This window comes from Phyllobates terribilis, unplaced genomic scaffold, assembly GCF_046119375.1.
Source record: "Phyllobates terribilis strain yellow unplaced genomic scaffold, ASM4611937v1 Scaffold_209__1_contigs__length_3470805, whole genome shotgun sequence".
Classification (NCBI taxonomy): Eukaryota; Metazoa; Chordata; class Amphibia; order Anura; family Dendrobatidae; genus Phyllobates; species Phyllobates terribilis.
The window spans coordinates 1,662,723-1,731,036 of record NW_027362969.1 but is presented as its reverse complement, the minus strand read 5'-3'; positions in this window follow the sequence as shown (position 1 = coordinate 1,731,036).

The window sequence follows — 68,314 nt, the reverse complement described above, 5'->3', positions numbered from 1 at the left end:
TTAAGCAGTTGTCTTTGGTGTATGGCATTGCCTGTTAAGCAGTTGTCTTTGGTGTATGGCATTGTCTGTTAAGCAGTTGTCTTTGGTGTATGGCATTGCATGTTAAGCAGTTGTCTATAGTGTATGGCATTGCCTGTTAAGCAGTTGTTTTTGGTGTATGGCAGTGTCTGTTAAGCAGTTGTCTTTGGTGTATGGCATTGCCTGTTAAGCAGTAATCTTTGGTGTATGGCAGTGTCTGTTAAGCAGTTGTCTTTGGTGTATGGCATTGTCTGTTAAGCAGTTGTCTTTGGTGTATGGCATTGCCTATTAAGCAGTTGTCTTTGGTGTATGGCATTGCCTGTTAAGCAGTTGTCTTTAGTGTATGGCATTGTCTCTTAAGCAGTTGTCTTTGGTATATGGCATTGCATGTTAAGCAGTTGTCTTTGGTGTATGGCATTGTCTGTTAAGAAGTTGTCTTTGTGTATGGCATTGTCTCTTAAGCAGTTGTCTTTGGTATATGGCATTGTCTGTTAAGCAGTTTTCTTTGGTGTATGGCATTGTCTGTTAAGCAGTTATCTTTGGTGTATGGCATTGCCTGTTAAGCAGTTGTCTTTGGTGTATGGCATTGTCTGTTAAGCAGTTGTCTTTGGTGTATGGCATTGTCTGTTAAGCAGTTATCTTTGGTGTATGGCATTGCCTGTTAAGCAGTTGTTTTTGGTGTATGGCATTGCCTGTTAAGCAGTTGTCTTTGGTGTATGGCATTGTCTGTTAAGCAGTTGTCTTTGGTGTATGGCATTGCATGTTAAGCAGTTGTCTATAGTGTATGGCATTGCCTGTTAAGCAGTTGTCTTTGGTGTATGGCAGTGTCTGTTCAGCAGTTGTCTTTGGTGTATGGCAATGTCTGTTAAGCAGTTGTCTTTGGTGTATGGCAGTGTCTGTTAAGCAGTTGTCTTTGGTGTATGGCATTGTCTCTTAAGCAGTTGTCTTTGGTGTATGGCATTGCCTGTTAAGCAGTTGTCTTTGGTGTATGGCATTGCCTGTTAAGCAGTTGTCTTTAGTGTATGGCATTGCCTGTTAAGCAGTTGTCTTTGGTGTATGGCATTGTCTGTTAATCAGTTGTCTTTGGTGTATGGCATTGTCTCTTAAGCAGTTGTCTTTGGTGTATGGCATTGCCTGTTAAGCAGTTGTCTATAGTGTATGGCATTGCCTGTTAAGCAGTTGTCTTTGGTGTATGGCAGTGTCTGTTAAGCAGTTGTCTTTGGTGTATGGCATTGTCTCTTAAGCAGTTGTCTTTGGTGTATGGCATTGCCTGTTAAGCAGTTGTCTATAGTGTATGGCATTGCCTGTTAAGCAGTTGTCTTTGGTGTATGGCAGTGTCTGTTAAGCAGTTGTCTTTGGTGTATGGCATTGTCTCTTAAGCAGTTGTCTTTGGTGTATGGCATTGCCTGTTAAGCAGTTGTCTTTGGTATATGGCATTGCCTGTTAAGCAGTTGTCTTTGGTGTATGGCAGTGTCTGTTAATCAGTTGTCTTTGGTGTATGGCATTGTCTCTTAAGCAGTTGTCTTTGGTATATGGCATTGCCTGTTAAGCAGTTGTCTTTGGTGTATGGCATTGTCTGTTAAGCAGTTGTCTTTGGTGTATGGCATTGTCTGTTAATCAGTTGTCTTTGGTGTATGGCATTGCCTGTTAAGCAGTTGTCTTTAGTGTATGGCATTGCCTGTTAAGCAGTTGTCTTTAGTGTATGGCATTGCCTGTTAAGCAGTTGTCTTTAGTGTATGGCATTGCCTGTTAAGCAGTTGTCTTTAGTGTATGGCACTGTCTGTTAAGCAGTTGTCTTTGGTGTACGGCATTGTCTGTTAAGCAGTTGTCTTTGATGTATGGCATTGTCTGTTAAGCATTTATCTTTGGTGTATGGCATTGCCTGTTAAGCAGTTGTCTTTGGTGTATGGCATTGTCTGTTAAGCAGTTGTCTTTGGTGTATGGCATTGTCTGTTAAGCAGTTGTCTTTGGTGTATGGCATTGCCTGTTAAGCAGTTGTCTTTAGTGTATGGCATTGCCTGTTAAGCAGTTGTCTTTAGTGTATGGCATTGCCTGTTAAGCAGTTGTCTTTAGTGTATGGCATTGCCTGTTAAGCAGTTGTCTTTAGTGTATGGCATTGCCTGTTAAGCAGTTGTCTTTAGTGTATGGCACTGTGTGTTAAGCAGTTGTCTTTGGTGTACGGCATTGTCTGTTAAGCAGTTGTCTTTGATGTATGGCATTGTCTGTTAAGCATTTATCTTTGGTGTATGGCATTGCCTGTTAAGCAGTTGTCTTTAGTGTATGGCACTGTCTGTTAAGCAGTTTTCTTTGGTGTATGGCATTGCCTGTTAAGCAGTTGTCTTTGGTGTATGGCATTGTCTCTTGAGCAGTTGTCTTTGGTGTATGGCATTGTCTGTTAAGCAGTTGTCTTTGGTGTATGGCATTGTCTGTTAAGCAGTTATCTTTGGTGTATGGCATTGCCTGTTAAGCAGTTGTCTTTGGTGTATGGCATTGTCTGTTAAGCAGTTGTCTTTGGTGTATGGCATTGCCTGTTAAGCAGTTGTCTTTGGTGTATGGCATTGTCTGTTAAGCAGTTGTCTTTGGTGTATGGCATTGTCTGTTAAGCAGTTGTCTTTGGTGTATGGCATTGTCTGTTAAGCAGTTGTCTTTGGTGTATGGCATTGTCTGTTAAGCAGTTATCTTTGGTGTATGGCATTGCCTGTTAAGCAGTTGTCTTTGGTGTATGGCATTGCCTGTTAAGCAGTTGTCTTTGGTGTATGGCATTGTCTGTTAAGCAGTTGTCTTTGGTGTATGGCATTGTCTGTTAAGCAGTTGTCTTTGGTGTATGGCATTGCATGTTAAGCAGTTGTCTTCGGTGTATGGCATTGCCTGTTAAGCAGTTGTCTTTGGTGTATGGCATTGCCTGTTAAGCAGTTGTCTTTGGTGTATGGCAGTGTCTGTTAAGCAGTTGTCTTTGGTGTATGGCATTGTCTCTTAAGCAGTTGTCTTTGGTGTATGGCATTGCCTGTTAAGCAGTTGTCTTTGGTGTATGGCATTGCCTGTTAAGCAGTTGTCTTTAGTGTATGGCATTGTCTCTTAAGCAGTTGTCTTTGGTATATGGCATTGCATGTTAAGCAGTTGTCTTTGGTGTATGGCATTGTCTCTTAAGCAGTTGTCTTTGGTATATGGCATTGCCTGTTAAGCAGTTGTCTTTGGTGTATGGCATTGTCTGTTAAGCAGTTGTCTTTGGTGTATGGCATTGTCTGTTAAGCAGTTATCTTTGGTGTGTGGCATTGGCTGTTAAGCAGTTGTCTTTGGTGTATGGCATTGCCTGTTAAGCAGTTGTCTTTGGTGTATGGCATTGTCTGTTAAGCAGTTGTCTTTGGTGTATGGCATTGCATGTTAAGCAGTTGTCTATAGTGTATGGCATTGCCTGTTAAGCAGTTGTTTTTGGTGTATGGCAGTGTCTGTTAAGCAGTTGTCTTTGGTGTATGGCATTGCCTGTTAAGCAGTAATCTTTGGTGTATGGCAGTGTCTGTTAAGCAGTTGTCTTTGGTGTATGGCATTGTCTGTTAAGCAGTTGTCTTTGGTGTATGGCATTGCCTATTAAGCAGTTGTCTTTGGTGTATGGCATTGCCTGTTAAGCAGTTGTCTTTAGTGTATGGCATTGTCTCTTAAGCAGTTGTCTTTGGTATATGGCATTGCATGTTAAGCAGTTGTCTTTGGTGTATGGCATTGTCTGTTAAGAAGTTGTCTTTGTGTATGGCATTGTCTCTTAAGCAGTTGTCTTTGGTATATGGCATTGTCTGTTAAGCAGTTTTCTTTGGTGTATGGCATTGTCTGTTAAGCAGTTATCTTTGGTGTATGGCATTGCCTGTTAAGCAGTTGTCTTTGGTGTATGGCATTGTCTGTTAAGCAGTTGTCTTTGGTGTATGGCATTGTCTGTTAAGCAGTTATCTTTGGTGTATGGCATTGCCTGTTAAGCAGTTGTTTTTGGTGTATGGCATTGCCTGTTAAGCAGTTGTCTTTGGTGTATGGCATTGTCTGTTAACCAGTTGTCTTTGGTGTATGGCATTGTCTGTTAAGCAGTTATCTTTGGTGTATGGCATTGCCTGTTAAGCAGTTGTTTTTGGTGTATGGCATTGCCTGTTAAGCAGTTGTCTTTGGTGCATGGCATTGCCTGTTAACCAGTTGTCTTTGGTGTATGGCATTGTCTGTTAAGCAGTTGTCTTTGGTGTATGGCATTGCATGTTAAGCAGTTGTCTATAGTGTATGGCATTGCCTGTTAAGCAGTTGTCTTTGGTGTATGGCAGTGTCTGTTCAGCAGTTGTCTTTGGTGTATGGCAATGTCTGTTAAGCAGTTGTCTTTGGTGTATGGCAGTGTCTGTTAAGCAGTTGTCTTTGGTGTATGGCATTGTCTCTTAAGCAGTTGTCTTTGGTGTATGGCATTGCCTGTTAAGCAGTTGTCTTTGGTGTATGGCATTGCCTGTTAAGCAGTTGTCTTTAGTGTATGGCATTGCCTGTTAAGCAGTTGTCTTTGGTGTATGGCATTGTCTGTTAATCAGTTGTCTTTGGTGTATGGCATTGTCTCTTAAGCAGTTGTCTTTGGTGTATGGCATTGCCTGTTAAGCAGTTGTCTATAGTGTATGGCATTGCCTGTTAAGCAGTTGTCTTTGGTGTATGGCAGTGTCTGTTAAGCAGTTGTCTTTGGTGTATGGCATTGTCTCTTAAGCAGTTGTCTTTGGTGTATGGCATTGCCTGTTAAGCAGTTGTCTATAGTGTATGGCATTGCCTGTTAAGCAGTTGTCTTTGGTGTATGGCAGTGTCTGTTAAGCAGTTGTCTTTGGTGTATGGCATTGTCTCTTAAGCAGTTGTCTTTGGTGTATGGCATTGCCTGTTAAGCAGTTGTCTTTGGTATATGGCATTGCCTGTTAAGCAGTTGTCTTTGGTGTATGGCAGTGTCTGTTAATCAGTTGTCTTTGGTGTATGGCATTGTCTCTTAAGCAGTTGTCTTTGGTATATGGCATTGCCTGTTAAGCAGTTGTCTTTGGTGTATGGCATTGTCTGTTAAGCAGTTGTCTTTGGTGTATGGCATTGTCTGTTAATCAGTTGTCTTTGGTGTATGGCATTGCCTGTTAAGCAGTTGTCTTTAGTGTATGGCATTGCCTGTTAAGCAGTTGTCTTTAGTGTATGGCATTGCCTGTTAAGCAGTTGTCTTTAGTGTATGGCATTGCCTGTTAAGCAGTTGTCTTTAGTGTATGGCACTGTCTGTTAAGCAGTTGTCTTTGGTGTACGGCATTGTCTGTTAAGCAGTTGTCTTTGATGTATGGCATTGTCTGTTAAGCATTTATCTTTGGTGTATGGCATTGCCTGTTAAGCAGTTGTCTTTGGTGTATGGCATTGTCTGTTAAGCAGTTGTCTTTGGTGTATGGCATTGTCTGTTAAGCAGTTGTCTTTGGTGTATGGCATTGCCTGTTAAGCAGTTGTCTTTAGTGTATGGCATTGCCTGTTAAGCAGTTGTCTTTAGTGTATGGCATTGCCTGTTAAGCAGTTGTCTTTAGTGTATGGCATTGCCTGTTAAGCAGTTGTCTTTAGTGTATGGCATTGCCTGTTAAGCAGTTGTCTTTAGTGTATGGCACTGTGTGTTAAGCAGTTGTCTTTGGTGTACGGCATTGTCTGTTAAGCAGTTGTCTTTGATGTATGGCATTGTCTGTTAAGCATTTATCTTTGGTGTATGGCATTGCCTGTTAAGCAGTTGTCTTTAGTGTATGGCACTGTCTGTTAAGCAGTTTTCTTTGGTGTATGGCATTGCCTGTTAAGCAGTTGTCTTTGGTGTATGGCATTGTCTCTTGAGCAGTTGTCTTTGGTGTATGGCATTGTCTGTTAAGCAGTTGTCTTTGGTGTATGGCATTGTCTGTTAAGCAGTTATCTTTGGTGTATGGCATTGCCTGTTAAGCAGTTGTCTTTGGTGTATGGCATTGTCTGTTAAGCAGTTGTCTTTGGTGTATGGCATTGCCTGTTAAGCAGTTGTCTTTGGTGTATGGCATTGTCTGTTAAGCAGTTGTCTTTGGTGTATGGCATTGTCTGTTAAGCAGTTGTCTTTGGTGTATGGCATTGTCTGTTAAGCAGTTGTCTTTGGTGTATGGCATTGTCTGTTAAGCAGTTATCTTTGGTGTATGGCATTGCCTGTTAAGCAGTTGTCTTTGGTGTATGGCATTGCCTGTTAAGCAGTTGTCTTTGGTGTATGGCATTGTCTGTTAAGCAGTTGTCTTTGGTGTATGGCATTGTCTGTTAAGCAGTTGTCTTTGGTGTATGGCATTGCATGTTAAGCAGTTGTCTTCGGTGTATGGCATTGCCTGTTAAGCAGTTGTCTTTAGTGTATGGCATTGCCTGTTAAGCAGTTGTCTTTAGTGTATGGCATTGCCTGTTAAGCAGTTGTCTTTAGTGTATGGCATTGCCTGTTAAGCAGTTGACTTTAGTGTATGGCATTGCCTGTTAAGCAGTTGTCTTCGGTGTATGGCATTGCCTGTTAAGCAGTTGTCTTCGGTGTATGGCATTGTCTGTTAAGCAGTTGTCTTTGGTGTATAGCATTGCATGTTAAGCAGTTGTCTTCGGTGTATGGCATTGCCTGTTAAGCAGTTGTCTTTAGTGTATGGCATTACCTGTTAAGCAGTTGTCTTTAGTGTATGGCATTGCCTGTTAAGCAGTTGTCTTTAGTGTATGGCATTGCCTGTTAAGCAGTTGTCTTTAGTGTATGGCATTGCCTGTTAAGAAGTTGTCTTTAGTGTATGGCACTGTCTGTTAAGCAGTTGTCTTTGGTGTATGGCATTGTCTGTTAAGCAGTTGTCTTTGGTGTATGGCATTGTCTGTTAAGCAGTTGTCTTTGGTGTATGGCATTGCCTGTTAAGCAGTTGTCTTTGGTGTATGGCATTGCCTGTTAAGCAGTTGTCTTTGGTGTATGGCATTGCCTGTTAAGCAGTTGTCTTTGGTGTATGGCATTGTCTGTTAAGCAGTTGTCTTTGGTGTATGGCATTGTCTGTTAAGCAGTTGTCTTTGGTGTATGGCATTGTCTGTTAAGCAGTTGTCTTTGGTGTATGGCATTGCCTGTTAAGCAGTTGTCTTTGGTGTATGGCATTGCCTGTTAAGCAGTTGTCTTTGGTGTATGGCATTGCCTGTTAAGCAGTTGTCTTTGGTGTATGGCATTGTCTGTTAAGCAGTTGTCTTTGGTGTATGGCATTGTCTGTTAAGTAGTTGTCTTTGGTGTATGGCATTGTCTATTAAGCAGTTGTCTTTGGTGTATGGCATTGCCTGTTAAGCAGTTGTCTTTGGTGTATGGCATTGCCTGTTAAGCAGTTGTCTTTGGTGTATGGCATTGCCTGTTAAGCAGTTGTCTTTGGAGTTTGGCATTGTCTGTTAAGCAGTTGTCTTTGGTGTATGGCATTGTCTGTTAAGTAGTTGTCTTTGGTGTATGGCAGTGTCTGTTAAGCAGTTGTCTTTGGTGTATGGCATTGTCTGTTAAGCAGTTGTCTTTAGTGTATGGCGTTGTCTGTTAAGCAGTTGTCTTTGGTGTATGGCATTGTCTGTTAAGCAGTTATCTTTGGTGTATGGCATTGTCTGTTAAGCAGTTGTCTTTGGTGCATGGCATTGTCTGTTAAGCAGTTGTCTTTTGTGTATGGCATTGTCTGTTAAGCAGTTGTCTTTTGTGTATGGCATTGTCTGTTAAGCAGTTGTCTTTGGTGTATGACATTGTCTGTTAAGCAGTTGTCTTTGGTGTATGGCATTGTCTCCTAAGCAGTTGTCTTTGGTGTATGGCATTGTCTGTTAAGCAGTTGTCTTTGGTGTATGGCATTGTCTGTTAAGCAGTTGTCTTTGGTGTATGGCATTGTCTGTTAAGCAGTTGTCTTTGGTGTATGGCATTGTCTGTTAAGCAGTTGTGTTTGGTGCATGGCATTGTCTGTTAAGCAGTTGTCTTTTGTGTATGTCATTGTCTGTTAAGCAGTTGTCTTTGGTGTATGGCATTGCTTGTTAAGCAGTTGTCTTTAGTGTATGGCATTGTCTTAAGCAGTTGTCTTTGGTGTATGGCGTTGCCTGTTAAGCAGTTGTCTTTGGTGTATGGCGTTGCCTGTTAAGCAGTTGTCTTTGGTGTATGGCATTGTCTGTTAAGCAGTTGTCTTTGGTGTATGGCATTGTCTGTTATGCAGTTGTCTTTGGTGCATGGCATTGCCTGTTAAGCAGTTGTCTTTGGTGTATGGCGTTGCCTGTTAAGCAGTTGTCTTTGGTGTATGGCATTGTCTGTTAAGCAGTTGTCTTTGGTGTATGGCATTGTCTGTTAAGCAGTTGTCTTTGGTGCATGGCATTGCCTGTTAAGCAGTTGTCTTTGGTGTATGGCATTGCCTGTTAAGCAGTTGTCTTTGGTGCATGGCGTTGCCTGTTAAGCAGTTGTCTTTGGTGTATGGCATTGTCTGTTAAGCAGTTGTCTTTGGTATATGGCATTGCCTGTTAAGCAGTTGTCTTTGGTGTATGGCATTGTCTGTTAAGCAGTTGTCTTTGGTATATGGCATTGCCTGTTAAGCAGTTGTCTTTGGTGTATGGCATTGCCTGTTAAGCAGTTGTCTTTGGTGTATGGCAGTGTCTGTTAAGCAGTTGTCTTTGGTGTATGGCATTGTCTCTTAAGCAGTTGTCTTTGGTGTATGGCATTGCCTGTTAAGCAGTTGTCTTTGGTGTATGGCATTGCCTGTTAAGCAGTTGTCTTTAGTGTATGGCATTGTCTCTTAAGCAGTTGTCTTTGGTATATGGCATTGCATGTTAAGCAGTTGTCTTTGGTGTATGGCATTGTCTGTTAAGAAGTTGTCTTTGGTATATGGCATTGCCTGTTAAGCAGTTGTCTTTGGTGTATGGCATTGTCTGTTAAGCAGTTGTCTTTGGTATATGGCATTGCCTGTTAAGCAGTTGTCTTTGGTGTATGGCAGTGTCTGTTAATCAGTTGTCTTTGGTGTATGGCATTGTCTCTTAAGCAGTTGTCTTTGGTATATGGCATTGCCTGTTAAGCAGTTGTCTTTGGTGTATGGCATTGTCTGTTAAGCAGTTGTCTTTGGTGTATGGCATTGTCTGTTAATCAGTTGTCTTTGGTGTATGGCATTGCCTGTTAAGCAGTTGTCTTTAGTGTATGGCATTGCCTGTTAAGCAGTTGTCTTTAGTGTATGGCATTGCCTGTTAAGCAGTTGTCTTTAGTGTATGGCATTGCCTGTTAAGCAGTTGTCTTTAGTGTATGGCACTGTCTGTTAAGCAGTTGTCTTTGGTGTACGGCATTGTCTGTTAAGCAGTTGTCTTTGATGTATGGCATTGTCTGTTAAGCATTTATCTTTGGTGTATGGCATTGCCTGTTAAGCAGTTGTCTTTGGTGTATGGCATTGTCTGTTAAGCAGTTGTCTTTGGTGTATGGCATTGTCTGTTAAGCAGTTGTCTTTGGTGTATGGCATTGCCTGTTAAGCAGTTGTCTTTAGTGTATGGCATTGCCTGTTAAGCAGTTGTCTTTAGTGTATGGCATTGCCTGTTAAGCAGTTGTCTTTAGTGTATGGCATTGCCTGTTAAGCAGTTGTCTTTAGTGTATGGCACTGTCTGTTAAGCAGTTGTCTTTGGTGTACGGCATTGTCTGTTAAGCAGTTGTCTTTGATGTATGGCATTTTCTGTTAAGCATTTATCTTTGGTGTATGGCATTGCCTGTTAAGCAGTTGTCTTTAGTGTATGGCACTGTCTGTTAAGCAGTTTTCTTTGGTGTATGGCATTGCCTGTTAAGCAGTTGTCTTTGGTGTATGGCATTGTCTCTTGAGCAGTTGTCTTTGGTGTATGGCATTGTCTGTTAAGCAGTTGTCTTTGGTGTATGGCATTGTCTGTTAAGCAGTTATCTTTGGTGTATGGCATTGCCTGTTAAGCAGTTGTCTTTGGTGTATGGCATTGTCTGTTAAGCAGTTGTCTTTGGTGTATGGCATTGCCTGTTAAGCAGTTGTCTTTGGTGTATGGCATTGTCTGTTAAGCAGTTGTCTTTGGTGCATGGCATTGTCTGTTAAGCAGTTGTCTTTGGTGTATGGCATTGTCTGTTAAGCAGTTATCTTTGGTGTATGGCATTGCCTGTTAAGCAGTTGTCTTTGGTGTATGGCATTGCCTGTTAAGCAGTTGTCTTTGGTGTATGGCATTGTCTGTTAAGCAGTTGTCTTTGGTGTATGGCATTGTCTGTTAAGCAGTTGTCTTTGGTGTATGGCATTGCATGTTAAGCAGTTGTCTTCGGTGTATGGCATTGCCTGTTAAGCAGTTGTCTTTAGTGTATGGCATTGCCTGTTAAGCAGTTGTCTTTAGTGTATGGCATTGCCTGTTAAGCAGTTGTCTTTAGTGTATGGCATTGCCTGTTAAGCAGTTGTCTTTAGTGTATGGCATTGCCTGTTAAGCAGTTGTCTTCGGTGTATGGCATTGCCTGTTAAGCAGTTGTCTTTGGTGTATGGCAGTGTCTGTTAAGCAGTTGTCTTTGGTGTATGGCATTGCATGTTAAGCAGTTGTCTTTAGTGTATGGCATTGCCTGTTAAGCAGTTGTCTTTAGTGTATGGCATTGTCTGTTAAGCAGTTGTCTTTGGTGTATGGCATTGTCTGTTAATCAGTTGTCTTTGGTGTATGGCATTGTCTGTTAATCAGTTGTCTTTGGTGTATGGCATTGCCTGTTAAGCAGTTGTCTTTAGTGTATGGCATTGCCTGTTAAGCAGTTGTCTTTAGTGTATGGCATTGCCTGTTAAGCAGTTGTCTTTAGTGTATGGCATTGCCTGTTAAGCAGTTGTCTTTAGTGTATGGCACTGTCTGTTAAGCAGTTGTCTTTGGTGTACGGCATTGTCTGTTAAGCAGTTGTCTTTGATGTATGGCATTGTCTGTTAAGCATTTATCTTTGGTGTATGGCATTGCCTGTTAAGCAGTTGACTTTGGTGTATGGCATTGTCTGTTAAGCAGTTGTCTTTGGTGTATGGCATTGTCTGTTAAGCAGTTGTCTTTGGTGTATGGCATTGCCTGTTAAGCAGTTGTCTTTAGTGTATGGCATTGCCTGTTAAGCAGTTGTCTTTAGTGTATGGCATTGCCTGTTAAGCAGTTGTCTTTAGTGTATGGCATTGCCTGTTAAGCAGTTGTCTTTAGTGTATGGCATTGCCTGTTAAGCAGTTGTCTTTAGTGTATGGCACTGTCTGTTAAGCAGTTGTCTTTGGTGTACGGCATTGTCTGTTAAGCAGTTGTCTTTGATGTATGGCACTGTCTGTTAAGCAGTTTTCTTTGGTGTATGGCATTGCCTGTTAAGCAGTTGTCTTTGGTGTATGGCATTGTCTCTTGAGCAGTTGTCTTTGGTGTATGGCATTGTCTGTTAAGCAGTTGTCTTTGGTGTATGGCATTGTCTGTTAAGCAGTTATCTTTGGTGTATGGCATTGCCTGTTAAGCAGTTGTCTTTGGTGTATGGCATTGTCTGTTAAGCAGTTGTCTTTGGTGTATGGCATTGCCTGTTAAGCAGTTGTCTTTGGTGTATGGCATTGTCTGTTAAGCAGTTGTCTTTGGTGTATGGCATTGTCTGTTAAGCAGCTGTCTTTGGTGTATGGCATTGTCTGTTAAGCAGTTGTCTTTGGTGTATGGCATTGTCTGTTAAGCAGTTATCTTTGGTGTATGGCATTGCCTGTTAAGCAGTTGTCTTTGGTGTATGGCATTGCCTGTTAAGCAGTTGTCTTTGGTGTATGGCATTGTCTGTTAAGCAGTTGTCTTTGGTGTATGGCATTGTCTGTTAAGCAGTTGTCTTTGGTGTATGGCATTGCATGTTAAGCAGTTGTCTTCGGTGTATGGCATTGCCTGTTAAGCAGTTGTCTTTAGTGTATGGCATTGCCTGTTAAGCAGTTGTCTTTAGTGTATGGCATTGCCTGTTAAGCAGTTGTCTTTAGTGTATGGCATTGCCTGTTAAGCAGATGTCTTTAGTGTATGGCATTGCCTGTTAAGCAGTTGTCTTCGGTGTATGGCATTGCCTGTTAAGCAGTTGTCTTTGGTGTATGGCAGTGTCTGTTAAGCAGTTGTCTTTGGTGTATGGCATTGCATGTTAAGCAGTTGTCTTTAGTGTATGGCATTGCCTGTTAAGCAGTTGTCTTTAGTGTATGGCATTGTCTGTTAAGCAGTTGTCTTTATTGTATGGCATTGCCTGTTAAGCAGTTGTCTTTAGTGTATGGCATTGCCTGTTAATCAGTTGTCTTTGGTGTATGGCATTGTCTGTTAAGCAGTTGTCTTTGGTGAATGGCATTGCCTGTTAAGCAGTTGTCTTTAGTGTATGGCACTGTCTGTTAAGCAGTTGTCTTCGGTGTATGGCATTGCCTGTTAAGCAGTTGTCTTCGGTGTATGGCATTGTCTGTTTAGCAGTTGTCTTTGGTGTATGGCATTGCCTGTTAAGCAGTTGTCTTTGGTGTATGGCATTGTCTGTTAAGCAGTTGTCTTTGGTGTATGGCATTGTCTGTTAAGCAGTTGTCTTTGGTGTATGGCATTGCATGTTAAGCAGTTGTCTTCGGTGTATGGCATTGTCTATTAAGCAGTTGTCTTTGGTGTATGGCATTGTCTGTTAAGCAGTTGTCTTTGGTGTATGGCATTGTCTGTTAAGCAGTTATCTTTGGTGTATGGCATTGCCTGTTAAGCAGTTGTCTTTGGTGTATGGCATTGCCTGTTAAGCAGTTGTCTTTGGTGTATGGCATTGTCTGTTAAGCAGTTGTCTTTGGTGTATGGCATTGTCTGTTAAGCAGTTGTCTTTGGTGTATGGCATTGCATGTTAAGCAGTTGTCTTTGGTGTATGGCATTGTCTGTTAAGCAGTTGTCTTTGGTGTATGGCATTGTCTGTTAAGCAGTTGTCTTTAGTGTATGGCATTGCCTGTTAAGCAGTTGTCTTTAGTGTATGGCATTGCCTGTTAAGCAGTTGTCTTTAGTGTATGGCATTGCCTGTTAAGCAGTTGTCTTTAGTGTATGGCATTGCCTGTTAAGCAGTTGTCTTTAGTGTATGGCATTGCCTGTTAAGCAGTTGTCTTTGGTGTATGGCATTGTCTGTTAAGCAGTTGTCTTTGGTGTATGGCATTGTCTGTTAAGCAGTTGTCTTTGGTGTATGGCATTGCCTGTTAAGCAGTTGTCTTTGGTGTATGGCATTGTCTGTTAAGCAGTTGTCTTTGGTGTATGGCAGTGTCTGTTAAGCAGTTGTCTTTGGTGTATGGCATTGCATGTTAAGCAGTTGTCTTTAGTGTATGGCATTGCCTGTTAAGCAGTTGTCTTTAGTGTATGGCATTGCCTGTTAAGCAGTTGTCTTTAGTGTATGGCATTGCCTGTTAAGCAGTTGTCTTTGGTGTATGGCATTGTCTGTTAAGCAGTTGTCTTTGGTGAATGACATTGCCTGTTAAGCAGTTATCTTTAGTGTATGGCACTGTCTGTTAAGCAGTTGTCTTCGGTGTATGGCATTGCCTGTTAAGCAGTTGTCTTCGGTGTATGGCATTGTCTGTTAAGCAGTTGTCTTTGGTGTATGGCATTGCATGTTAAGCAGTTGTCTTTGGTGTATGGCAGTGTCTGTTAAGCAGTTGTCTTTGGTGTATGGCATTGTCTGTTAAGCAGTTGTCTTTGGTGTATGGCATTGTCTGCTAAGCAGTTGTCTTTAGTTTATGGCGTTGCCTGATAAGCAGTTGTCTTTGGTGTATGGCATTGCCTGTTAAGCAGTTGTCTTTAGTTTATGGCATTGTCTGTTAAGCAGTTGTCTTTGGTGTATGGCATTGCTTGTTAAGCAGTTGTCTTTGGTGTATGGCATTGCCTGTTAAGCAGTTGTCTTTGGTGTATGTCATTGTCTGCTAAGCAGCTGTCTTTAGTTTATGGCGTTGTCTGTTAAGCAGTTTTCTTTGGTGTATGGCGTTGTCTGTTAAGCAGTTGTCTTTGGTGTATGGCGTTGTCTGTTAAGCAGTTGCCTTTGGTGTATGGCATTGTCTGTTAAGCAGTTGTCTTTGGTGTATGGCATTGTCTGTTAAGCAGTTGTCTTTGGTGTATGGCATTGTCTGTTAAGCAGTTGTCTTTGGTGTATGGCATTGCCTGTTAAGCAGTTGTCTTTGGTGTATGTCATTGTCTGCTAAGCAGTTGTCTTTAGTTTATGGCGTTGTCTGTTAAGCAGTTTTCTTTGGTGTATGGCGTTGTCTGTTAAGCAGTTGTCTTTGGTGTATGGCATTGCCTGTTAAGCAGTTGTCTTTGGTGTATGGCATTGTCTGTTAAGCAGTTGTCTTTGGTGTATGGCATTGTCTGTTAAGCAGTTATCTTTGGTGTATGGCATTGCCTGTTAAGCAGTTGTCTTTGGTGTATGGCATTGCCTGTTAAGCAGTTGTCTTTGGTGTATGGCATTGTCTGTTAAGCAGTTGTCTTTGGTGTATGGCATTGTCTGTTAAGCAGTTGTCTTTGGTGTATGGCATTGCATGTTAAGCAGTTGTCTTTGGTGTATGGCATTGTCTGTTAAGCAGTTGTCTTTGGTGTATGGCATTGTCTGTTAAGCAGTTGTCTTTAGTGTATGGCATTGCCTGTTAAGCAGTTGTCTTTAGTGTATGGCATTGCCTGTTAAGCAGTTGTCTTTAGTGTATGGCATTGCCTGTTAAGCAGTTGTCTTTAGTGTATGGCATTGCCTGTTAAGCAGTTGTCTTTAGTGTATGGCATTGCCTGTTAAGCAGTTGTCTTTGGTGTATGGCATTGTCTGTTAAGCAGTTGTCTTTGGTGTATGGCATTGTCTGTTAAGCAGTTGTCTTTGGTGTATGGCATTGCCTGTTAAGCAGTTGTCTTTGGTGTATGGCATTGTCTGTTAAGCAGTTGTCTTTGGTGTATGGCAGTGTCTGTTAAGCAGTTGTCTTTGGTGTATGGCATTGCATGTTAAGCAGTTGTCTTTAGTGTATGGCATTGCCTGTTAAGCAGTTGTCTTTAGTGTATGGCATTGCCTGTTAAGCAGTTGTCTTTAGTGTATGGCATTGCCTGTTAAGCAGTTGTCTTTGGTGTATGGCATTGTCTGTTAAGCAGTTGTCTTTGGTGAATGACATTGCCTGTTAAGCAGTTATCTTTAGTGTATGGCACTGTCTGTTAAGCAGTTGTCTTCGGTGTATGGCATTGCCTGTTAAGCAGTTGTCTTCGGTGTATGGCATTGTCTGTTAAGCAGTTGTCTTTGGTGTATGGCATTGCATGTTAAGCAGTTGTCTTTGGTGTATGGCAGTGTCTGTTAAGCAGTTGTCTTTGGTGTATGGCATTGTCTGTTAAGCAGTTGTCTTTGGTGTATGGCATTGTCTGCTAAGCAGTTGTCTTTAGTTTATGGCGTTGCCTGATAAGCAGTTGTCTTTGGTGTATGGCATTGCCTGTTAAGCAGTTGTCTTTAGTTTATGGCATTGTCTGTTAAGCAGTTGTCTTTGGTGTATGGCATTGCTTGTTAAGCAGTTGTCTTTGGTGTATGGCATTGCCTGTTAAGCAGTTGTCTTTGGTGTATGTCATTGTCTGCTAAGCAGCTGTCTTTAGTTTATGGCGTTGTCTGTTAAGCAGTTTTCTTTGGTGTATGGCGTTGTCTGTTAAGCAGTTGTCTTTGGTGTATGGCGTTGTCTGTTAAGCAGTTGCCTTTGGTGTATGGCATTGTCTGTTAAGCAGTTGTCTTTGGTGTATGGCATTGTCTGTTAAGCAGTTGTCTTTGGTGTATGGCATTGTCTGTTAAGCAGTTGTCTTTGGTGTATGGCATTGCCTGTTAAGCAGTTGTCTTTGGTGTATGTCATTGTCTGCTAAGCAGTTGTCTTTAGTTTATGGCGTTGTCTGTTAAGCAGTTTTCTTTGGTGTATGGCGTTGTCTGTTAAGCAGTTGTCTTTGGTGTATGGCATTGTCTGTTAAGCAGTTGTCTTTGGTGTATGGCAGTGTCTGTTAAGCAGTTGTCTTTGGTGTATGGCATTGCCTGTTAAGCAGTTGTCTTTGGTGTATGGCATTGTCTGTTAAGCAGTTGCCTTTGGTGTATGGCATTGTCTGCTAAGCAGTTGTCTTTGGTGTATGGCATTGTCTGTTAAGCAGTTGTCTCTGGTGTATGGCAGTGTCTGTTAAGCAGTTGTCTTTGGTGTATGGCATTGCATGTTAAGCAGTTGTCTTTGGTGTATGGCATTGTCTGTTAAGCAGTTGCCTTTGGTGTATGGCATTGTCTGTTAAGCAGTTGTCTTTGGTGTATGGCATTGTCTGTTAAGCAGTTGTCTTTGGTGTATGGCATTGTCTGTTAAGCAGTTGTCTTTGGTGTATGGCATTGTCTGTTAAGCAGTTGTCTTTGGTGTATGGCATTGCCTGTTAAGCAGTTGTCTTTGGTGTATGGCATTGTCTGTTAAGCAGTTGTATTTGGTGCATGGCATTGTCTGTTAAGCAGTTGTCTTTTGTGTATGGCATTGCCTGTTAAGCAGTTGTTTATAGTGTATGGCATTGCCTGTTAAGCAGTTGTCTTTGGTGTATGGCAGTGTCTGTTAAGCAGTTGTCTTTGGTGTATGGCATTGCCTGTTAAGCCGTTGTCTTTGGTGTATGGCATTGTCTGTTAAGCAGTTGTCTTTGGTGTATGGCATTGTCTGTTAAGCAGTTGTCTTTGGTGTATGGCATTGTCTGTTAAGCAGTTGTCTTTGGTGTATGGCATTGTCTGTTAAGCAGTTGTCTTTGGTGTATGGCATTGCCTGTTAAGCAGTTGTCTTTGGTGTATGGCATTGTCTGTTAAGCAGTTGTCTTTGGTGTATGGCATTGCCTGTTAAGCAGTTGTCTTTAGTTTTTGGCATTGTCTGCTAAGCAGTTGTCTTTAGTTTATGGCGTTGCCTGTTAAGCAGTTGTCTTTGGTGTATGGCATTGCCTGTTAAGCAGTTGTCTTTGGTGTATGGCATTGTCTGTTAAGCAGTTGTCTTTGGTGTATGGCATTGCCTGTTAAGCAGTTGTCTTTGGTGTATGGCATTGCCTGTTAAGCAGTAATCTTTGGTGTACGGTAGTGTCTGTTAAGCAGTTGTCTTTGGTGCATGGCATTGTCTGTTAAGCAGTTGTCTTTGGTGTATGGCATTGTCTGTTAAGCAGTTGTCTTTGGTGTATGGCATTGCCTGTTAAGCCGTTGTCTTTGGTGTATGGCAGTGTCTGTTAAGCAGTTGTCTTTGGTGTATGGCATTGTCTGTTAAGCAGTTGTCTTTGGTGTATGGCATTGTCTGTTAAGCAGTTGTCTTTGGTGTATGGCATTGTCTGTTAAGCAGTTGTCTTTGGTGTATGGCATTGTCTGTTAAGCAGTTGTCTTTGGTGTATGGCATTGCCTGTTAAGCAGTAATCTTTGGTGTATGGCATTGTCTGTTAAGCAGTTGTCTTTGGTGTATGGCATTGTCTGTTAAGCAGTTGTCTTTGGTGTATGGCATTGTCTGTTAAGCAGTTGTATTTGGTGCATGGCATTGTCTGTTAAGCAGTTGTCTTTTGTGTATGGCATTGCCTGTTAAGCAGTTGTCTTTGGTGTATGGCATTGTGTGTTAAGCAGTTGTCTTTGGTGTATGGCATTGCCTGTTAAGCAGTTGTCTTTGGTGTATAGCATTGTCTGTTAAGCAGTTGTCTTTGGTGTATGGCATTGTCTGTTAAGCAGTTGTCTTTGGTGTATGGCAGTGTCTGTTAAGCAGTTGTCTTTGGTGTATGGCATTGCCTGTTAAGCAGTTGTCTTTGGTGTATGGCATTGTCTGTTAAGCAGTTGTCTTTGGTGTATGGCATTGCCTGTTAAGCAGTTGTCTTTAGTTTTTGGCATTGTCTGCTAAGCAGTTGTCTTTAGTTTATGGCGTTGCCTGTTAAGCAGTTGTCTTTGGTGTATGGCATTGCCTGTTAAGCAGTTGTCTTTGGTGTATGGCATTGTCTGTTAAGCAGTTGTCTTTGGTGTATGGCATTGCCTGTTAAGCAGTTGTCTTTGGTGTATGGCATTGACTGTTAAGCAGTAATCTTTGGTGTACGGTAGTGTCTGTTAAGCAGTTGTCTTTGGTGCATGGCATTGTCTGTTAAGCAGTTGTCTTTGGTGTATGGCATTGTCTGTTAAGCAGTTGTCTTTGGTGTATGGCATTGCCTGTTAAGCAGTTGTCTTTGGTGTATGGCAGTGTCTGTTAAGCAGTTGTCTTTGGTGTATGGCATTGTCTGTTAAGCAGTTGTCTTTGGTGTATGGCATTGTCTGTTAAGCAGTTGTCTTTGGTGTATGGCATTGTCTGTTAAGCAGTTGTCTTTGGTGTATGGCGTTGCCTGTTAAGCAGTAATCTTTGGTGTATGGCATTGTCTGTTAAGCAGTTGTATTTGGTGCATGGCATTGTCTGTTAAGCAGTTGTCTTTTGTGTATGGCATTGCCTGTGAAGCAGTTGTCTATAGTGTATGGCATTGCCTGTTAAGCAGTTGTCTTTGGTGTATGGCAGTGTCTGTTAAGCAGTTGTCTTTGGTGTATGGCATTGCCTGTTAAGCAGTTGTCTTTGGTGTATGGCATTGTCTGTTAAGCAGTTGTCTTTGGTGTATGGCATTGTCTGTTAAGCAGTTGTCTTTGGTGTATGGCATTGTCTGTTAAGCAGTTGTCTTTGGTGTATGGCATTGCCTATTAAGCAGTTGTCTTTAGTTTTTGGGATTGTCTGCTAAGCAGTTGTCTTTAGTTTATGGCGTTGCCTGTTAAGCAGTTGTCTTTGGTGAATTTCAGTGTCTGTTAAGCAGTTGTCTTTGGTGTATGGCATTGTCTGTTAAGCAGTTGTCTTTGGTGTATGGCATTGCCTGTTAAGCAGTTGTCTTTGGTGTATGGCATTGCCTGTTAAGCAGTTGTCTTTGGTGTATGGCATTGCCTGTTGAGCAGTTGTCTTCAGTGTATGGCATTGCCTGTTAAGCAGTTGTCTTTAGTGTATGTCATTGCCTGTTAAGCAGTTGTCTTTGGTGTATGGCATTGCCTGTTAAGCAGTTGTCTTTGGTGTATGTCATTGTCTGCTAAGCAGTTGTCTTTGGTGTATGGCATTGCCTGTTAAGCAGTTGTCTTTGGTGTATAGCATTGTCTGTTAAGCAGTTGTCTTTGGTGTATGGCATTGCCTGTTGAGCAGTTGTCTTTGGTGTATGGCATTGCCTGTTAAGCAGTTGTCTTTGGTGTATGGCATTGCCTGTTAAGCAGTTGTCTTTGGTGTATAGCATTGTCTGTTAAGCAGTTGTCTTTGGTGTATGGCATTGCCTGTTGAGCAGTTGTCTTCAGTGTATGGCATTGCCTGTTAAGAAGTTGTCTTTAGTGTATGTCATTGCCTGTTAAGCAGTTGTCTTTGGTGTATGGCATTGCCTGTTAAGCAGTTGTCTTTGGTGTATGTCATTGTCTGCTAAGCAGTTGTCTTTAGTTTATGGCGTTGTCTGTTAAGCAGTTGTCTTTGGTGTATGGCGTTGTCTGTTAAGCAGTTGTCTTTGGTGTATGGCATTGTCTGTTAAGCAGTTGTCTTTGGTGTATGGCATTGTCTGTTAAGCAGTTGTCTTTGGTGTATGGCATTGTCTGTTAAGCAGTTGTCTTTGTTGTATGGCATTGTCTGTTAAGCAGTTGTCTTTGGTGTATGGCATTGCCTGTTAAGCAGTTGTCTTTGGTGTATGGCATTGTCTGTTAAGCAGTTGTCTTTAGTGTATGGCATTGTCTGTTAAGCAGTTGTCTTTGGTGTATGGCATTGTCTGTTAAGCAGTTGTCTTTGGTGTATGGCATTGCCTGTTAAGCAGTTGTATTTGGTGTATGGCATTGCCTGTTAAGCAGTTGTCTTTAGTGTATGGCATTGTCTGTTAAGCAGTTGTCTTTGGTGTATGGCATTGCCTGTTAAGCAGTTGTCTTTAGTTTTTGGCATTGTCTGCTAAGCAGTTGTCTTTAGTTTATGGCGTTGCCTGTTAAGCAGTTGTCTTTGGTGTATGGCATTGCCTGTTAAGCAGTTGTCTTTGGTGTATGGCATTGTCTGTTAAGCAGTTGACTTTGGTGTATGGCATTGCCTGTTAAGCAGTTGTCTTTAGTGTATGCCATTGTCTGTTAAGCAGTTGTGTTTGGTGTATGGCATTGTCTGTTAAGCAGTTGTCTTTGGTGTATGGCATTGCCTGTTAAGCAGTTGTCTTTGGTGTATGGCAGTGTCTGTTAAGCAGTTGTCTTTGGTGTATGGCATTGTGTGTTAAGCAGTTGTCTTTGGTGTATGGCATTGTCTGTTAAGCAGTTGTCTTTGGTGTATGGCATTGTCTGTTAAGCAGTTGTCTTTGGTGTATGGCATTGTCTGTTAAGCAGTTGTCTTTGGTGTATGGCATTGTCTGTTAGGCAGCTGTCTTTGGTGTATGGCATTGCCTGTTAAGCAGTAATCTTTGGTGTATGGCAGTGTCTGTTAAGCAGTTGTATTTGGTGCATGTCATTGTCTGTTAAGCAGTTGTCTTTTGTGTATGGCATTGCCTGTTAAGCAGTTGTCTATAGTGTATGGCATTGCCTGTTAAGCAGTTGTCTTTGGTGTATGGCAGTGTCTGTTAAGCAGTTGTCTTTGGTGTATGGCATTGCCTGTTAAGCAGTTGTCTTTGGTGTATGGCATTGTCTGTTAAGCAGTTGTCTTTGGTGTATGGCATTGTCTGTTAAGCAGTTGTCTTTGGTGTATGGCATTTTCTGTTAAGCAGTTTTCTTTGGTGTATGGCATTGCCTGTTAAGCAGTTGTCTTTAGTTTTTGGCATTGTCTGCTAAGCAGTTGTCTTTAGTTTATGGCGTTGCCTGTTAAGCAGTTGTCTTTGGTGTATTTGAGTGTCTGTTAAGCAGTTGTCTTTGGTGTATGGCATTGTCTGTTAATCAGTTGTCTTTGGTGTATGGCATTGCCTGTTAAGCAGTTGTCTTTGGTGTATGGCATTGTCTGTTAATCAGTTGTCTTTGGTGTATGGCAGTGTCTGATAAGCAGTTGTCTTTGGTGTAGGGCATTGCCTGTTAAGCAGTTGTCTTTGGTGTATGGCATTGTCTGTTAAGCAGTTGTCTTTGGTGTATGGCATTGCCTGTTAAGCAGTTGTCTTTGGTGTATGGCAGTGTCTGTTAAGCAGTTGTCTTTGGTGTATGGCATTGCCTGTTAAGGAGTTGTCTTTGGTGTATGGCATTGTCTGTTAAGCAGTTGTCTTTGGTGTATGGCATTGTCTGTTAAGCAGTTGTCTTTGGTGTATGGCATTTTCTGTTAAGCAGTTGTCTTTGGTGTATGGCATTGCCTGTTAAGCAGTTGTCTTTAGTTTTTGGCATTGTCTGCTAAGCAGTTGTCTTTAGTTTATGGCGTTGCCTGTTAAGCAGTTGTCTTTGGTGTATTTGAGTGTCTGTTAAGCAGTTGTCTTTGGTGTATGGCATTGTCTGTTAATCAGTTGTCTTTGGTGTATGGCATTGCCTGTTAAGCAGTTGACTTTAGTTTATGGCATTGTCTGTTAAGCAGTTGTCTTTGGTGTATGGCATTGCCTGTTAAGCAGTTGTCTTTGGTGTATGGCATTGCCTGTTGAGCAGTTGTCTTCATTGTATGGCATTGCCTGTTAAGCAGTTGTCTTTAGTGTATGTCATTGCCTGTTAAGCAGTTGTCTTTGGTGTATGGCATTGCCTGTTAACCAGTTGTCTTTGGTGTATGTCATTGTCTGTTAAGCAGTTGTCTTTGGTGTATGGCATTGCCTGTTAAGCAGTTGTCTTTGGTGTATGGCATTGTCTGTTAAGCAGTTGTCTTTGGTGTATGGCATTGTCTGTTAAGCAGTTGTCTTTGGTGTATGGCATTGTCTGTTAAGCAGTTGTCTTTAGTTTATGGCGTTGTCTGTTAAGCAGTTGTCTTTAGTTTATGGCGTTGTCTGTTAAGCAGTTGTCTTTGGTGTATGGCGTTGTCTGTAAAGCAGTTGTCTTTGGTGTATGGCATTGTCTGTTAAGCAGTTGTCTTTAGTTTATGGCGTTGTCTGTTAAGCAGTTGTCTTTGGTGTATGGCGTTGTCTGTTAAGCAGTTGTCTTTGGTGTATGGCATTGTCTGTTAAGCAGTTGTCTTTGGTGTATGGCATTGTCTGTTAAGCAGTTGTCTTTGGTGTATGGCATTGCCTGTTAAGCAGTCATCTTTGGTGTACGGTAGTGTCTGTTAAGCAGTTGTCTTTGGTGTATGGCATTGTCTGTTAAGCAGTTGTCTTTGGTGTATGGCATTGCCTGTTAAGCAGTTGTCTTTGGTGTATGGCAGTGTCTGTTAAGCAGTTGTCTTTGGTGTATGGCATTGCCTGTTAAGCAGTTGTATTTGGTGTATGGCATTGTCTGTTAAGCAGTTGTCTTTAGTGTATGGCATTGCCTGTTAAGCAGTTGTCTTTGGTGTATGGCAGTGTCTGTTAAGCAGTTGTCTTTGGTGTATGGCATTGCCTGTTAAGCAGTTGTCTTTGGTGTATGGCAGTGTCTGTTAAGCAGTTGTCTTTGGTGTATGGCATTGCCTGTTAAGCAGTTGTCTTTGGTGTATGGCAGTGTCTGTTAAGCAGTTGTCTTTGGTGTATGGCAGTGTCTGTTAAGCAGTTGTCTTTGGTGTATGGCATTGCCTGTTAAGCAGTTGTCTTTGGTGTATGGCATTGTCTGTTAAGCAGTTGTCTTTGGTGTATGGCATTGTCTGTTAAGCAGTTGTCTTTGGTGTATGGCATTGCCTGTTAAGCAGTTGTCTTTAGTGTATGTCATTGTCTGTTAAGCAGTTGTCTTTGGTGTATGGCATTGCCTGTTAAGCAGTTGTCTTTGGTGTATGGCAGTGTCTGTTAAGCAGTTGTCTTTGGTGTATGGCAGTGTCTGTTAAGCAGTTGTCTTTGGTGTATGGCATTGCCTGTTAAGCAGTTGTCTTTGGTGTATGGCATTGTCTGTTAAGCAGTTGTCTTTGGTGTATGGCATTGTCTGTTAAGCAGTTGTCTTTGGTGTATGGCATTGCCTGTTAAGAAGTTGTCTTTAGTGTATGTCATTGTCTGTTAAGCAGTTGTCTTTGGTGTATGGCATTGCCTGTTAAGCAGTTGTCTTTAGTGTATGGCATTGTCTGTTAAGCAGTTGTCTTTGGTGTATGGCATTGCCTGTTAAGCAGTTGTCTTTAGTTTTTGGCATTGTCTGCTAAGCAGTTGTCTTTAGTTTATGGCGTTGCCTGTTAAGCAGTTGTCTTTGGTGTATGGCATTGCCTGTTAAGCAGTTGTCTTTGGTGTATGGCATTGTCTGTTAAGCAGTTGTCTTTGGTGTATGGCATTGCCTGTTAAGCAGTTGTCTTTAGTGTATGCCATTGTCTGTTAAGCAGTTGTGTTTGGTGTATGGCATTGTCTGTTAAGCAGTTGTCTTTGGTGTATGGCATTGCCTGTTAAGCAGTTGTCTTTGGTGTATGGCAGTGTCTGTTAAGCAGTTGTCTTTGGTGTATGGCATTGTGTGTTAAGCAGTTGTCTTTGGTGTATGGCATTGTCTGTTAAGCAGTTGTCTTTGGTGTATGGCATTGTCTGTTAAGCAGTTGTCTTTGGTGTATGGCATTGTCTGTTAAGCAGTTGTCTTTGGTGTATGGCATTGCCTGTTAAGCAGTAATCTTTGGTGTATGGCAGTGTCTGTTAAGCAGTTGTATTTGGTGCATGGTATTGTCTGTTAAGCAGTTGTCTTTTGTGTATGGCATTGCCTGTTAAGCAGTTGTCTATAGTGTATGGCATTGCCTGTTAAGCAGTTGTCTTTGGTGTATGGCAGTGTCTGTTAAGCAGTTGTCTTTGGTGTATGGCATTGCCTGTTAAGCAGTTGTCTTTGGTGTATGGCATTGTCTGTTAAGCAGTTGTCTTTGGTGTATGGCATTGTCTGTTAAGCAGTTGTCTTTGGTGTATGGCATTTTCTGTTAAGCAGTTGTCTTTGGTGTATGGCATTGCCTGTTAAGCAGTTGTCTTTAGTTTTTGGCATTGTCTGCTAAGCAGTTGTCTTTAGTTTATGGCGTTGCCTGTTAAGCAGTTGTCTTTGGTGTATTTGAGTGTCTGTTAAGCAGTTGTCTTTGGTGTATGGCATTGTCTGTTAATCAGTTGTCTTTGGTGTATGGCATTGCCTGTTAAGCAGTTGTCTTTAGTTTATGGCATTGTCTGTTAAGCAGTTGTCTTTAGTGTATGGCATTGTCTGTTAAGCAGTTGTCTTTGGTGTATTGCATTGTCTGTTAAGCAGTTGTCTTTGGTGTATGGCATTTTCTGTTAAGCAGTTGTCTTTGGTGTATGGCATTGCCTGTTAAGCAGTTGTCTTTAGTTTTTGGCATTGTCTGCTAAGCAGTTGTCTTTAGTTTATGGCGTTGCCTGTTAAGCAGTTGTCTTTGGTGTATTTGAGTGTCTGTTAAGCAGTTGTCTTTGGTGTATGGCATTGTCTGTTAATCAGTTGTCTTTGGTGTATGGCATTGCCTGTTAAGCAGTTGTCTTTAGTTTATGGCATTGCCTGTTAAGCAGTTGTCTTTGGTGTATGGCATTGCCTGTTAAGCAGTTGTCTTTGGTGTATGGCATTGCCTGTTAAGCAGTTGTCTTTGGTGTATGGCATTGTCTGTTAAGCAGTTGTCTTTGGTGTATGGCATTGTCTGTTAAGCAGTTGTCTTTGGTGTATGGCATTGCATGTTAAGCAGTTGTCTTCGGTGTATGGCATTGTCTATTAAGCAGTTGTCTTTGGTGTATGGCATTGTCTGTTAAGCAGTTGTCTTTGGTGTATGGCATTGTCTGTTAAGCAGTTATCTTTGGTGTATGGCATTGCCTGTTAAGCAGTTGTCTTTGGTGTATGGCATTGCCTGTTAAGCAGTTGTCTTTGGTGTATGGCATTGTCTGTTAAGCAGTTGTCTTTGGTGTATGGCATTGTCTGTTAAGCAGTTGTCTTTGGTGTATGGCATTGCATGTTAAGCAGTTGTCTTTGGTGTATGGCATTGTCTGTTAAGCAGTTGTCTTTGGTGTATGGCATTGTCTGTTAAGCAGTTGTCTTTAGTGTATGGCATTGCCTGTTAAGCAGTTGTCTTTAGTGTATGGCATTGCCTGTTAAGCAGTTGTCTTTAGTGTATGGCATTGCCTGTTAAGCAGTTGTCTTTAGTGTATGGCATTGCCTGTTAAGCAGTTGTCTTTAGTGTATGGCATTGCCTGTTAAGCAGTTGTCTTTGGTGTATGGCATTGTCTGTTAAGCAGTTGTCTTTGGTGTATGGCATTGTCTGTTAAGCAGTTGTCTTTGGTGTATGGCATTGCATGTTAAGCAGTTGTCTTCGGTGTATGGCATTGTCTATTAAGCAGTTGTCTTTGGTGTATGGCATTGTCTGTTAAGCAGTTGTCTTTGGTGTATGGCATTGTCTGTTAAGCAGTTATCTTTGGTGTATGGCATTGCCTGTTAAGCAGTTGTCTTTGGTGTATGGCATTGCCTGTTAAGCAGTTGTCTTTGGTGTATGGCATTGTCTGTTAAGCAGTTGTCTTTGGTGTATGGCATTGTCTGTTAAGCAGTTGTCTTTGGTGTATGGCATTGCATGTTAAGCAGTTGTCTTTGGTGTATGGCATTGTCTGTTAAGCAGTTGTCTTTGGTGTATGGCATTGTCTGTTAAGCAGTTGTCTTTAGTGTATGGCATTGCCTGTTAAGCAGTTGTCTTTAGTGTATGGCATTGCCTGTTAAGCAGTTGTCTTTAGTGTATGGCATTGCCTGTTAAGCAGTTGTCTTTAGTGTATGGCATTGCCTGTTAAGCAGTTGTCTTTAGTGTATGGCATTGCCTGTTAAGCAGTTGTCTTTGGTGTATGGCATTGTCTGTTAAGCAGTTGTCTTTGGTGTATGGCATTGTCTGTTAAGCAGTTGTCTTTGGTGTATGGCATTGCCTGTTAAGCAGTTGTCTTTGGTGTATGGCATTGTCTGTTAAGCAGTTGTCTTTGGTGTATGGCAGTGTCTGTTAAGCAGTTGTCTTTGGTGTATGGCATTGCATGTTAAGCAGTTGTCTTTAGTGTATGGCATTGCCTGTTAAGCAGTTGTCTTTAGTGTATGGCATTGCCTGTTAAGCAGTTGTCTTTAGTGTATGGCATTGCCTGTTAAGCAGTTGTCTTTGGTGTATGGCATTGTCTGTTAAGCAGTTGTCTTTGGTGAATGACATTGCCTGTTAAGCAGTTATCTTTAGTGTATGGCACTGTCTGTTAAGCAGTTGTCTTCGGTGTATGGCATTGCCTGTTAAGCAGTTGTCTTCGGTGTATGGCATTGTCTGTTAAGCAGTTGTCTTTGGTGTATGGCATTGCATGTTAAGCAGTTGTCTTTGGTGTATGGCAGTGTCTGTTAAGCAGTTGTCTTTGGTGTATGGCATTGTCTGTTAAGCAGTTGTCTTTGGTGTATGGCATTGTCTGCTAAGCAGTTGTCTTTAGTTTATGGCGTTGCCTGATAAGCAGTTGTCTTTGGTGTATGGCATTGCCTGTTAAGCAGTTGTCTTTAGTTTATGGCATTGTCTGTTAAGCAGTTGTCTTTGGTGTATGGCATTGCTTGTTAAGCAGTTGTCTTTGGTGTATGGCATTGCCTGTTAAGCAGTTGTCTTTGGTGTATGTCATTGTCTGCTAAGCAGCTGTCTTTAGTTTATGGCGTTGTCTGTTAAGCAGTTTTCTTTGGTGTATGGCGTTGTCTGTTAAGCAGTTGTCTTTGGTGTATGGCGTTGTCTGTTAAGCAGTTGCCTTTGGTGTATGGCATTGTCTGTTAAGCAGTTGTCTTTGGTGTATGGCATTGTCTGTTAAGCAGTTGTCTTTGGTGTATGGCATTGTCTGTTAAGCAGTTGTCTTTGGTGTATGGCATTGCCTGTTAAGCAGTTGTCTTTGGTGTATGGCATTGTCTGTTAAGCAGTTGTCTTTGGTGTATGGCAGTGTCTGTTAAGCAGTTGTCTTTGGTGTATGGCATTGCATGTTAAGCAGTTGTCTTTAGTGTATGGCATTGCCTGTTAAGCAGTTGTCTTTAGTGTATGGCATTGCCTGTTAAGCAGTTGTCTTTAGTGTATGGCATTGCCTGTTAAGCAGTTGTCTTTGGTGTATGGCATTGTCTGTTAAGCAGTTGTCTTTGGTGAATGACATTGCCTGTTAAGCAGTTATCTTTAGTGTATGGCACTGTCTGTTAAGCAGTTGTCTTCGGTGTATGGCATTGCCTGTTAAGCAGTTGTCTTCGGTGTATGGCATTGTCTGTTAAGCAGTTGTCTTTGGTGTATGGCATTGCATGTTAAGCAGTTGTCTTTGGTGTATGGCAGTGTCTGTTAAGCAGTTGTCTTTGGTGTATGGCATTGTCTGTTAAGCAGTTGTCTTTGGTGTATGGCATTGTCTGCTAAGCAGTTGTCTTTAGTTTATGGCGTTGCCTGATAAGCAGTTGTCTTTGGTGTATGGCATTGCCTGTTAAGCAGTTGTCTTTAGTTTATGGCATTGTCTGTTAAGCAGTTGTCTTTGGTGTATGGCATTGCCTGTTAAGCAGTTGTCTTTGGTGTATGTCATTGTCTGCTAAGCAGCTGTCTTTAGTTTATGGCGTTGTCTGTTAAGCAGTTTTCTTTGGTGTATGGCGTTGTCTGTTAAGCAGTTGTCTTTGGTGTATGGCGTTGTCTGTTAAGCAGTTGCCTTTGGTGTATGGCATTGTCTGTTAAGCAGTTGTCTTTGGTGTATGGCATTGTCTGTTAAGCAGTTGTCTTTGGTGTATGGCATTGTCTGTTAAGCAGTTGTCTTTGGTGTATGGCATTGCCTGTTAAGCAGTTGTCTTTGGTGTATGTCATTGTCTGCTAAGCAGTTGTCTTTAGTTTATGGCGTTGTCTGTTAAGCAGTTTTCTTTGGTGTATGGCGTTGTCTGTTAAGCAGTTGTCTTTGGTGTATGGCATTGTCTGTTAAGCAGTTGTCTTTGGTGTATGGCAGTGTCTGTTAAGCAGTTGTCTTTGGTGTATGGCATTGCCTGTTAAGCAGTTGTCTTTGGTGTATGGCATTGTCTGTTAAGCAGTTGCCTTTGGTGTATGGCATTGTCTGCTAAGCAGTTGTCTTTGGTGTATGGCATTGTCTGTTAAGCAGTTGTCTCTGGTGTATGGCAGTGTCTGTTAAGCAGTTGTCTTTGGTGTATGGCATTGCATGTTAAGCAGTTGTCTTTGGTGTATGGCATTGTCTGTTAAGCAGTTGCCTTTGGTGTATGGCATTGTCTGTTAAGCAGTTGTCTTTGGTGTATGGCATTGTCTGTTAAGCAGTTGTCTTTGGTGTATGGCATTGTCTGTTAAGCAGTTGTCTTTGGTGTATGGCATTGTCTGTTAAGCAGTTGTCTTTGGTGTATGGCATTGCCTGTTAAGCAGTTGTCTTTGGTGTATGGCATTGTCTGTTAAGCAGTTGTATTTGGTGCATGGCATTGTCTGTTAAGCAGTTGTCTTTTGTGTATGGCATTGCCTGTTAAGCAGTTGTCTATAGTGTATGGCATTGCCTGTTAAGCAGTTGTCTTTGGTGTATGGCAGTGTCTGTTAAGCAGTTGTCTTTGGTGTATGGCATTGCCTGTTAAGCCGTTGTCTTTGGTGTATGGCATTGTCTGTTAAGCAGTTGTCTTTGGTGTATGGCATTGTCTGTTAAGCAGTTGTCTTTGGTGTATGGCATTGTCTGTTAAGCAGTTGTCTTTGGTGTATGGCATTGTCTGTTAAGCAGTTGTCTTTGGTGTATGGCATTGCCTGTTAAGCAGTTGTCTTTGGTGTATGGCATTGTCTGTTAAGCAGTTGTCTTTGGTGTATGGCATTGCCTGTTAAGCAGTTGTCTTTAGTTTTTGGCATTGTCTGCTAAGCAGTTGTCTTTAGTTTATGGCGTTGCCTGTTAAGCAGTTGTCTTTGGTGTATGGCATTGCCTGTTAAGCAGTTGTCTTTGGTGTATGGCATTGTCTGTTAAGCAGTTGTCTTTGGTGTATGGCATTGCCTGTTAAGCAGTTGTCTTTGGTGTATGGCATTGCCTGTTAAGCAGTAATCTTTGGTGTACGGTAGTGTCTGTTAAGCAGTTGTCTTTGGTGCATGGCATTGTCTGTTAAGCAGTTGTCTTTGGTGTATGGCATTGTCTGTTAAGCAGTTGTCTTTGGTGTATGGCATTGCCTGTTAAGCCGTTGTCTTTGGTGTATGGCAGTGTCTGTTAAGCAGTTGTCTTTGGTGTATGGCATTGTCTGTTAAGCAGTTGTCTTTGGTGTATGGCATTGTCTGTTAAGCAGTTGTCTTTGGTGTATGGCATTGTCTGTTAAGCAGTTGTCTTTGGTGTATGGCATTGTCTGTTAAGCAGTTGTCTTTGGTGTATGGCATTGCCTGTTAAGCAGTAATCTTTGGTGTATGGCATTGTCTGTTAAGCAGTTGTCTTTGGTGTATGGCATTGTCTGTTAAGCAGTTGTCTTTGGTGTATGGCATTGTCTGTTAAGCAGTTGTATTTGGTGCATGGCATTGTCTGTTAAGCAGTTGTCTTTTGTGTATGGCATTGCCTGTTAAGCAGTTGTCTTTGGTGTATGGCATTGTGTGTTAAGCAGTTGTCTTTGGTGTATGGCATTGCCTGTTAAGCAGTTGTCTTTGGTGTATAGCATTGTCTGTTAAGCAGTTGTCTTTGGTGTATGGCATTGTCTGTTAAGCAGTTGTCTTTGGTGTATGGCAGTGTCTGTTAAGCAGTTGTCTTTGGTGTATGGCATTGCCTGTTAAGCAGTTGTCTTTGGTGTATGGCATTGTCTGTTAAGCAGTTGTCTTTGGTGTATGGCATTGCCTGTTAAGCAGTTGTCTTTAGTTTTTGGCATTGTCTGCTAAGCAGTTGTCTTTAGTTTATGGCGTTGCCTGTTAAGCAGTTGTCTTTGGTGTATGGCATTGCCTGTTAAGCAGTTGTCTTTGGTGTATGGCATTGTCTGTTAAGCAGTTGTCTTTGGTGTATGGCATTGCCTGTTAAGCAGTTGTCTTTGGTGTATGGCATTGACTGTTAAGCAGTAATCTTTGGTGTACGGTAGTGTCTGTTAAGCAGTTGTCTTTGGTGCATGGCATTGTCTGTTAAGCAGTTGTCTTTGGTGTATGGCATTGTCTGTTAAGCAGTTGTCTTTGGTGTATGGCATTGCCTGTTAAGCAGTTGTCTTTGGTGTATGGCAGTGTCTGTTAAGCAGTTGTCTTTGGTGTATGGCATTGTCTGTTAAGCAGTTGTCTTTGGTGTATGGCATTGTCTGTTAAGCAGTTGTCTTTGGTGTATGGCATTGTCTGTTAAGCAGTTGTCTTTGGTGTATGGCGTTGCCTGTTAAGCAGTAATCTTTGGTGTATGGCATTGTCTGTTAAGCAGTTGTATTTGGTGCATGGCATTGTCTGTTAAGCAGTTGTCTTTTGTGTATGGCATTGCCTGTGAAGCAGTTGTCTATAGTGTATGGCATTGCCTGTTAAGCAGTTGTCTTTGGTGTATGGCAGTGTCTGTTAAGCAGTTGTCTTTGGTGTATGGCATTGCCTGTTAAGCAGTTGTCTTTGGTGTATGGCATTGTCTGTTAAGCAGTTGTCTTTGGTGTATGGCATTGTCTGTTAAGCAGTTGTCTTTGGTGTATGGCATTGTCTGTTAAGCAGTTGTCTTTGGTGTATGGCATTGCCTATTAAGCAGTTGTCTTTAGTTTTTGGGATTGTCTGCTAAGCAGTTGTCTTTAGTTTATGGCGTTGCCTGTTAAGCAGTTGTCTTTGGTGAATTTCAGTGTCTGTTAAGCAGTTGTCTTTGGTGTATGGCATTGTCTGTTAAGCAGTTGTCTTTGGTGTATGGCATTGCCTGTTAAGCAGTTGTCTTTGGTGTATGGCATTGCCTGTTAAGCAGTTGTCTTTGGTGTATGGCATTGCCTGTTGAGCAGTTGTCTTCAGTGTATGGCATTGCCTGTTAAGCAGTTGTCTTTAGTGTATGTCATTGCCTGTTAAGCAGTTGTCTTTGGTGTATGGCATTGCCTGTTAAGCAGTTGTCTTTGGTGTATGTCATTGTCTGCTAAGCAGTTGTCTTTGGTGTATGGCATTGCCTGTTAAGCAGTTGTCTTTGGTGTATAGCATTGTCTGTTAAGCAGTTGTCTTTGGTGTATGGCATTGCCTGTTGAGCAGTTGTCTTTGGTGTATGGCATTGCCTGTTAAGCAGTTGTCTTTGGTGTATGGCATTGCCTGTTAAGCAGTTGTCTTTGGTGTATAGCATTGTCTGTTAAGCAGTTGTCTTTGGTGTATGGCATTGCCTGTTGAGCAGTTGTCTTCAGTGTATGGCATTGCCTGTTAAGAAGTTGTCTTTAGTGTATGTCATTGCCTGTTAAGCAGTTGTCTTTGGTGTATGGCATTGCCTGTTAAGCAGTTGTCTTTGGTGTATGTCATTGTCTGCTAAGCAGTTGTCTTTAGTTTATGGCGTTGTCTGTTAAGCAGTTGTCTTTGGTGTATGGCGTTGTCTGTTAAGCAGTTGTCTTTGGTGTATGGCATTGTCTGTTAAGCAGTTGTCTTTGGTGTATGGCATTGTCTGTTAAGCAGTTGTCTTTGGTGTATGGCATTGTCTGTTAAGCAGTTGTCTTTGTTGTATGGCATTGTCTGTTAAGCAGTTGTCTTTGGTGTATGGCATTGCCTGTTAAGCAGTTGTCTTTGGTGTATGGCATTGTCTGTTAAGCAGTTGTCTTTAGTGTATGGCATTGTCTGTTAAGCAGTTGTCTTTGGTGTATGGCATTGTCTGTTAAGCAGTTGTCTTTGGTGTATGGCATTGCCTGTTAAGCAGTTGTATTTGGTGTATGGCATTGCCTGTTAAGCAGTTGTCTTTAGTGTATGGCATTGTCTGTTAAGCAGTTGTCTTTGGTGTATGGCATTGCCTGTTAAGCAGTTGTCTTTAGTTTTTGGCATTGTCTGCTAAGCAGTTGTCTTTAGTTTATGGCGTTGCCTGTTAAGCAGTTGTCTTTGGTGTATGGCATTGCCTGTTAAGCAGTTGTCTTTGGTGTATGGCATTGTCTGTTAAGCAGTTGACTTTGGTGTATGGCATTGCCTGTTAAGCAGTTGTCTTTAGTGTATGCCATTGTCTGTTAAGCAGTTGTGTTTGGTGTATGGCATTGTCTGTTAAGCAGTTGTCTTTGGTGTATGGCATTGCCTGTTAAGCAGTTGTCTTTGGTGTATGGCAGTGTCTGTTAAGCAGTTGTCTTTGGTGTATGGCATTGTGTGTTAAGCAGTTGTCTTTGGTGTATGGCATTGTCTGTTAAGCAGTTGTCTTTGGTGTATGGCATTGTCTGTTAAGCAGTTGTCTTTGGTGTATGGCATTGTCTGTTAAGCAGTTGTCTTTGGTGTATGGCATTGTCTGTTAGGCAGCTGTCTTTGGTGTATGGCATTGCCTGTTAAGCAGTAATCTTTGGTGTATGGCAGTGTCTGTTAAGCAGTTGTATTTGGTGCATGTCATTGTCTGTTAAGCAGTTGTCTTTTGTGTATGGCATTGCCTGTTAAGCAGTTGTCTATAGTGTATGGCATTGCCTGTTAAGCAGTTGTCTTTGGTGTATGGCAGTGTCTGTTAAGCAGTTGTCTTTGGTGTATGGCATTGCCTGTTAAGCAGTTGTCTTTGGTGTATGGCATTGTCTGTTAAGCAGTTGTCTTTGGTGTATGGCATTGTCTGTTAAGCAGTTGTCTTTGGTGTATGGCATTTTCTGTTAAGCAGTTTTCTTTGGTGTATGGCATTGCCTGTTAAGCAGTTGTCTTTAGTTTTTGGCATTGTCTGCTAAGCAGTTGTCTTTAGTTTATGGCGTTGCCTGTTAAGCAGTTGTCTTTGGTGTATTTGAGTGTCTGTTAAGCAGTTGTCTTTGGTGTATGGCATTGTCTGTTAATCAGTTGTCTTTGGTGTATGGCATTGCCTGTTAAGCAGTTGTCTTTGGTGTATGGCATTGTCTGTTAATCAGTTGTCTTTGGTGTATGGCAGTGTCTGATAAGCAGTTGTCTTTGGTGTAGGGCATTGCCTGTTAAGCAGTTGTCTTTGGTGTATGGCATTGTCTGTTAAGCAGTTGTCTTTGGTGTATGGCATTGCCTGTTAAGCAGTTGTCTTTGGTGTATGGCAGTGTCTGTTAAGCAGTTGTCTTTGGTGTATGGCATTGCCTGTTAAGGAGTTGTCTTTGGTGTATGGCATTGTCTGTTAAGCAGTTGTCTTTGGTGTATGGCATTGTCTGTTAAGCAGTTGTCTTTGGTGTATGGCATTTTCTGTTAAGCAGTTGTCTTTGGTGTATGGCATTGCCTGTTAAGCAGTTGTCTTTAGTTTTTGGCATTGTCTGCTAAGCAGTTGTCTTTAGTTTATGGCGTTGCCTGTTAAGCAGTTGTCTTTGGTGTATTTGAGTGTCTGTTAAGCAGTTGTCTTTGGTGTATGGCATTGTCTGTTAATCAGTTGTCTTTGGTGTATGGCATTGCCTGTTAAGCAGTTGACTTTAGTTTATGGCATTGTCTGTTAAGCAGTTGTCTTTGGTGTATGGCATTGCCTGTTAAGCAGTTGTCTTTGGTGTATGGCATTGCCTGTTGAGCAGTTGTCTTCAGTGTATGGCATTGCCTGTTAAGCAGTTGTCTTTAGTGTATGTCATTGCCTGTTAAGCAGTTGTCTTTGGTGTATGGCATTGCCTGTTAACCAGTTGTCTTTGGTGTATGTCATTGTCTGTTAAGCAGTTGTCTTTGGTGTATGGCATTGCCTGTTAAGCAGTTGTCTTTGGTGTATGGCATTGTCTGTTAAGCAGTTGTCTTTGGTGTATGGCATTGTCTGTTAAGCAGTTGTCTTTGGTGTATGGCATTGTCTGTTAAGCAGTTGTCTTTAGTTTATGGCGTTGTCTGTTAAGCAGTTGTCTTTAGTTTATGGCGTTGTCTGTTAAGCAGTTGTCTTTGGTGTATGGCGTTGTCTGTAAAGCAGTTGTCTTTGGTGTATGGCATTGTCTGTTAAGCAGTTGTCTTTAGTTTATGGCGTTGTCTGTTAAGCAGTTGTCTTTGGTGTATGGCGTTGTCTGTTAAGCAGTTGTCTTTGGTGTATGGCATTGTCTGTTAAGCAGTTGTCTTTGGTGTATGGCATTGTCTGTTAAGCAGTTGTCTTTGGTGTATGGCATTGCCTGTTAAGCAGTCATCTTTGGTGTACGGTAGTGTCTGTTAAGCAGTTGTCTTTGGTGTATGGCATTGTCTGTTAAGCAGTTGTCTTTGGTGTATGGCATTGCCTGTTAAGCAGTTGTCTTTGGTGTATGGCAGTGTCTGTTAAGCAGTTGTCTTTGGTGTATGGCATTGCCTGTTAAGCAGTTGTATTTGGTGTATGGCATTGTCTGTTAAGCAGTTGTCTTTAGTGTATGGCATTGCCTGTTAAGCAGTTGTCTTTGGTGTATGGCAGTGTCTGTTAAGCAGTTGTCTTTGGTGTATGGCATTGCCTGTTAAGCAGTTGTCTTTGGTGTATGGCAGTGTCTGTTAAGCAGTTGTCTTTGGTGTATGGCATTGCCTGTTAAGCAGTTGTCTTTGGTGTATGGCAGTGTCTGTTAAGCAGTTGTCTTTGGTGTATGGCAGTGTCTGTTAAGCAGTTGTCTTTGGTGTATGGCATTGCCTGTTAAGCAGTTGTCTTTGGTGTATGGCATTGTCTGTTAAGCAGTTGTCTTTGGTGTATGGCATTGTCTGTTAAGCAGTTGTCTTTGGTGTATGGCATTGCCTGTTAAGCAGTTGTCTTTAGTGTATGTCATTGTCTGTTAAGCAGTTGTCTTTGGTGTATGGCATTGCCTGTTAAGCAGTTGTCTTTGGTGTATGGCAGTGTCTGTTAAGCAGTTGTCTTTGGTGTATGGCAGTGTCTGTTAAGCAGTTGTCTTTGGTGTATGGCATTGCCTGTTAAGCAGTTGTCTTTGGTGTATGGCATTGTCTGTTAAGCAGTTGTCTTTGGTGTATGGCATTGTCTGTTAAGCAGTTGTCTTTGGTGTATGGCATTGCCTGTTAAGAAGTTGTCTTTAGTGTATGTCATTGTCTGTTAAGCAGTTGTCTTTGGTGTATGGCATTGCCTGTTAAGCAGTTGTCTTTAGTGTATGGCATTGTCTGTTAAGCAGTTGTCTTTGGTGTATGGCATTGCCTGTTAAGCAGTTGTCTTTAGTTTTTGGCATTGTCTGCTAAGCAGTTGTCTTTAGTTTATGGCGTTGCCTGTTAAGCAGTTGTCTTTGGTGTATGGCATTGCCTGTTAAGCAGTTGTCTTTGGTGTATGGCATTGTCTGTTAAGCAGTTGTCTTTGGTGTATGGCATTGCCTGTTAAGCAGTTGTCTTTAGTGTATGCCATTGTCTGTTAAGCAGTTGTGTTTGGTGTATGGCATTGTCTGTTAAGCAGTTGTCTTTGGTGTATGGCATTGCCTGTTAAGCAGTTGTCTTTGGTGTATGGCAGTGTCTGTTAAGCAGTTGTCTTTGGTGTATGGCATTGTGTGTTAAGCAGTTGTCTTTGGTGTATGGCATTGTCTGTTAAGCAGTTGTCTTTGGTGTATGGCATTGTCTGTTAAGCAGTTGTCTTTGGTGTATGGCATTGTCTGTTAAGCAGTTGTCTTTGGTGTATGGCATTGCCTGTTAAGCAGTAATCTTTGGTGTATGGCAGTGTCTGTTAAGCAGTTGTATTTGGTGCATGGTATTGTCTGTTAAGCAGTTGTCTTTTGTGTATGGCATTGCCTGTTAAGCAGTTGTCTATAGTGTATGGCATTGCCTGTTAAGCAGTTGTCTTTGGTGTATGGCAGTGTCTGTTAAGCAGTTGTCTTTGGTGTATGGCATTGCCTGTTAAGCAGTTGTCTTTGGTGTATGGCATTGTCTGTTAAGCAGTTGTCTTTGGTGTATGGCATTGTCTGTTAAGCAGTTGTCTTTGGTGTATGGCATTTTCTGTTAAGCAGTTGTCTTTGGTGTATGGCATTGCCTGTTAAGCAGTTGTCTTTAGTTTTTGGCATTGTCTGCTAAGCAGTTGTCTTTAGTTTATGGCGTTGCCTGTTAAGCAGTTGTCTTTGGTGTATTTGAGTGTCTGTTAAGCAGTTGTCTTTGGTGTATGGCATTGTCTGTTAATCAGTTGTCTTTGGTGTATGGCATTGCCTGTTAAGCAGTTGTCTTTAGTTTATGGCATTGTCTGTTAAGCAGTTGTCTTTAGTGTATGGCATTGTCTGTTAAGCAGTTGTCTTTGGTGTATTGCATTGTCTGTTAAGCAGTTGTCTTTGGTGTATGGCATTTTCTGTTAAGCAGTTGTCTTTGGTGTATGGCATTGCCTGTTAAGCAGTTGTCTTTAGTTTTTGGCATTGTCTGCTAAGCAGTTGTCTTTAGTTTATGGCGTTGCCTGTTAAGCAGTTGTCTTTGGTGTATTTGAGTGTCTGTTAAGCAGTTGTCTTTGGTGTATGGCATTGTCTGTTAATCAGTTGTCTTTGGTGTATGGCATTGCCTGTTAAGCAGTTGTCTTTAGTTTATGGCATTGCCTGTTAAGCAGTTGTCTTTGGTGTATGGCATTGCCTGTTAAGCAGTTGTCTTTGGTGTATGGCATTGCCTGTTAAGCAGTTGTCTTTGGTGTATGGCATTGTCTGTTAAGCAGTTGTCTTTGGTGTATGGCATTGTCTGTTAAGCAGTTGTCTTTGGTGTATGGCATTGCATGTTAAGCAGTTGTCTTCGGTGTATGGCATTGTCTATTAAGCAGTTGTCTTTGGTGTATGGCATTGTCTGTTAAGCAGTTGTCTTTGGTGTATGGCATTGTCTGTTAAGCAGTTATCTTTGGTGTATGGCATTGCCTGTTAAGCAGTTGTCTTTGGTGTATGGCATTGCCTGTTAAGCAGTTGTCTTTGGTGTATGGCATTGTCTGTTAAGCAGTTGTCTTTGGTGTATGGCATTGTCTGTTAAGCAGTTGTCTTTGGTGTATGGCATTGCATGTTAAGCAGTTGTCTTTGGTGTATGGCATTGTCTGTTAAGCAGTTGTCTTTGGTGTATGGCATTGTCTGTTAAGCAGTTGTCTTTAGTGTATGGCATTGCCTGTTAAGCAGTTGTCTTTAGTGTATGGCATTGCCTGTTAAGCAGTTGTCTTTAGTGTATGGCATTGCCTGTTAAGCAGTTGTCTTTAGTGTATGGCATTGCCTGTTAAGCAGTTGTCTTTAGTGTATGGCATTGCCTGTTAAGCAGTTGTCTTTGGTGTATGGCATTGTCTGTTAAGCAGTTGTCTTTGGTGTATGGCATTGTCTGTTAAGCAGTTGTCTTTGGTGTATGGCATTGCATGTTAAGCAGTTGTCTTCGGTGTATGGCATTGTCTATTAAGCAGTTGTCTTTGGTGTATGGCATTGTCTGTTAAGCAGTTGTCTTTGGTGTATGGCATTGTCTGTTAAGCAGTTATCTTTGGTGTATGGCATTGCCTGTTAAGCAGTTGTCTTTGGTGTATGGCATTGCCTGTTAAGCAGTTGTCTTTGGTGTATGGCATTGTCTGTTAAGCAGTTGTCTTTGGTGTATGGCATTGTCTGTTAAGCAGTTGTCTTTGGTGTATGGCATTGCATGTTAAGCAGTTGTCTTTGGTGTATGGCATTGTCTGTTAAGCAGTTGTCTTTGGTGTATGGCATTGTCTGTTAAGCAGTTGTCTTTAGTGTATGGCATTGCCTGTTAAGCAGTTGTCTTTAGTGTATGGCATTGCCTGTTAAGCAGTTGTCTTTAGTGTATGGCATTGCCTGTTAAGCAGTTGTCTTTAGTGTATGGCATTGCCTGTTAAGCAGTTGTCTTTGGTGTATGGCATTGTCTGTTAAGCAGTTGTCTTTGGTGTATGGCATTGTCTGTTAAGCAGTTGTCTTTGGTGTATGGCATTGCCTGTTAAGCAGTTGTCTTTGGTGTATGGCATTGTCTGTTAAGCAGTTGTCTTTGGTGTATGGCAGTGTCTGTTAAGCAGTTGTCTTTGGTGTATGGCATTGCATGTTAAGCAGTTGTCTTTAGTGTATGGCATTGCCTGTTAAGCAGTTGTCTTTAGTGTATGGCATTGCCTGTTAAGCAGTTGTCTTTAGTGTATGGCATTGCCTGTTAAGCAGTTGTCTTTGGTGTATGGCATTGTCTGTTAAGCAGTTGTCTTTGGTGAATGACATTGCCTGTTAAGCAGTTATCTTTAGTGTATGGCACTGTCTGTTAAGCAGTTGTCTTCGGTGTATGGCATTGCCTGTTAAGCAGTTGTCTTCGGTGTATGGCATTGTCTGTTAAGCAGTTGTCTTTGGTGTATGGCATTGCATGTTAAGCAGTTGTCTTTGGTGTATGGCAGTGTCTGTTAAGCAGTTGTCTTTGGTGTATGGCATTGTCTGTTAAGCAGTTGTCTTTGGTGTATGGCATTGTCTGCTAAGCAGTTGTCTTTAGTTTATGGCGTTGCCTGATAAGCAGTTGTCTTTGGTGTATGGCATTGCCTGTTAAGCAGTTGTCTTTAGTTTATGGCATTGTCTGTTAAGCAGTTGTCTTTGGTGTATGGCATTGCTTGTTAAGCAGTTGTCTTTGGTGTATGGCATTGCCTGTTAAGCAGTTGTCTTTGGTGTATGTCATTGTCTGCTAAGCAGCTGTCTTTAGTTTATGGCGTTGTCTGTTAAGCAGTTTTCTTTGGTGTATGGCGTTGTCTGTTAAGCAGTTGTCTTTGGTGTATGGCGTTGTCTGTTAAGCAGTTGCCTTTGGTGTATGGCATTGTCTGTTAAGCAGTTGTCTTTGGTGTATGGCATTGTCTGTTAAGCAGTTGTCTTTGGTGTATGGCATTGTCTGTTAAGCAGTTGTCTTTGGTGTATGGCATTGCCTGTTAAGCAGTTGTCTTTGGTGTATGTCATTGTCTGCTAAGCAGTTGTCTTTAGTTTATGGCGTTGTCTGTTAAGCAGTTTTCTTTGGTGTATGGCGTTGTCTGTTAAGCAGTTGTCTTTGGTGTATGGCATTGTCTGTTAAGCAGTTGTCTTTGGTGTATGGCAGTGTCTGTTAAGCAGTTGTCTTTGGTGTATGGCATTGCCTGTTAAGCAGTTGTCTTTGGTGTATGGCATTGTCTGTTAAGCAGTTGCCTTTGGTGTATGGCATTGTCTGCTAAGCAGTTGTCTTTGGTGTATGGCATTGTCTGTTAAGCAGTTGTCTCTGGTGTATGGCAGTGTCTGTTAAGCAGTTGTCTTTGGTGTATGGCATTGCATGTTAAGCAGTTGTCTTTGGTGTATGGCATTGTCTGTTAAGCAGTTGCCTTTGGTGTATGGCATTGTCTGTTAAGCAGTTGTCTTTGGTGTATGGCATTGTCTGTTAAGCAGTTGTCTTTGGTGTATGGCATTGTCTGTTAAGCAGTTGTCTTTGGTGCATGGCATTGTCTGTTAAGCAGTTGTCTTCGGTGTATGGCATTGCCTGTTAAGCAGTTGTCTTTGGTGTATGGCATTGTCTGTTAAGCAGTTGTATTTGGTGCATGGCATTGTCTGTTAAGCAGTTGTCTTTTGTGTATGGCATTGCCTGTTAAGCAGTTGTCTATAGTGTATGGCATTGCCTGTTAAGCAGTTGTCTTTGGTGTATGGCAGTGTCTGTTAAGCAGTTGTCTTTGGTGTATGGCATTGCCTGTTAAGCCGTTGTCTTTGGTGTATGGCATTGTCTGTTAAGCAGTTGTCTTTGGTGTATGGCATTGTCTGTTAAGCAGTTGTCTTTGGTGTATGGCATTGTCTGTTAAGCAGTTGTCTTTGGTGTATGGCATTGTCTGTTAAGCAGTTGTCTTTGGTGTATGGCATTGCCTGTTAAGCAGTTGTCTTTGGTGTATGGCATTGTCTGTTAAGCAGTTGTCTTTGGTGTATGGCATTGCCTGTTAAGCAGTTGTCTTTAGTTTTTGGCATTGTCTGCTAAGCAGTTGTCTTTAGTTTATGGCGTTGCCTGTTAAGCAGTTGTCTTTGGTGTATGGCATTGCCTGTTAAGCAGTTGTCTTTGGTGTATGGCATTGTCTGTTAAGCAGTTGTCTTTGGTGTATGGCATTGCCTGTTAAGCAGTTGTCTTTGGTGTATGGCATTGCCTGTTAAGCAGTAATCTTTGGTGTACGGTAGTGTCTGTTAAGCAGTTGTCTTTGGTGCATGGCATTGTCTGTTAAGCAGTTGTCTTTGGTGTATGGCATTGTCTGTTAAGCAGTTGTCTTTGGTGTATGGCATTGCCTGTTAAGCAGTTGTCTTTGGTGTATGGCAGTGTCTGTTAAGCAGTTGTCTTTGGTGTATGGCATTGTCTGTTAAGCAGTTGTCTTTGGTGTATGGCATTGTCTGTTAAGCAGTTGTCTTTGGTGTATGGCATTGTCTGTTAAGCAGTTGTCTTTGGTGTATGGCATTGTCTGTTAAGCAGTTGTCTTTGGTGTATGGCATTGCCTGTTAAGCAGTAATCTTTGGTGTATGGCATTGTCTGTTAAGCAGTTGTCTTTGGTGTATGGCATTGTCTGTTAAGCAGTTGTCTTTGGTGTATGGCATTGTCTGTTAAGCAGTTGTATTTGGTGCATGGCATTGTCTGTTAAGCAGTTGTCTTTTGTGTATGGCATTGCCTGTTAAGCAGTTGTCTTTGGTGTATGGCATTGTCTGTTAAACAGTTGTATTTGGTGTATGGCATTGTGTGTTAAGCAGTTGTCTTTGGTGTATGGCATTGCCTGTTAAGCAGTTGTCTTTGGTGTATAGCATTGTCTGTTAAGCAGTTGTCTTTGGTGTATGGCATTGTCTGTTAAGCAGTTGTCTTTGGTGTATGGCAGTGTCTGTTAAGCAGTTGTCTTTGGTGTATGGCATTGCCTGTTAAGCAGTTGTCTTTGGTGTATGGCATTGTCTGTTAAGCAGTTGTCTTTTGTGTATGGCATTGCCTGTTAAGCAGTTGTCTTTAGTTTTTGGCATTGTCTGCTAAGCAGTTGTCTTTAGTTTATGGCGTTGCCTGTTAAGCAGTTGTCTTTGGTGTATGGCATTGCCTGTTAAGCAGTTGTCTTTGGTGTATGGCATTGTCTGTTAAGCAGTTGTCTTTGGTGTATGGCATTGCCTGTTAAGCAGTTGTCTTTGGTGTATGGCATTGACTGTTAAGCAGTAATCTTTGGTGTACGGTAGTGTCTGTTAAGCAGTTGTCTTTGGTGCATGGCATTGTCTGTTAAGCAGTTGTCTTTGGTGTATGGCATTGTCTGTTAAGCAGTTGTCTTTGGTGTATGGCATTGCCTGTTAAGCAGTTGTCTTTGGTGTATGGCAGTGTCTGTTAAGCAGTTGTCTTTGGTGTATGGCATTGTCTGTTAAGCAGTTGTCTTTGGTGTATGGCATTGTCTGTTAAGCAGTTGTCTTTGGTGTATGGCATTGTCTGTTAAGCAGTTGTCTTTGGTGTATGGCGTTGCCTGTTAAGCAGTAATCTTTGGTGTATGGCATTGTCTGTTAAGCAGTTGTATTTGGTGCATGGCATTGTCTGTTAAGCAGTTGTCTTTTGTGTATGGCATTGCCTGTGAAGCAGTTGTCTATAGTGTATGGCGTTGCCTGTTAAGCAGTAATCTTTGGTGTATGGCATTGTCTGTTAAGCAGTTGTATTTGGTGCATGGCATTGTCTGTTAAGCAGTTGTCTTTGGTGTATGGCATTGCCTGTTAAGCAGTTGTCTTTGGTGTATGGCACTGCCTGTTAAGCAGTTGTCTTTGGTGTATGGCAGTGTCTGTTAAGCAGTTGTCTTTGGTGTATGGCATTGCCTGTTAAGCAGTTGTCTTTGGTGTATGGCATTGTCTGTTAAGCAGTTGTCTTTGGTGTATGGCATTGTCTGTTAAGCAGTTGTCTTTGGTGTATGGCATTGTCTGTTAAGCAGTTGTCTTTGGTGTATGGCATTGCCTATTAAGCAGTTGTCTTTAGTTTTTGGGATTGTCTGCTAAGCAGTTGTCTTTAGTTTATGGCGTTGCCTGTTAAGCAGTTGTCTTTGGTGAATTTCAGTGTCTGTTAAGCAGTTGTCTTTGGTGTATGGCATTGTCTGTTAAGCAGTTGTCTTTGGTGTATGGCATTGCCTGTTAAGCAGTTGTCTTTGGTGTATGGCATTGCCTGTTAAGCAGTTGTCTTTGGTGTATGGCATTGCCTGTTGAGCAGTTGTCTTCAGTGTATGGCATTGCCTGTTAAGCAGTTGTCTTTAGTGTATGTCATTGCCTGTTAAGCAGTTGTCTTTGGTGTATGGCATTGCCTGTTAAGCAGTTGTCTTTGGTGTATGTCATTGTCTGCTAAGCAGTTGTCTTTGGTGTATGGCATTGCCTGTTAAGCAGTTGTCTTTGGTGTATAGCATTGTCTGTTAAGCAGTTGTCTTTGGTGTATGGCATTGCCTGTTGAGCAGTTGTCTTTGGTGTATGGCATTGCCTGTTAAGCAGTTGTCTTTGGTGTATGGCATTGCCTGTTAAGCAGTTGTCTTTGGTGTATAGCATTGTCTGTTAAGCAGTTGTCTTTGGTGTATGGCATTGCCTGTTGAGCAGTTGTCTTCAGTGTATGGCATTGCCTGTTAAGAAGTTGTCTTTAGTGTATGTCATTGCCTGTTAAGCAGTTGTCTTTGGTGTATGGCATTGCCTGTTAAGCAGTTGTCTTTGGTGTATGTCATTGTCTGCTAAGCAGTTGTCTTTAGTTTATGGCGTTGTCTGTTAAGCAGTTGTCTTTGGTGTATGGCGTTGTCTGTTAAGCAGTTGTCTTTGGTGTATGGCATTGTCTGTTAAGCAGTTGTCTTTGGTGTATGGCATTGTCTGTTAAGCAGTTGTCTTTGGTGTATGGCATTGTCTGTTAAGCAGTTGTCTTTGTTGTATGGCATTGTCTGTTAAGCAGTTGTCTTTGGTGTATGGCATTGCCTGTTAAGCAGTTGTCTTTGGTGTATGGCATTGTCTGTTAAGCAGTTGTCTTTAGTGTATGGCATTGTCTGTTAAGCAGTTGTCTTTGGTGTATGGCATTGTCTGTTAAGCAGTTGTCTTTGGTGTATGGCATTGCCTGTTAAGCAGTTGTATTTGGTGTATGGCATTGCCTGTTAAGCAGTTGTCTTTAGTGTATGGCATTGTCTGTTAAGCAGTTGTCTTTGGTGTATGGCATTGCCTGTTAAGCAGTTGTCTTTAGTTTTTGGCATTGTCTGCTAAGCAGTTGTCTTTAGTTTATGGCGTTGTCTGTTAAGCAGTTGTCTTTGGTGTATGGCGTTGTCTGTTAAGCAGTTGTCTTTGGTGTATGGCATTGTCTGTTAAGCAGTTGTCTTTGGTGTATGGCATTGTCTGTTAAGCAGTTGTCTTTGGTGTATGGCATTGCCTGTTAAGCAGTCATCTTTGGTGTACGGTAGTGTCTGTTAAGCAGTTGTCTTTGGTGTATGGCATTGTCTGTTAAGCAGTTGTCTTTGGTGTATGGCATTGCCTGTTAAGCAGTTGTCTTTGGTGTATGGCAGTGTCTGTTAAGCAGTTGTCTTTGGTGTATGGCATTGCCTGTTAAGCAGTTGTATTTGGTGTATGGCATTGTCTGTTAAGCAGTTGTCTTTAGTGTATGGCATTGCCTGTTAAGCAGTTGTCTTTGGTGTATGGCAGTGTCTGTTAAGCAGTTGTCTTTGGTGTATGGCATTGCCTGTTAAGCAGTTGTCTTTGGTGTATGGCAGTGTCTGTTAAGCAGTTGTCTTTGGTGTATGGCATTGCCTGTTAAGCAGTTGTCTTTGGTGTATGGCAGTGTCTGTTAAGCAGTTGTCTTTGGTGTATGGCAGTGTCTGTTAAGCAGTTGTCTTTGGTGTATGGCATTGCCTGTTAAGCAGTTGTCTTTGGTGTATGGCATTGTCTGTTAAGCAGTTGTCTTTGGTGTATGGCATTGTCTGTTAAGCAGTTGTCTTTGGTGTATGGCATTGCCTGTTAAGCAGTTGTCTTTAGTGTATGTCATTGTCTGTTAAGCAGTTGTCTTTGGTGTATGGCATTGCCTGTTAAGCAGTTGTCTTTGGTGTATGGCAGTGTCTGTTAAGCAGTTGTCTTTGGTGTATGGCAGTGTCTGTTAAGCAGTTGTCTTTGGTGTATGGCATTGCCTGTTAAGCAGTTGTCTTTGGTGTATGGCATTGTCTGTTAAGCAGTTGTCTTTGGTGTATGGCATTGTCTGTTAAGCAGTTGTCTTTGGTGTATGGCATTGCCTGTTAAGAAGTTGTCTTTAGTGTATGTCATTGTCTGTTAAGCAGTTGTCTTTGGTGTATGGCATTGCCTGTTAAGCAGTTGTCTTTAGTGTATGGCATTGTCTGTTAAGCAGTTGTCTTTGGTGTATGGCATTGCCTGTTAAGCAGTTGTCTTTAGTTTTTGGCATTGTCTGCTAAGCAGTTGTCTTTAGTTTATGGCGTTGCCTGTTAAGCAGTTGTCTTTGGTGTATGGCATTGCCTGTTAAGCAGTTGTCTTTGGTGTATGGCATTGTCTGTTAAGCAGTTGTCTTTGGTGTATGGCATTGCCTGTTAAGCAGTTGTCTTTAGTGTATGCCATTGTCTGTTAAGCAGTTGTGTTTGGTGTATGGCATTGTCTGTTAAGCAGTTGTCTTTGGTGTATGGCATTGCCTGTTAAGCAGTTGTCTTTGGTGTATGGCAGTGTCTGTTAAGCAGTTGTCTTTGGTGTATGGCATTGTGTGTTAAGCAGTTGTCTTTGGTGTATGGCATTGTCTGTTAAGCAGTTGTCTTTGGTGTATGGCATTGTCTGTTAAGCAGTTGTCTTTGGTGTATGGCATTGTCTGTTAAGCAGTTGTCTTTGGTGTATGGCATTGCCTGTTAAGCAGTAATCTTTGGTGTATGGCAGTGTCTGTTAAGCAGTTGTATTTGGTGCATGGTATTGTCTGTTAAGCAGTTGTCTTTTGTGTATGGCATTGCCTGTTAAGCAGTTGTCTATAGTGTATGGCATTGCCTGTTAAGCAGTTGTCTTTGGTGTATGGCAGTGTCTGTTAAGCAGTTGTCTTTGGTGTATGGCATTGCCTGTTAAGCAGTTGTCTTTGGTGTATGGCATTGTCTGTTAAGCAGTTGTCTTTGGTGTATGGCATTGTCTGTTAAGCAGTTGTCTTTGGTGTATGGCATTTTCTGTTAAGCAGTTGTCTTTGGTGTATGGCATTGCCTGTTAAGCAGTTGTCTTTAGTTTTTGGCATTGTCTGCTAAGCAGTTGTCTTTAGTTTATGGCGTTGCCTGTTAAGCAGTTGTCTTTGGTGTATTTGAGTGTCTGTTAAGCAGTTGTCTTTGGTGTATGGCATTGTCTGTTAATCAGTTGTCTTTGGTGTATGGCATTGCCTGTTAAGCAGTTGTCTTTAGTTTATGGCATTGTCTGTTAAGCAGTTGTCTTTAGTGTATGGCATTGTCTGTTAAGCAGTTGTCTTTGGTGTATTGCATTGTCTGTTAAGCAGTTGTCTTTGGTGTATGGCATTTTCTGTTAAGCAGTTGTCTTTGGTGTATGGCATTGCCTGTTAAGCAGTTGTCTTTAGTTTTTGGCATTGTCTGCTAAGCAGTTGTCTTTAGTTTATGGCGTTGCCTGTTAAGCAGTTGTCTTTGGTGTATTTGAGTGTCTGTTAAGCAGTTGTCTTTGGTGTATGGCATTGTCTGTTAATCAGTTGTCTTTGGTGTATGGCATTGCCTGTTAAGCAGTTGTCTTTAGTTTATGGCATTGCCTGTTAAGCAGTTGTCTTTGGTGTATGGCATTGCCTGTTAAGCAGTTGTCTTTGGTGTATGGCATTGCCTGTTAAGCAGTTGTCTTTGGTGTATGGCATTGTCTGTTAAGCAGTTGTCTTTGGTGTATGGCATTGTCTGTTAAGCAGTTGTCTTTGGTGTATGGCATTGCATGTTAAGCAGTTGTCTTCGGTGTATGGCATTGTCTATTAAGCAGTTGTCTTTGGTGTATGGCATTGTCTGTTAAGCAGTTGTCTTTGGTGTATGGCATTGTCTGTTAAGCAGTTATCTTTGGTGTATGGCATTGCCTGTTAAGCAGTTGTCTTTGGTGTATGGCATTGCCTGTTAAGCAGTTGTCTTTGGTGTATGGCATTGTCTGTTAAGCAGTTGTCTTTGGTGTATGGCATTGTCTGTTAAGCAGTTGTCTTTGGTGTATGGCATTGCATGTTAAGCAGTTGTCTTTGGTGTATGGCATTGTCTGTTAAGCAGTTGTCTTTGGTGTATGGCATTGTCTGTTAAGCAGTTGTCTTTAGTGTATGGCATTGCCTGTTAAGCAGTTGTCTTTAGTGTATGGCATTGCCTGTTAAGCAGTTGTCTTTAGTGTATGGCATTGCCTGTTAAGCAGTTGTCTTTAGTGTATGGCATTGCCTGTTAAGCAGTTGTCTTTAGTGTATGGCATTGCCTGTTAAGCAGTTGTCTTTGGTGTATGGCATTGTCTGTTAAGCAGTTGTCTTTGGTGTATGGCATTGTCTGTTAAGCAGTTGTCTTTGGTGTATGGCATTGCATGTTAAGCAGTTGTCTTCGGTGTATGGCATTGTCTATTAAGCAGTTGTCTTTGGTGTATGGCATTGTCTGTTAAGCAGTTGTCTTTGGTGTATGGCATTGTCTGTTAAGCAGTTATCTTTGGTGTATGGCATTGCCTGTTAAGCAGTTGTCTTTGGTGTATGGCATTGCCTGTTAAGCAGTTGTCTTTGGTGTATGGCATTGTCTGTTAAGCAGTTGTCTTTGGTGTATGGCATTGTCTGTTAAGCAGTTGTCTTTGGTGTATGGCATTGCATGTTAAGCAGTTGTCTTTGGTGTATGGCATTGTCTGTTAAGCAGTTGTCTTTGGTGTATGGCATTGTCTGTTAAGCAGTTGTCTTTAGTGTATGGCATTGCCTGTTAAGCAGTTGTCTTTAGTGTATGGCATTGCCTGTTAAGCAGTTGTCTTTAGTGTATGGCATTGCCTGTTAAGCAGTTGTCTTTAGTGTATGGCATTGCCTGTTAAGCAGTTGTCTTTAGTGTATGGCATTGCCTGTTAAGCAGTTGTCTTTGGTGTATGGCATTGTCTGTTAAGCAGTTGTCTTTGGTGTATGGCATTGTCTGTTAAGCAGTTGTCTTTGGTGTATGGCATTGCCTGTTAAGCAGTTGTCTTTGGTGTATGGCATTGTCTGTTAAGCAGTTGTCTTTGGTGTATGGCAGTGTCTGTTAAGCAGTTGTCTTTGGTGTATGGCATTGCATGTTAAGCAGTTGTCTTTAGTGTATGGCATTGCCTGTTAAGCAGTTGTCTTTAGTGTATGGCATTGCCTGTTAAGCAGTTGTCTTTAGTGTATGGCATTGCCTGTTAAGCAGTTGTCTTTGGTGTATGGCATTGTCTGTTAAGCAGTTGTCTTTGGTGAATGACATTGCCTGTTAAGCAGTTATCTTTAGTGTATGGCACTGTCTGTTAAGCAGTTGTCTTCGGTGTATGGCATTGCCTGTTAAGCAGTTGTCTTCGGTGTATGGCATTGTCTGTTAAGCAGTTGTCTTTGGTGTATGGCATTGCATGTTAAGCAGTTGTCTTTGGTGTATGGCAGTGTCTGTTAAGCAGTTGTCTTTGGTGTATGGCATTGTCTGTTAAGCAGTTGTCTTTGGTGTATGGCATTGTCTGCTAAGCAGTTGTCTTTAGTTTATGGCGTTGCCTGATAAGCAGTTGTCTTTGGTGTATGGCATTGCCTGTTAAGCAGTTGTCTTTAGTTTATGGCATTGTCTGTTAAGCAGTTGTCTTTGGTGTATGGCATTGCTTGTTAAGCAGTTGTCTTTGGTGTATGGCATTGCCTGTTAAGCAGTTGTCTTTGGTGTATGTCATTGTCTGCTAAGCAGCTGTCTTTAGTTTATGGCGTTGTCTGTTAAGCAGTTTTCTTTGGTGTATGGCGTTGTCTGTTAAGCAGTTGTCTTTGGTGTATGGCGTTGTCTGTTAAGCAGTTGCCTTTGGTGTATGGCATTGTCTGTTAAGCAGTTGTCTTTGGTGTATGGCATTGTCTGTTAAGCAGTTGTCTTTGGTGTATGGCATTGTCTGTTAAGCAGTTGTCTTTGGTGTATGGCATTGCCTGTTAAGCAGTTGTCTTTGGTGTATGTCATTGTCTGCTAAGCAGTTGTCTTTAGTTTATGGCGTTGTCTGTTAAGCAGTTTTCTTTGGTGTATGGCGTTGTCTGTTAAGCAGTTGTCTTTGGTGTATGGCATTGTCTGTTAAGCAGTTGTCTTTGGTGTATGGCAGTGTCTGTTAAGCAGTTGTCTTTGGTGTATGGCATTGCCTGTTAAGCAGTTGTCTTTGGTGTATGGCATTGTCTGTTAAGCAGTTGCCTTTGGTGTATGGCATTGTCTGCTAAGCAGTTGTCTTTGGTGTATGGCATTGTCTGTTAAGCAGTTGTCTCTGGTGTATGGCAGTGTCTGTTAAGCAGTTGTCTTTGGTGTATGGCATTGCATGTTAAGCAGTTGTCTTTGGTGTATGGCATTGTCTGTTAAGCAGTTGCCTTTGGTGTATGGCATTGTCTGTTAAGCAGTTGTCTTTGGTGTATGGCATTGTCTGTTAAGCAGTTGTCTTTGGTGTATGGCATTGTCTGTTAAGCAGTTGTCTTTGGTGCATGGCATTGTCTGTTAAGCAGTTGTCTTCGGTGTATGGCATTGCCTGTTAAGCAGTTGTCTTTGGTGTATGGCATTGTCTGTTAAGCAGTTGTATTTGGTGCATGGCATTGTCTGTTAAGCAGTTGTCTTTTGTGTATGGCATTGCCTGTTAAGCAGTTGTCTATAGTGTATGGCATTGCCTGTTAAGCAGTTGTCTTTGGTGTATGGCAGTGTCTGTTAAGCAGTTGTCTTTGGTGTATGGCATTGCCTGTTAAGCCGTTGTCTTTGGTGTATGGCATTGTCTGTTAAGCAGTTGTCTTTGGTGTATGGCATTGTCTGTTAAGCAGTTGTCTTTGGTGTATGGCATTGTCTGTTAAGCAGTTGTCTTTGGTGTATGGCATTGTCTGTTAAGCAGTTGTCTTTGGTGTATGGCATTGCCTGTTAAGCAGTTGTCTTTGGTGTATGGCATTGTCTGTTAAGCAGTTGTCTTTGGTGTATGGCATTGCCTGTTAAGCAGTTGTCTTTAGTTTTTGGCATTGTCTGCTAAGCAGTTGTCTTTAGTTTATGGCGTTGCCTGTTAAGCAGTTGTCTTTGGTGTATGGCATTGCCTGTTAAGCAGTTGTCTTTGGTGTATGGCATTGTCTGTTAAGCAGTTGTCTTTGGTGTATGGCATTGCCTGTTAAGCAGTTGTCTTTGGTGTATGGCATTGCCTGTTAAGCAGTAATCTTTGGTGTACGGTAGTGTCTGTTAAGCAGTTGTCTTTGGTGCATGGCATTGTCTGTTAAGCAGTTGTCTTTGGTGTATGGCATTGTCTGTTAAGCAGTTGTCTTTGGTGTATGGCATTGCCTGTTAAGCAGTTGTCTTTGGTGTATGGCAGTGTCTGTTAAGCAGTTGTCTTTGGTGTATGGCATTGTCTGTTAAGCAGTTGTCTTTGGTGTATGGCATTGTCTGTTAAGCAGTTGTCTTTGGTGTATGGCATTGTCTGTTAAGCAGTTGTCTTTGGTGTATGGCATTGTCTGTTAAGCAGTTGTCTTTGGTGTATGGCATTGCCTGTTAAGCAGTAATCTTTGGTGTATGGCATTGTCTGTTAAGCAGTTGTCTTTGGTGTATGGCATTGTCTGTTAAGCAGTTGTCTTTGGTGTATGGCATTGTCTGTTAAGCAGTTGTATTTGGTGCATGGCATTGTCTGTTAAGCAGTTGTCTTTTGTGTATGGCATTGCCTGTTAAGCAGTTGTCTTTGGTGTATGGCATTGTCTGTTAAACAGTTGTATTTGGTGTATGGCATTGTGTGTTAAGCAGTTGTCTTTGGTGTATGGCATTGCCTGTTAAGCAGTTGTCTTTGGTGTATAGCATTGTCTGTTAAGCAGTTGTCTTTGGTGTATGGCATTGTCTGTTAAGCAGTTGTCTTTGGTGTATGGCAGTGTCTGTTAAGCAGTTGTCTTTGGTGTATGGCATTGCCTGTTAAGCAGTTGTCTTTGGTGTATGGCATTGTCTGTTAAGCAGTTGTCTTTTGTGTATGGCATTGCCTGTTAAGCAGTTGTCTTTAGTTTTTGGCATTGTCTGCTAAGCAGTTGTCTTTAGTTTATGGCGTTGCCTGTTAAGCAGTTGTCTTTGGTGTATGGCATTGCCTGTTAAGCAGTTGTCTTTGGTGTATGGCATTGTCTGTTAAGCAGTTGTCTTTGGTGTATGGCATTGCCTGTTAAGCAGTTGTCTTTGGTGTATGGCATTGACTGTTAAGCAGTAATCTTTGGTGTACGGTAGTGTCTGTTAAGCAGTTGTCTTTGGTGCATGGCATTGTCTGTTAAGCAGTTGTCTTTGGTGTATGGCATTGTCTGTTAAGCAGTTGTCTTTGGTGTATGGCATTGCCTGTTAAGCAGTTGTCTTTGGTGTATGGCAGTGTCTGTTAAGCAGTTGTCTTTGGTGTATGGCATTGTCTGTTAAGCAGTTGTCTTTGGTGTATGGCATTGTCTGTTAAGCAGTTGTCTTTGGTGTATGGCATTGTCTGTTAAGCAGTTGTCTTTGGTGTATGGCGTTGCCTGTTAAGCAGTAATCTTTGGTGTATGGCATTGTCTGTTAAGCAGTTGTATTTGGTGCATGGCATTGTCTGTTAAGCAGTTGTCTTTTGTGTATGGCATTGCCTGTGAAGCAGTTGTCTATAGTGTATGGCATTGCCTGTTAAGCAGTTGTCTTTGGTGTATGGCAGTGTCTGTTAAGCAGTTGTCTTTGGTGTATGGCATTGCCTGTTAAGCAGTTGTCTTTGGTGTATGGCATTGTCTGTTAAGCAGTTGTCTTTGGTGTATGGCATTGTCTGTTAAGCAGTTGTCTTTGGTGTATGGCATTGTCTGTTAAGCAGTTGTCTTTGGTGTATGGCATTGCCTATTAAGCAGTTGTCTTTAGTTTTTGGGATTGTCTGCTAAGCAGTTGTCTTTAGTTTATGGCGTTGCCTGTTAAGCAGTTGTCTTTGGTGAATTTCAGTGTCTGTTAAGCAGTTGTCTTTGGTGTATGGCATTGTCTGTTAAGCAGTTGTCTTTGGTGTATGGCATTGCCTGTTAAGCAGTTGTCTTTGGTGTATGGCATTGCCTGTTAAGCAGTTGTCTTTGGTGTATGGCATTGCCTGTTGAGCAGTTGTCTTCAGTGTATGGCATTGCCTGTTAAGCAGTTGTCTTTAGTGTATGTCATTGCCTGTTAAGCAGTTGTCTTTGGTGTATGGCATTGCCTGTTAAGCAGTTGTCTTTGGTGTATGTCATTGTCTGCTAAGCAGTTGTCTTTGGTGTATGGCATTGCCTGTTAAGCAGTTGTCTTTGGTGTATAGCATTGTCTGTTAAGCAGTTGTCTTTGGTGTATGGCATTGCCTGTTGAGCAGTTGTCTTTGGTGTATGGCATTGCCTGTTAAGCAGTTGTCTTTGGTGTATGGCATTGCCTGTTAAGCAGTTGTCTTTGGTGTATAGCATTGTCTGTTAAGCAGTTGTCTTTGGTGTATGGCATTGCCTGTTGAGCAGTTGTCTTCAGTGTATGGCATTGCCTGTTAAGAAGTTGTCTTTAGTGTATGTCATTGCCTGTTAAGCAGTTGTCTTTGGTGTATGGCATTGCCTGTTAAGCAGTTGTCTTTGGTGTATGTCATTGTCTGCTAAGCAGTTGTCTTTAGTTTATGGCGTTGTCTGTTAAGCAGTTGTCTTTGGTGTATGGCGTTGTCTGTTAAGCAGTTGTCTTTGGTGTATGGCATTGTCTGTTAAGCAGTTGTCTTTGGTGTATGGCATTGTCTGTTAAGCAGTTGTCTTTGGTGTATGGCATTGTCTGTTAAGCAGTTGTCTTTGTTGTATGGCATTGTCTGTTAAGCAGTTGTCTTTGGTGTATGGCATTGCCTGTTAAGCAGTTGTCTTTGGTGTATGGCATTGTCTGTTAAGCAGTTGTCTTTAGTGTATGGCATTGTCTGTTAAGCAGTTGTCTTTGGTGTATGGCATTGTCTGTTAAGCAGTTGTCTTTGGTGTATGGCATTGCCTGTTAAGCAGTTGTATTTGGTGTATGGCATTGCCTGTTAAGCAGTTGTCTTTAGTGTATGGCATTGTCTGTTAAGCAGTTGTCTTTGGTGTATGGCATTGCCTGTTAAGCAGTTGTCTTTAGTTTTTGGCATTGTCTGCTAAGCAGTTGTCTTTAGTTTATGGCGTTGCCTGTTAAGCAGTTGTCTTTGGTGTATGGCATTGCCTGTTAAGCAGTTGTCTTTGGTGTATGGCATTGTCTGTTAAGCAGTTGACTTTGGTGTATGGCATTGCCTGTTAAGCAGTTGTCTTTAGTGTATGCCATTGTCTGTTAAGCAGTTGTGTTTGGTGTATGGCATTGTCTGTTAAGCAGTTGTCTTTGGTGTATGGCATTGCCTGTTAAGCAGTTGTCTTTGGTGTATGGCAGTGTCTGTTAAGCAGTTGTCTTTGGTGTATGGCATTGTGTGTTAAGCAGTTGTCTTTGGTGTATGGCATTGTCTGTTAAGCAGTTGTCTTTGGTGTATGGCATTGTCTGTTAAGCAGTTGTCTTTGGTGTATGGCATTGTCTGTTAAGCAGTTGTCTTTGGTGTATGGCATTGTCTGTTAGGCAGCTGTCTTTGGTGTATGGCATTGCCTGTTAAGCAGTAATCTTTGGTGTATGGCAGTGTCTGTTAAGCAGTTGTATTTGGTGCATGTCATTGTCTGTTAAGCAGTTGTCTTTTGTGTATGGTATTGCCTGTTAAGCAGTTGTCTATAGTGTATGGCATTGCCTGTTAAGCAGTTGTCTTTGGTGTATGGCAGTGTCTGTTAAGCAGTTGTCTTTGGTGTATGGCATTGCCTGTTAAGCAGTTGTCTTTGGTGTATGGCATTGTCTGTTAAGCAGTTGTCTTTGGTGTATGGCATTGTCTGTTAAGCAGTTGTCTTTGGTGTATGGCATTTTCTGTTAAGCAGTTTTCTTTGGTGTATGGCATTGCCTGTTAAGCAGTTGTCTTTAGTTTTTGGCATTGTCTGCTAAGCAGTTGTCTTTAGTTTATGGCGTTGCCTGTTAAGCAGTTGTCTTTGGTGTATTTGAGTGTCTGTTAAGCAGTTGTCTTTGGTGTATGGCATTGTCTGTTAATCAGTTGTCTTTGGTGTATGGCATTGCCTGTTAAGCAGTTGTCTTTGGTGTATGGCATTGTCTGTTAATCAGTTGTCTTTGGTGTATGGCAGTGTCTGATAAGCAGTTGTCTTTGGTGTAGGGCATTGCCTGTTAAGCAGTTGTCTTTGGTGTATGGCATTGTCTGTTAAGCAGTTGTCTTTGGTGTATGGCATTGCCTGTTAAGCAGTTGTCTTTGGTGTATGGCAGTGTCTGTTAAGCAGTTGTCTTTGGTGTATGGCATTGCCTGTTAAGGAGTTGTCTTTGGTGTATGGCATTGTCTGTTAAGCAGTTGTCTTTGGTGTATGGCATTGTCTGTTAAGCAGTTGTCTTTGGTGTATGGCATTTTCTGTTAAGCAGTTGTCTTTGGTGTATGGCATTGCCTGTTAAGCAGTTGTCTTTAGTTTTTGGCATTGTCTGCTAAGCAGTTGTCTTTAGTTTATGGCGTTGCCTGTTAATCAGTTGTCTTTGGTGTATTTGAGTGTCTGTTAAGCAGTTGTCTTTGGTGTATGGCATTGTCTGTTAATCAGTTGTCTTTGGTGTATGGCACTGCCTGTTAAGCAGTTGTCTTTAGTTTATGGCATTGTCTGTTAAGCAGTTGTCTTTGGTGTATGGCATTGCCTGTTAAGCAGTTGTCTTTGGTGTATGGCATTGCCTGTTGAGCAGTTGTCTTCAGTGTATGGCATTGCCTGTTAAGCAGTTGTCTTTAGTGTATGTCATTGCCTGTTAAGCAGTTGTCTTTGGTGTATGGCATTGCCTGTTAACCAGTTGTCTTTGGTGTATGTCATTGTCTGTTAAGCAGTTGTCTTTGGTGTATGGCATTGCCTGTTAAGCAGTTGTCTTTGGTGTATGGCATTGTCTGTTAAGCAGTTGTCTTTGGTGTATGGCATTGTCTGTTAAGCAGTTGTCTTTGGTGTATGGCATTGTCTGTTAAGCAGTTGTCTTTAGTTTATGGCGTTGTCTGTTAAGCAGTTGTCTTTAGTTTATGGCGTTGTCTGTTAAGCAGTTGTCTTTGGTGTATGGCGTTGTCTGTAAAGCAGTTGTCTTTGGTGTATGGCATTGTCTGTTAAGCAGTTGTCTTTAGTTTATGGCGTTGTCTGTTAAGCAGTTGTCTTTGGTGTATGGCGTTGTCTGTTAAGCAGTTGTCTTTGGTGTATGGCATTGTCTGTTAAGCAGTTGTCTTTGGTGTATGGCATTGTCTGTTAAGCAGTTGTCTTTGGTGTATGGCATTGCCTGTTAAGCAGTCATCTTTGGTGTACGGTAGTGTCTGTTAAGCAGTTGTCTTTGGTGTATGGCATTGTCTGTTAAGCAGTTGTCTTTGGTGTATGGCATTGCCTGTTAAGCAGTTGTCTTTGGTGTATGGCAGTGTCTGTTAAGCAGTTGTCTTTGGTGTATGGCATTGCCTGTTAAGCAGTTGTATTTGGTGTATGGCATTGTCTGTTAAGCAGTTGTCTTTAGTGTATGGCATTGCCTGTTAAGCAGTTGTCTTTGGTGTATGGCAGTGTCTGTTAAGCAGTTGTCTTTGGTGTATGGCATTGCCTGTTAAGCAGTTGTCTTTGGTGTATGGCAGTGTCTGTTAAGCAGTTGTCTTTGGTGTATGGCATTGCCTGTTAAGCAGTTGTCTTTGGTGTATGGCAGTGTCTGTTAAGCAGTTGTCTTTGGTGTATGGCAGTGTCTGTTAAGCAGTTGTCTTTGGTGTATGGCATTGCCTGTTAAGCAGTTGTCTTTGGTGTATGGCATTGTCTGTTAAGCAGTTGTCTTTGGTGTATGGCATTGTCTGTTAAGCAGTTGTCTTTGGTGTATGGCATTGCCTGTTAAGCAGTTGTCTTTAGTGTATGTCATTGTCTGTTAAGCAGTTGTCTTTGGTGTATGGCATTGCCTGTTAAGCAGTTGTCTTTGGTGTATGGCAGTGTCTGTTAAGCAGTTGTCTTTGGTGTATGGCAGTGTCTGTTAAGCAGTTGTCTTTGGTGTATGGCATTGCCTGTTAAGCAGTTGTCTTTGGTGTATGGCATTGTCTGTTAAGCAGTTGTCTTTGGTGTATGGCATTGTCTGTTAAGCAGTTGTCTTTGGTGTATGGCATTGCCTGTTAAGAAGTTGTCTTTAGTGTATGTCATTGTCTGTTAAGCAGTTGTCTTTGGTGTATGGCATTGCCTGTTAAGCAGTTGTCTTTAGTGTATGGCATTGTCTGTTAAGCAGTTGTCTTTGGTGTATGGCATTGCCTGTTAAGCAGTTGTCTTTAGTTTTTGGCATTGTCTGCTAAGCAGTTGTCTTTAGTTTATGGCGTTGCCTGTTAAGCAGTTGTCTTTGGTGTATGGCATTGCCTGTTAAGCAGTTGTCTTTGGTGTATGGCATTGTCTGTTAAGCAGTTGTCTTTGGTGTATGGCATTGCCTGTTAAGCAGTTGTCTTTAGTGTATGCCATTGTCTGTTAAGCAGTTGTGTTTGGTGTATGGCATTGTCTGTTAAGCAGTTGTCTTTGGTGTATGGCATTGCCTGTTAAGCAGTTGTCTTTGGTGTATGGCAGTGTCTGTTAAGCAGTTGTCTTTGGTGTATGGCATTGTGTGTTAAGCAGTTGTCTTTGGTGTATGGCATTGTCTGTTAAGCAGTTGTCTTTGGTGTATGGCATTGTCTGTTAAGCAGTTGTCTTTGGTGTATGGCATTGTCTGTTAAGCAGTTGTCTTTGGTGTATGGCATTGCCTGTTAAGCAGTAATCTTTGGTGTATGGCAGTGTCTGTTAAGCAGTTGTATTTGGTGCATGGTATTGTCTGTTAAGCAGTTCTCTTTTGTGTATGGCATTGCCTGTTAAGCAGTTGTCTATAGTGTATGGCATTGCCTGTTAAGCAGTTGTCTTTGGTGTATGGCAGTGTCTGTTAAGCAGTTGTCTTTGGTGTATGGCATTGCCTGTTAAGCAGTTGTCTTTGGTGTATGGCATTGTCTGTTAAGCAGTTGTCTTTGGTGTATGGCATTGTCTGTTAAGCAGTTGTCTTTGGTGTATGGCATTTTCTGTTAAGCAGTTGTCTTTGGTGTATGGCATTGCCTGTTAAGCAGTTGTCTTTAGTTTTTGGCATTGTCTGCTAAGCAGTTGTCTTTAGTTTATGGCGTTGCCTGTTAAGCAGTTGTCTTTGGTGTATTTGAGTGTCTGTTAAGCAGTTGTCTTTGGTGTATGGCATTGTCTGTTAATCAGTTGTCTTTGGTGTATGGCATTGCCTGTTAAGCAGTTGTCTTTAGTTTATGGCATTGTCTGTTAAGCAGTTGTCTTTAGTGTATGGCATTGTCTGTTAAGCAGTTGTCTTTGGTGTATTGCATTGTCTGTTAAGCAGTTGTCTTTGGTGTATGGCATTTTCTGTTAAGCAGTTGTCTTTGGTGTATGGCATTGCCTGTTAAGCAGTTGTCTTTAGTTTTTGGCATTGTCTGCTAAGCAGTTGTCTTTAGTTTATGGCGTTGCCTGTTAAGCAGTTGTATTTGGTGTATTTGAGTGTCTGTTAAGCAGTTGTCTTTGGTGTATGGCATTGTCTGTTAATCAGTTGTCTTTGGTGTATGGCATTGCCTGTTAAGCAGTTGTCTTTAGTTTATGGCATTGCCTGTTAAGCAGTTGTCTTTGGTGTATGGCATTGCCTGTTGAGCAGTTGTCTTCAGTGTATGGCATTGCCTGTTAAGCAGTTGTCTTTAGTGTATGTCATTGCCTGTTAAGCAGTTGTCTTTGGTGTATGCCATTGCCTGTTAACCAGTTGTCTTTGGTGTATGTCATTGTCTGTTAAGCAGTTGTCTTTGGTGTATGGCATTGCCTGTTAAGCAGTTGTCTTTGGTGTATGGCATTGTCTGTTAAGCAGTTGTCTTTGGTGTATGGCGTTGTCTGTTAAGCAGTTGTCTTTGGTGTATGGCATTGTCTGTTAAGCAGTTGTCTTTAGTTTATGGCGTTGTCTGTTAAGCAGTTGTCTTTGGTGTATGGCGTTGTCTGTTAAGCAGTTGTCTTTGGTGTATGGCATTGTCTGTTAAGCAGTTGTCTTTGGTGTATGGCATTGTCTGTTAAGCAGTTGTCTTTGGTGTATGGCATTGCCTGTTAAACAGTCATCTTTGGTGTACGGTAGTGTCTGTTAAGCAGTTGTCTTTGGTGTATGGCATTGTCTGTTAAGCAGTTGTCCTTGGTGTATGGCATTGCCTGTTAAGCAGTTGTCTTTGGTGTATGGCAGTGTCTGTTAAGCAGTTGTCTTTGGTGTATGGCATTGCCTGTTAAGCAGTTGTATTTGGTGTATGGCATTGTCTGTTAAGCAGTTGTCTTTAGTGTATGGCATTGCCTGTTAAGCAGTTGTCTTTGGTGTATGGCAGTGTCTGTTAAGCAGTTGTCTTTGGTGTATGGCATTGCCTGTTAAGCAGTTGTCTTTGGTGTATGGCAGTGTCTGTTAAGCAGTTGTCTTTGGTGTATGGCATTGCCTGTTAAGCAGTTGTCTTTGGTGTATGGCAGTGTCTGTTAAGCAGTTGTCTTTGGTGTATGGCAATGTCTGTTAAGCAGTTGTCTTTGGTGTATGGCATTGCCTGTTAAGCAATTGTCTTTAGTGTATGCCATTGTCTGTTAAGCAGTTGTGTTTGGTGTATGGCATTGTCTGTTAAGCAGTTGTCTTTGGTGTATGGCATTGCCTGTTAAGCAGTTGTCTTTGGTGTATGGCAGTGTCTGTTAAGCAGTTGTCTTTGGTGTATGGCATTGTGTGTTAAGCAGTTGTCTTTGGTGTATGGCATTGTCTGTTAAGCAGTTGTCTTTGGTGTATGGCATTGTCTGTTAAGCAGTTGTCTTTGGTGTATGGCATTGTCTGTTAAGCAGTTGTCTTTGGTGTATGGCATTGCCTGTTAAGCAGTAATCTTTGGTGTATGGCAGTGTCTGTTAAGCAGTTGTATTTGGTGCATGGTATTGTCTGTTAAGCAGTTGTCTTTTGTGTATGGCATTGCCTGTTAAGCAGTTGTCTATAGTGTATGGCATTGCCTGTTAAGCAGTTGTCTTTGGTGTATGGCAGTGTCTGTTAAGCAGTTGTCTTTGGTGTATGGCATTGCCTGTTAAGCAGTTGTCTTTGGTGTATGGCATTGTCTGTTAAGCAGTTGTCTTTGGTGTATGGCATTGTCTGTTAAGCAGTTGTCTTTGGTGTATGGCATTTTCTGTTAAGCAGTTGTCTTTGGTGTATGGCATTGCCTGTTAAGCAGTTGTCTTTAGTTTTTGGCATTGTCTGCTAAGCAGTTGTCTTTAGTTTATGGCGTTGCCTGTTAAGCAGTTGTCTTTGGTGTATTTGAGTGTCTGTTAAGCAGTTGTCTTTGGTGTATGGCATTGTCTGTTAATCAGTTGTCTTTGGTGTATGGCATTGCCTGTTAAGCAGTTGTCTTTAGTTTATGGCATTGTCTGTTAAGCAGTTGTCTTTAGTGTATGGCATTGTCTGTTAAGCAGTTGTCTTTGGTGTATTGCATTGTCTGTTAAGCAGTTGTCTTTGGTGTATGGCATTTTCTGTTAAGCAGTTGTCTTTGGTGTATGGCATTGCCTGTTAAGCAGTTGTCTTTAGTTTTTGGCATTGTCTGCTAAGCAGTTGTCTTTAGTTTATGGCGTTGCCTGTTAAGCAGTTGTCTTTGGTGTATTTGAGTGTCTGTTAAGCAGTTGTCTTTGGTGTATGGCATTGTCTGTTAATCAGTTGTCTTTGGTGTATGGCATTGCCTGTTAAGCAGTTGTCTTTAGTTTATGGCATTGCCTGTTAAGCAGTTGTCTTTGGTGTATGGCATTGCCTGTTGAGCAGTTGTCTTCAGTGTATGGCATTGCCTGTTAAGCAGTTGTCTTTAGTGTATGTCATTGCCTGTTAAGCAGTTGTCTTTGGTGTATGCCATTGCCTGTTAACCAGTTGTCTTTGGTGTATGTCATTGTCTGTTAAGCAGTTGTCTTTGGTGTATGGCATTGCCTGTTAAGCAGTTGTCTTTGGTGTATGGCATTGTCTGTTAAGCAGTTGTCTTTGGTGTATGGCGTTGTCTGTTAAGCAGTTGTCTTTGGTGTATGGCATTGTCTGTTAAGCAGTTGTCTTTAGTTTATGGCGTTGTCTGTTAAGCAGTTGTCTTTGGTGTATGGCGTTGTCTGTTAAGCAGTTGTCTTTGGTGTATGGCATTGTCTGTTAAGCAGTTGTCTTTGGTGTATGGCATTGTCTGTTAAGCAGTTGTCTTTGGTGTATGGCATTGCCTGTTAAACAGTCATCTTTGGTGTACGGTAGTGTCTGTTAAGCAGTTGTCTTTGGTGTATGGCATTGTCTGTTAAGCAGTTGTCCTTGGTGTATGGCATTGCCTGTTAAGCAGTTGTCTTTGGTGTATGGCAGTGTCTGTTAAGCAGTTGTCTTTGGTGTATGGCATTGCCTGTTAAGCAGTTGTATTTGGTGTATGGCATTGTCTGTTAAGCAGTTGTCTTTAGTGTATGGCATTGCCTGTTAAGCAGTTGTCTTTGGTGTATGGCAGTGTCTGTTAAGCAGTTGTCTTTGGTGTATGGCATTGCCTGTTAAGCAGTTGTCTTTGGTGTATGGCAGTGTCTGTTAAGCAGTTGTCTTTGGTGTATGGCATTGCCTGTTAAGCAGTTGTCTTTGGTGTATGGCAGTGTCTGTTAAGCAGTTGTCTTTGGTGTATGGCAGTGTCTGTTAAGCAGTTGTCTTTGGTGTATGGCATTGCCTGTTAAGCAGTTGTCTTTGGTGTATGGCATTGTCTGTTAAGCAGTTGTCTTTGGTGTATGGCATTGCCTGTTAAGCAGTTGTCTTTAGTGTATGTCATTGTCTGTTAAGCAGTTGTCTTTGGTGTATGGCATTGCCTGTTAAGCAGTTGTCTTTGGTGTATGGCATTGTCTGTTAAGCAGTTGTCTTTGGTGTATGGCATTGCCTGTTAAGCAGTTGTCTTTGGTGTATGGCATTGTCTGTTAAGCAGTTGTCTTTGGTGTATGGCATTGCCTGTTAAGCAGTTGTCTTTGGTGTATGGCATTGTCTGTTATGCAGTTGTCTTTGGTGTATGGCATTGCCTGTTAAGCAGTTGTCTTTGGTGTATGGCAGTGTCTGTTAAGCAGTTGTCTTTGGTGTATGGCAGTGTCTGTTAAGCAGTTGTCTTTGGTGTATGGCATTGCCTGTTAAGCAGTTGTCTTTGGTGTATGGCATTGTCTGTTAAGCACTTGTCTTTCTTTGGTGTATGGCATTGCCTGTTAAGCAGTTGTCTTTGGTGTTTGGCATTGTCTGTTAAGCAGTTGTCTTTAGTGTATGCCATTGTCTGTTAAGCAGTTGTCTTTGGTGTATGGCATTGTCTGTTAAGCAGTTGTCTTTTGTATATGGCATTGCCTGTTAAGCAGTTGTCTATAGTGTATGGCATTGCCTGTTAAGCAGTTGTCTTTGGTGTATGGCATTGCCTGTTAAGCAGTTGTCTTTGGTGTATGGCAGTGTCTGTTAAGCAGCTGTCTTTGGTGTATGGCATTGCCTGTTAAGCAGTTGTCTTTGGTGTATGGCATTGTCTGTTAAGCAGTTGTCTTTGGTGTATGGCATTGCCTGTTAAGCAGTAATCTTTGGTGTATGGCAGTGTCTGTTAAGCAGTTGTATTTGGTGCATGGCATTGTCTGTTAAGCAGTTGTCTTTGGTGTATGGCATTGCCTGTTAAGCAGTTGTCTATAGTGTATGGCATTGCCTGTTAAGCAGTTGTCTTTGGTGTATGGCAGTGTCTGTTAAGCAGTTGTCTTTGGTGTATGGCATTGTCTGTTAAGCAGTTGTCTTTGGTGTATGGCATTGTCTGTTAAGCAGTTGTCTTTGGTGTATGGCATTTTCTGTTAAGCAGTTGCCTTTGGTGTATGGCATTGCCTGTTAAGCAGTTGTCTTTAGTTTTTGGCATTGTCTGCTAAGCAGTTGTCTTTAGTTTATGGCGTTGCCTGTTAAGCAGTTGTCTTTGGTGTATTTGAGTGTCTGTTAAGCAGTTGTCTTTGGTGTATGGCATTGTCTGTTAATCAGTTGTCTTTGGTGTATGGCATTGCCTGTTAAGCAGTTGTCTTTAGTTTATGGCATTGTCCGTTAAGCAGTTGTCTTTGGTGTATGGCATTGTCTGTTAAGCAGTTGTCTTTGGTGTATGGCATTGCCTGTTAAGCAGTTGTCTTTGGTGTATTTGAGTGTCTGTTAAGCAGTTGTCTTTGGTGTATGGCATTGTCTGTTAAGCAGTTGTCTTTGGTGTATGGCATTGCCTGTTAAGCAGTTGTCTTTAGTTTATGGCATTGTCTGTTAAGCAGTTGTCTTTGGTGTATGGCATTGTCTGTTAAGCAGTTGTCTTTGGTGTATGGCATTGCCTGTTGAGCAGTTGTCTTCAGTGTATGGCATTGCCTGTTAAGCAGTTGTCTTTAGTGTATGTCATTGCCTGTTAAGCAGTTGTCTTTGGTGTATGGCATTGCCTGTTAACCAGTTGTCTTTGGTGTATGTCATTGTCTGTTAAGCAGTTGTCTTTGGTGTATGGCATTGCCTGTTAAGCAGTTGTCTTTGGTGTATGGCATTGTCTGTTAAGCAGTTGTCTTTGGTGTATGGCATTGTCTGTTAAGCAGTTGTCTTTGGTGTATGGCATTGTCTGTTAAGCAGTTGTCTTTAGTTTATGGCGTTGTCTGTTAAGCAGTTGTCTTTAGTTTATGGCGTTGTCTGTTAAGCAGTTGTCTTTGGTGTATGGCGTTGTCTGTTAAGCAGTTGTCTTTGGTGTATGGCATTGTCTGTTAAGCAGTTGTCTTTAGTTTATGGCGTTGTCTGTTAAGCAGTTGTCTTTGGTGTATGGCGTTGTCTGTTAAGCAGTTGTCTTTGGTGTATGGCATTGTCTGTTAAGCAGTTGTCTTTGGTGTATGGCATTGTCTGTTAAGCAGTTGTCTTTGGTGTATGGCATTGCCTGTTAAGCAGTTGTCTTTAGTTTATGGCATTGTCTGTTAAGCAGTTGTCTTTGGTGTATGGCATTGTCTGTTAAGCAGTTGTCTTTGGTGTATGGCATTGCCTGTTGAGCAGTTGTCTTCAGTGTATGGCATTGCCTGTTAAGCAGTTGTCTTTAGTGTATGTCATTGCCTGTTAAGCAGTTGTCTTTGGTGTATGGCATTGCCTGTTAACCAGTTGTCTTTGGTGTATGTCATTGTCTGTTAAGCAGTTGTCTTTGGTGTATGGCATTGCCTGTTAAGCAGTTGTCTTTGGTGTATGGCATTGTCTGTTAAGCAGTTGTCTTTGGTGTATGGCATTGTCTGTTAAGCAGTTGTCTTTGGTGTATGGCATTGTCTGTTAAGCAGTTGTCTTTAGTTTATGGCGTTGTCTGTTAAGCAGTTGTCTTTAGTTTATGGCGTTGTCTGTTAAGCAGTTGTCTTTGGTGTATGGCGTTGTCTGTTAAGCAGTTGTCTTTGGTGTATGGCATTGTCTGTTAAGCAGTTGTCTTTAGTTTATGGCGTTGTCTGTTAAGCAGTTGTCTTTGGTGTATGGCGTTGTCTGTTAAGCAGTTGTCTTTGGTGTATGGCATTGTCTGTTAAGCAGTTGTCTTTGGTGTATGGCATTGTCTGTTAAGCAGTTGTCTTTGGTGTATGGCATTGCCTGTTAAGCAGTCATCTTTGGTGTACGGTAGTGTCCGTTAAGCAGTTGTCTTTGGTGTATGGCATTGTCTGTTAAGCAGTTGTCTTTGGTGTATGGCATTGCCTGTTAAGCAGTTGTCTTTGGTGTATGGCAGTGTCTGTTAAGCAGTTGTCTTTGGTGTATGGCATTGCCTGTTAAGCAGTTGTATTTGGTGTATGGCATTGTCTGTTAAGCAGTTGTCTTTAGTGTATGGCATTGCCTGTTAAGCAGTTGTCTTTGGTGTATGGCATTGTCTGTTAAGCAGTTGTCTTTAGTGTATGGCATTGCCTGTTAAGCAGTTGTCTTTGGTGTATGGCAGTGTCTGTTAAGCAGTTGTCTTTGGTGTATGGCATTGCCTGTTAAGCAGTTGTCTTTGGTGTATGGCAGCGTCTGTTAAGCAGTTGTCTTTGGTGTATGGCATTGCCTGTTAAGCAGTTGTCTTTGGTGTATGGCAGTGTCTGTTAAGCAGTTGTCTTTGGTGTATGGCAGTGTCTGTTAAGCAGTTGTCTTTGGTGTATGGCATTGCCTGTTAAGCAGTTGTCTTTGGTGTATGGCATTGTCTGTTAAACAGTTGTATTTGGTGTATGGCATTGTGTGTTAAGCAGTTGTCTTTGGTGTATGGCATTGCCTGTTAAGCAGTTGTCTTTGGTGTATAGCATTGTCTGTTAAGCAGTTGTCTTTGGTGTATGGCATTGTCTGTTAAGCAGTTGTCTTTGGTGTATGGCAGTGTCTGTTAAGCAGTTGTCTTTGGTGTATGGCATTGCCTGTTAAGCAGTTGTCTTTGGTGTATGGCATTGTCTGTTAAGCAGTTGTCTTTGGTGTATGGCATTGCCTGTTAAGCAGTTGTCTTTAGTTTTTGGCATTGTCTGCTAAGCAGTTGTCTTTAGTTTATGGCGTTGCCTGTTAAGCAGTTGTCTTTGGTGTATGGCATTGTCTGTTAAGCAGTTGTCTTTGGTGTATGGCATTGCCTGTTAAGCAGTTGTCTTTGGTGTATGGCATTGACTGTTAAGCAGTAATCTTTGGTGTACGGTAGTGTCTGTTAAGCAGTTGTCTTTGGTGCATGGCATTGTCTGTTAAGCAGTTGTCTTTGGTGTATGGCATTGTCTGTTAAGCAGTTGTCTTTGGTGTATGGCATTGCCTGTTAAGCAGTTGTCTTTGGTGTATGGCAGTGTCTGTTAAGCAGTTGTCTTTGGTGTATGGCATTGTCTGTTAAGCAGTTGTCTTTGGTGTATGGCATTGTCTGTTAAGCAGTTGTCTTTGGTGTATGGCATTGTCTGTTAAGCAGTTGTCTTTGGTGTATGGCGTTGCCTGTTAAGCAGTAATCTTTGGTGTATGGCATTGTCTGTTAAGCAGTTGTCTTTGGTGTATGGCATTGTCTGTTAAGCAGTTGTCTTTGGTGTATGGCATTGTCTGTTAAGCAGTTGTCTTTGGTGTATGGCATTGTCTGTTAAGCAGTTGTCTTTGGTGTATGGCGTTGCCTGTTAAGCAGTAATCTTTGGTGTATGGCATTGTCTGTTAAGCAGTTGTCTTTGGTGTATGGCATTGTCTGTTAAGCAGTTGTCTTTTGTGTATGGCATTGCCTGTTAAGCAGTTGTCTATAGTGTATGGCATTGCCTGTTAAGCAGTTGTCTTTGGTGTATGGCAGTGTCTGTTAAGCAGTTGTCTTTGGTGTATGGCATTGCCTGTTAAGCAGTTGTCTTTGGTGTATGGCATTGTCTGTTAAGCAGTTGTCTTTGGTGTATGGCATTGTCTGTTAAGCAGTTGTCTTTGGTGTATGGCATTGTCTGTTAAGCAGTTGTCTTTGGTGTATGGCATTGCCTATTAAGCAGTTGTCTTTAGTTTTTGGGATTGTCTGCTAAGCAGTTGTCTTTAGTTTATGGCGTTGCCTGTTAAGCAGTTGTCTTTGGTGTATTTCAGTGTCTGTTAAGCAGTTGTCTTTGGTGTATGGCATTGTCTGTTAAGCAGTTGTCTTTGGTGTATGGCATTGCCTGTTAAGCAGTTGTCTTTGGTGTATGGCATTGCCTGTTAAGCAGTTGTCTTTGGTGTATGGCATTGCCTGTTGAGCAGTTGTCTTCAGTGTATGGCATTGCCTGTTAAGCAGTTGTCTTTAGTGTATGTCATTGCCTGTTAAGCAGTTGTCTTTGGTGTATGGCATTGCCTGTTAAGCAGTTGTCTTTGGTGTATGTCATTGTCTGCTAAGCAGTTGTCTTTGGTGTATGGCATTGCCTGTTAAGCAGTTGTCTTTGGTGTATAGCATTGTCTGTTAAGCAGTTGTCTTTGGTGTATGGCATTGCCTGTTGAGCAGTTGTCTTTGGTGTATGGCATTGCCTGTTAAGCAGTTGTCTTTGGTGTATGGCATTGCCTGTTAAGCAGTTGTCTTTGGTGTATAGCATTGTCTGTTAAGCAGTTGTCTTTGGTGTATGGCATTGCCTGTTGAGCAGTTGTCTTTGGTGTATGGCATTGTCTGTTAAGAAGTTGTCTTTGGTGTATGGCATTGCCTGTTAAGCAGTTGTCTTTGGTGTATGTCATTGTCTGCTAAGCAGTTGTCTTTGGTGTATGGCATTGCCTGTTAAGCAGTTGTCTTTGGTGTATAGCATTGTCTGTTAAGCAGTTGTCTTTGGTGTATGGCATTGCCTGTTGAGCAGTTGTCTTTGGTGTATGGCATTGCCTGTTAAGCAGTTGTCTTTGGTGTATGGCATTGCCTGTTAAGCAGTTGTCTTTGGTGTATAGCATTGTCTGTTAAGCAGTTGTCTTTGGTGTATGGCATTGCCTGTTGAGCAGTTGTCTTTGGTGTATGGCATTGCCTGTTAAGCAGTTGTCTTTGGTGTATGGCATTGCCTGTTAAGCAGTTGTCTTTGGTGTATAGCATTGTCTGTTAAGCAGTTGTCTTTGGTGTATGGCATTGCCTGTTGAGCAGTTGTCTTCAGTGTATGGCATTGCCTGTTAAGAAGTTGTCTTTAGTGTATGTCATTGCCTGTTAAGCAGTTGTCTTTGGTGTATGGCATTGCCTGTTAAGCAGTTGTCTTTGGTGTATGTCATTGTCTGCTAAGCAGTTGTCTTTAGTTTATGGCGTTGTCTGTTAAGCAGTTGTCTTTGGTGTATGGCGTTGTCTGTTAAGCAGTTGTCTTTGGTGTATGGCATTGTCTGTTAAGCAGTTGTCTTTGGTGTATGGCATTGTCTGTTAAGCAGTTGTCTTTGGTGTATGGCATTGTCTGTTAAGCAGTTGTCTTTGTTGTATGGCATTGTCTGTTAAGCAGTTGTCTTTGGTGTATGGCATTGCCTGTTAAGCAGTTGTCTTTGGTGTATGGCATTGTCTGTTAAGCAGTTGTCTTTAGTGTATGGCATTGTCTGTTAAGCAGTTGTCTTTGGTGTATGGCATTGTCTGTTAAGCAGTTGTCTTTGGTGTATGGCATTGCCTGTTAAGCAGTTGTATTTGGTGTATGGCATTGCCTGTTAAGCAGTTGTCTTTAGTGTATGGCATTGTCTGTTAAGCAGTTGTCTTTGGTGTATGGCATTGCCTGTTAAGCAGTTGTCTTTAGTTTTTGGCATTGTCTGCTAAGCAGTTGTCTTTAGTTTATGGCGTTGCCTGTTAAGCAGTTGTCTTTGGTGTATGGCATTGCCTGTTAAGCAGTTGTCTTTGGTGCATGGCATTGTCTGTTAAGCAGTTGACTTTGGTGTATGGCATTGCCTGTTAAGCAGTTGTCTTTAGTGTATGCCATTGTCTGTTAAGCAGTTGTGTTTGGTGTATGGCATTGTCTGTTAAGCAGTTGTCTTTGGTGTATGGCATTGCCTGTTAAGCAGTTGTCTTTGGTGTATGGCAGTGTCTGTTAAGCAGTTGTCTTTGGTGTATGGCATTGTGTGTTAAGCAGTTGTCTTTGGTGTATGGCATTGTCTGTTAAGCAGTTGTCTTTGGTGTATGGCATTGTCTGTTAAGCAGTTGTCTTTGGTGTATGGCATTGTCTGTTAAGCAGTTGTCTTTGGTGTATGGCATTGTCTGTTAGGCAGCTGTCTTTGGTGTATGGCATTGCCTGTTAAGCAGTAATCTTTGGTGTATGGCAGTGTCTGTTAAGCAGTTGTATTTGGTGCATGTCATTGTCTGTTAAGCAGTTGTCTTTTGTGTATGGCATTGCCTGTTAAGCAGTTGTCTATAGTGTATGGCATTGCCTGTTAAGCAGTTGTCTTTGGTGTATGGCAGTGTCTGTTAAGCAGTTGTCTTTGGTGTATGGCATTGCCTGTTAAGCAGTTGTCTTTGGTGTATGGCATTGTCTGTTAAGCAGTTGTCTTTGGTGTATGGCATTGTCTGTTAAGCAGTTGTCTTTGGTGTATGGCATTTTCTGTTAAGCAGTTTTCTTTGGTGTATGGCATTGCCTGTTAAGCAGTTGTCTTTAGTTTTTGGCATTGTCTGCTAAGCAGTTGTCTTTAGTTTATGGCGTTGCCTGTTAAGCAGTTGTCTTTGGTGTATTTGAGTGTCTGTTAAGCAGTTGTCTTTGGTGTATGGCATTGTCTGTTAATCAGTTGTCTTTGGTGTATGGCATTGCCTGTTAAGCAGTTGTCTTTGGTGTATGGCATTGTCTGTTAATCAGTTGTCTTTGGTGTATGGCAGTGTCTGATAAGCAGTTGTCTTTGGTGTAGGGCATTGCCTGTTAAGCAGTTGTCTTTGGTGTATGGCATTGTCTGTTAAGCAGTTGTCTTTGGTGTATGGCATTGCCTGTTAAGCAGTTGTCTTTGGTGTATGGCAGTGTCTGTTAAGCAGTTGTCTTTGGTGTATGGCATTGCCTGTTAAGCAGTAATCTTTGGTGTATGGCAGTGTCTGTTAAGCAGTTGTATTTGGTGCATGTCATTGTCTGTTAAGCAGTTGTCTTTTGTGTATGGCATTGCCTGTTAAGCAGTTGTCTATAGTGTATGGCATTGCCTGTTAAGCAGTTGTCTTTGGTGTATGGCAGTGTCTGTTAAGCAGTTGTCTTTGGTGTATGGCATTGCCTGTTAAGCAGTTGTCTTTGGTGTATGGCATTGTCTGTTAAGCAGTTGTCTTTGGTGTATGGCATTGTCTGTTAAGCAGTTGTCTTTGGTGTATGGCATTTTCTGTTAAGCAGTTTTCTTTGGTGTATGGCATTGCCTGTTAAGCAGTTGTCTTTAGTTTTTGGCATTGTCTGCTAAGCAGTTGTCTTTAGTTTATGGCGTTGCCTGTTAAGCAGTTGTCTTTGGTGTATTTGAGTGTCTGTTAAGCAGTTGTCTTTGGTGTATGGCATTGTCTGTTAATCAGTTGTCTTTGGTGTATGGCATTGCCTGTTAAGCAGTTGTCTTTGGTGTATGGCATTGTCTGTTAATCAGTTGTCTTTGGTGTATGGCAGTGTCTGATAAGCAGTTGTCTTTGGTGTAGGGCATTGCCTGTTAAGCAGTTGTCTTTGGTGTATGGCATTGTCTGTTAAGCAGTTGTCTTTGGTGTATGGCATTGCCTGTTAAGCAGTTGTCTTTGGTGTATGGCAGTGTCTGTTAAGCAGTTGTCTTTGGTGTATGGCATTGCCTGTTAAGGAGTTGTCTTTGGTGTATGGCATTGTCTGTTAAGCAGTTGTCTTTGGTGTATGGCATTGTCTGTTAAGCAGTTGTCTTTGGTGTATGGCATTTTCTGTTAAGCAGTTGTCTTTGGTGTATGGCATTGCCTGTTAAGCAGTTGTCTTTAGTTTATGGCATTGTCTGTTAAGCAGTTGTCTTTGGTGTATGGCATTGCCTGTTAAGCAGTTGTCTTTGGTGTATGGCATTGCCTGTTGAGCAG